The 70,093-nt window shown below is 44.6% G+C and overlaps 5 protein-coding genes and 1 long non-coding RNA gene across 11 annotated transcripts in view; 3 read left to right on the top strand and 3 right to left on the bottom strand.

The window, feature by feature from the left end:
• The window catches only part of LOC127333244 (cysteine-rich receptor-like protein kinase 25), a 7,287-nt gene extending 1,183 nt beyond the window's left edge, over positions 1-6,104 (top strand). Inside the window, exons 2-7 of one of the 2 annotated variants that reach the window (XM_051359584.2) lie at positions 3,435-3,539; positions 3,665-3,840; positions 4,653-4,863; positions 4,954-5,191; positions 5,324-5,474; positions 5,605-6,104. In XM_051359584.2, coding sequence (XP_051215544.1) covers positions 3,435-3,539; positions 3,665-3,840; positions 4,653-4,863; positions 4,954-5,191; positions 5,324-5,474; positions 5,605-5,913 — 1,190 coding nt within the window. In that variant the 3' untranslated portion in view covers positions 5,914-6,104. Of the gene's footprint in view, positions 1-3,434; positions 3,540-3,649; positions 3,841-4,652; positions 4,864-4,953; positions 5,192-5,323; positions 5,475-5,604 lie in introns of both variants that reach the window. The other variant, XM_051359583.2, reaches the window with a different exon arrangement.
• A 5,104-nt stretch (positions 6,105-11,208) lies between these two features.
• LOC127328717 (uncharacterized) lies at positions 11,209-12,252 on the bottom strand. Its single transcript, XM_051355293.1, has 2 exons — positions 11,818-12,252; positions 11,209-11,316 (listed from the first exon to the last, which is right to left on the bottom strand). The coding sequence occupies exons 1-2, from the start codon at positions 12,250-12,252 to the stop codon at positions 11,209-11,211; spliced, it is 543 nt and encodes a 180-aa protein (XP_051211253.1).
• Positions 12,253-16,114: 3,862 nt separating this feature from the next.
• LOC127333243 (putative cysteine-rich receptor-like protein kinase 20) lies at positions 16,115-19,365 on the top strand. 2 transcript variants are annotated; one of them, XM_051359581.1, is made up of 7 exons: positions 16,115-17,151; positions 17,250-17,360; positions 17,455-17,642; positions 17,717-17,927; positions 18,036-18,273; positions 18,410-18,563; positions 18,809-19,365. In XM_051359581.1, exons 1-7 carry the CDS (start codon positions 16,329-16,331, stop codon positions 19,160-19,162), a joined length of 2,079 nt encoding a protein of 692 aa, XP_051215541.1. In that variant the 5' UTR covers positions 16,115-16,328; the 3' UTR covers positions 19,163-19,365. The 2 variants fall into 2 exon arrangements, with proteins under 2 accessions (XP_051215541.1, XP_051215542.1); XM_051359582.1 differs by having other exon boundaries at positions 17,250-17,368; positions 17,463-17,642.
• A 9,341-nt stretch (positions 19,366-28,706) lies between these two features.
• Positions 28,707-38,930, bottom strand: LOC127333242 (uncharacterized). 2 transcript variants are annotated; one of them, XM_071826129.1, is made up of 10 exons: positions 37,646-38,930; positions 37,312-37,530; positions 35,723-37,101; positions 35,417-35,552; positions 31,042-34,635; positions 30,652-30,953; positions 30,330-30,567; positions 30,148-30,220; positions 29,800-30,063; positions 28,707-29,721 (listed from the first exon to the last, which is right to left on the bottom strand). In XM_071826129.1, the coding sequence occupies exons 5-10, from the start codon at positions 31,978-31,980 to the stop codon at positions 29,276-29,278; spliced, it is 2,262 nt and encodes a 753-aa protein (XP_071682230.1). In that variant the 5' UTR covers positions 31,981-34,635; positions 35,417-35,552; positions 35,723-37,101; positions 37,312-37,530; positions 37,646-38,930; the 3' UTR covers positions 28,707-29,275. The 2 variants fall into 2 exon arrangements, with proteins under 2 accessions (XP_071682230.1, XP_071682231.1); XM_071826130.1 differs by having other exon boundaries at positions 35,439-35,552.
• A 250-nt stretch (positions 38,931-39,180) lies between these two features.
• On the bottom strand, positions 39,181-42,207 carry LOC127330122 (uncharacterized). 3 transcript variants are annotated; one of them, XR_007869132.2, is made up of 6 exons: positions 41,753-42,207; positions 40,932-41,017; positions 40,685-40,843; positions 40,442-40,551; positions 39,867-40,353; positions 39,181-39,752 (listed from the first exon to the last, which is right to left on the bottom strand). It is a non-coding gene; the product is annotated as an uncharacterized lncRNA (long non-coding RNA). The 3 variants fall into 3 exon arrangements; XR_007869133.2 differs by having other exon boundaries at positions 39,181-40,111; positions 40,185-40,353; XR_007869131.2 differs by having other exon boundaries at positions 39,181-40,353.
• A 10,993-nt stretch (positions 42,208-53,200) lies between these two features.
• LOC127330121 (uncharacterized) lies at positions 53,201-54,027 on the top strand. The gene is made up of 2 exons (XM_051356448.2): positions 53,201-53,649; positions 53,762-54,027. The coding sequence occupies exons 1-2, from the start codon at positions 53,214-53,216 to the stop codon at positions 53,911-53,913; spliced, it is 588 nt and encodes a 195-aa protein (XP_051212408.2). The 5' UTR covers positions 53,201-53,213; the 3' UTR covers positions 53,914-54,027.
• Positions 54,028-70,093: the final 16,066 nt, after the last annotated feature.

The raw sequence follows: 70,093 nt of genomic DNA, 5'->3' as shown, positions 1-70,093 counted from the left end.
CCTAACTGAAACATGAAAACAAAAATCTCTAGATATTTACATTTGACGTCCCTTTTAGCATGAATAATGCTGACGTGGAAAAACTATATTATCTAAGAGCATGCCATTGTGCATGCATTTTAAGAAATTCTACTTTATACCATTCAAATATATATAATACATGTATAATTAAAGTTTAAGTAACATATATCAGTCATCGAGTTAGTTCAACTTAAATTTACAACATTCATCAGAGAAAATTACATGATTTTTTTAATAATACAATAAATATTAAGTATTTTTTAGCTGAGAATATCACTCATTAATCACAAAACCCAGCAGTTCTCGCATTTTTAGCTGTATGGCTTACTTATAGTTTTATTGTTTTAAAAAGGAGCAGATTCAAATCAGAGCTCAAACAAACAATAGCTGGTTTTCAAGATCCGACACAGTTGTAGTAAAGAATTCTCGGCAGCTTATCTCATCAGAGTGTAGGGCCCTCTTGACTTTGTTGTCCATAGAAGAAACGTCGGGCGGTGCACATCACAGCCTATAGTAACAAAGAATTATCTGCGCGCCATGTGTACGGATCATGGCAGTATTGATATGTGCATATATTTTACGACGTGGGCCGTTGAATCTTTGCCTTTGTGTTGCGAGATGAGAGGACGTCCAAGTCCAGTCGATGATGCTATGGACCTGCATATTTCGTCGAGAACTATACCAGCACTTTCCGCGGGGCATTTTCCATTTTTTAGCGGAGACAAAGGTAGGACTTTTTTGTTTAAAAATATATAAAAGGTTTTTCCAAGCATTATTCCATGCGCGCCATGAAATCGATGGCATCGATAGAGATGCCAGCAAATCTAATCAGGCCATCTCAATCGCATGACCGTTCCTTGTTTTGGCAGTCGATGACTGGACCGGCATGTAGTGAGCTAGCTAGCACAATAGTCTTTTTTTTCTATCGGTTTTGCTAATTCTCTTAGGTTAGAGCTCAGTAGAATATGCATCGGTTGAATTGTGCCAAGTTCGTGCGTCGTCTTCTACATTGAGCATATCGAGTTGGAGGAGGGAGGGGGTGGGGGGATGTCCGTCGAGCCGGAGCCGGTGACGGCGCGGCTGGCCGCATCATAGACAGCGACGACGAGGATGGACATTACGGTTTGGGGTGCGGGCTGTCGGCGCCGGAGAAGAAGGGGGCATGACTTAGAGGGATGGCCGGGGCGGCGGTGGACCGGTAGAGGAGGGAGCTTGGGGCAAGGCGGGGTGGCGAGGTGTGCGACAGCACGCCGGCTAGGGGGGGGGGGGGGGGGGTGGATGGCGATCCGGTCGACAATGGATGCGGGGAGGCCGGAGCTGGAGAAGAAGGCCGGTTAAATAACTCTCGGTTAACTAAGCCCTAGACAGACCATTTTCCTATTACAGATCAAAGTACTCACTCGGTTCTAAACAGTTTGTCGCGCATTTTTTTAAATCTAAGTTTGAATATATCTATAAATTATAGCCATATCTATATCTAAATTAATTAGGTGAGTACCATGAGTTGGTACATGTAATGTCGATGGTAGCCGACACAGGTAGGCGACCGTACCCCGTCCAGAGCTAGCACAGGTTTTTTGTCCGGAGATTTATTCCCTTTGTTCAGGCGGATCCACGTGCGGCACGAGAGGTGCTAGCTTTTGGCGAGACAGGTTTAGCTCCCTGGCCTTTAATTAATCTTGCTTGCTCCCCTTTGTTGCCTTTGTTCAGCCATGGCCACCGCCCACCGCCCACAAGCCGCTTAATTTTGTTCAAGCTGCAGAGTCCTCCACTCACATCCACATGCTTCGGGGAATCCGTCCGGGTCGACATCTGCATGCCATGCACGTACCGTACGTATGGACGCGTCTATCGGACGAAACAAAGCCCTTTGATTATGCTCAGCCAGTTGGTACGGCCGCTGCTTTGCTTCCCACGGTTGTCCGTGTACAATCCAAAGGCGATCTGGTGAGCCAGCCGCCGGGGAGACCCCGGTGTTTGACTGTGCTCGAGCCGTAGCCCCGATCCAATCAGCGTCCTCCCAGTTTAGACTAAGGCCACTGATTGGATCTGGGTACAGCTGCGAATTTTGCACTGTCAATGTCGAGTATCTTATGAAGCTAGATTGACTATCTAGGGTGTCTCCTCTATCACTAACAGTGCACAACCTTGGCTCTGGGAAATTTATGCAATGAACCGCAAAGTTTCAAGATTAATGGTTGTATCTCATAAACTATGTAAATTATGGAAACTTTGCTGGCCACCGAAAAATTACAACTAGAATGTAGAAAAAAGATAGTTCCGGTTTTTTTGGAGCTATTTAAAATTTTCAAAATTAAAATAAATTCTTTATATATATATGTATATTTAATGTCATAAAAATCTCAAACTATTTTGGGAAAATCTATACAAAAGCATCGCACAAAGTGGTAGTCCATGCGGCGGCAAAAAAAAATGGTGCTCTCCCCCTATAGGACGCATGCAATGATCTAACAGCTCACGCTGGCATCATCCCATTAATAGCAGAATCTGAAACTTTAAAATGATTTATATTTCAAACAGTGTACGTAATTTATGATCCGTTTGCACCGCTGCGTTCGTGTCGACGGGGACTTTCAAAAATGGATCTCATGTTGTTATGTTTTGAAGAATTTTTCCGTCGCATCAGTTGGTAGATTAAAATTGAATAAATCCTACAATAATTTGTACATCTTTATTAAATAACTTCTTACATGTTTTACATAGACAATGTGTTAGTATGCGCACCTATAGTTTGATGTGAGGATGATTTTTGGTCAAACCAATCTCTAGGTTATCAGTAATATGGTTAGCAGATTAGCAATGAATAATTGCTACAATAATTATATATGGTTATCGGATAACTTTTACCATTTTTTAAATATTGCAATGATATGAATGGGTATTCTAGTGTCTCTAAGACCTAAAACATGATATAATTTCACACAAATTCGGTATCATGGAGCTTTACATTGGTGTAGAATGACATGGATGAACCTACAAACCAACAGATTACAATCCGGTAGGTAAGCAGTGAATAATCTGGCAAGTTAGTGATAACAATCTAGCAATTACTGACGAAAAAAAAGTTCACAAAATATACCAACATATGATCTAGTTTCGAAGATCTTTTCGTGACTAAGCTCACGATGAAAATGAATTTTCAAATGGGTTACCGCGCCGCTGCGTAGTAATCCAAATATTTTTCCTACATCCTATATCAAACTTTGGAGTTGAAACATTGGATGATGTGAGAGATACAAAAAAAAAGTTGTTTGAGAAAAAAAAGGCTAGCGCGGTTATGCACCTATGAACATCCTAGATGAAGGCTGTGCAGTCAGCACCTACTCAGAAAATCTTCTCTCGTTTGTTTTAGTTCAACGTGGAAGTTTTTATCTGACAGTAACAGCTCGCAGGGAGCAAGAACACCCTATGGATCGTCGCCATAACAGTCCCCGTAGCCGTGCTCCTCTGCGGCTTCTTGGCGTGCTTCCTGTGGATCAGAACACGAAGAAGAAGAGGTACTTAGCTGCTAAAAGCCTAAAACATACAGCTTGTTTCTTCTCATGAACGTTGCCTTGCTCTTCCACGGCGATCTCGTCACTAACCAACAGAATGTACGATTGACCAGTGGCTTATCTCTCAGGGAGGGTGGGCATACCGACCATGTCCATGGAGATGGAGCAGGTGCTCAAGCTGTGGAAGATAGAGGAGAGCGACTCCGAGTTCTCGCTCTACGATTTCGACCAGATCGCGGACGCCACCGGGAACTTCTCCGATGACTGCAAGCTCGGCCAGGGTGGCTTTGGCGCGGTTTACATGGTATGCGTTCTTACACAAACAAACGTGTGTGTCTATTTATACTCCTGCATTACTGATACTACAGTTTTTTTAAACATAAGGCACAAGTGCCCAGCTTTAAATTAATAAAGCCACAAACGGCCGAGTTTGATACAAGATGCTAACCAGCTTACAAACAACGAACACCAAAAGCACAAGATACACACAAGAACACAGCTTGTTGATGTCGAAGCCTCCTCGCGAAGCCACCAAGGAAGGAACAGCCCAGGTTCGAGGGAACCGCCTGCCGCCTTGAGGAAGACCATCATCTGCAGCACATGATGGGAGGGGGAGCAGCATCGACCATTTCCAGCGCCGAAGAGGGACCCTTCCCTCTCGTCCTGGCTCGAAGGACGCCGAACCGTCGGACGCTAGATGCACTCCCCTGAGCTATGGCCGATACTGACCACACACCAATCTGGTCAGAGCTAGAGACCCCTCGCCGAAGCTGACAAACCATCGAGGTTGCGCTGCCACACACCGAAGGAGCTGCCGCTGGGAACGTAAACAGGGACCGTAATCGCTGATGAGGAAGGAGCAGGGCACCAAGAAGCCTCGGATACCACCGCAACCAGCCTCCAACCACCAAAGGCACCCTCAACCGGCCAACTGTTCCCCAAGCCATGCCCCCAAGGAGGAAACGGCGCCCATGGCGTCGTCGTCGCCCAATCCGAAGGATTGTAGGTTTTCCGCTGATACTACAGTTACAGCGGACAAATGGATTGTTCAGTGGCTCAGTGCAATGCGTCAGATAGATGAATTTCTCTGACTACTATGTTGTGTTTGCGTTCCAGGGAGAACTGAGTGGCGGGATTGAAGTCGCAATCAAGAGACTCTCTACCGGCTCGGTGCAGGGGCTCATGGAGTTCAAGACGGAGATCCAGCTGATCGCCAAGCTCCAGCACACCAACCTCGTCAGGCTCCTGGGATGCTGCCTCCAGGCGGAGGAGAAGATGCTCATATACGAGTACATGCACAACAAGAGCCTCGACTGCTTCATCTTCGGTACGCGTGACGCGTTCCATTCCATTCATCGATCTAACCTGTTGCTACATTTCCTCTCCAACTTTTTGACTGACTGTTGCTGCTCTGCAGACAGCACGAGAGGTGCGATACTGAATTGGGAGCGGCGGTTCACTATAATCGACGGGATCGCGCAGGGCCTCCTTTACATGCACAAGCACTCTCGGCTCCGAGTGGTGCACAGGGACCTGAAGGCGAGCAACATCCTTTTGGACCGCGACATGAACCCCAAGATCTCTGACTTTGGTTTGGCCAGGATATTCTGCTCCAACACCACCGAGGCCAACACCACCAGGGTCATGGGCACACAGTAAGTACTACTCCTGCTGATCAAATTTTGCTGCACGTACTTACACAGTACCAACATAAATTCAAGCACGCATAGACACGTAGTCGGTCTCCAGCTTATGATGACTGAATTTCTTTGGGCATTTCTCATCAGTGGATACATCGCTCCTGAGTATGCTTCCGAGGGCCTCTTCTCGACCAAGTCCGACGTCTACAGCTTTGGCGTCTTGCTTCTTGAGATCATAAGCGGGAAGAGGACTCCAGGCTTCTACCAGCACGGCAAATTCTGCAATCTCACAGGATACGTAAGTATAGACAACAATGCACTACAAGACCCACTTAATTTTCTGCATCAAGAAACCTGCACTTCAGTACGCTGAAACCTACAAGACAGGAGTGGTCGCTAATCACTGCAAACTTGTTCAATTCTTTCAGGCGTATCGTCTGTGGAAAGAGGGGAAATGGCACGAGATGGTCGACCAGGTAATCGGGACCGGCTACCCCGTGACCGAGGTGATGAAGTGCGTCCAGGTGGCGCTGCTCTGCGTCCAGGACAGCGCCGAAGACCGGCCAAACATGTCCGACGTCGTCGCGATGCTCGGCAGCGAGGGGCTCACCCTGCCGGAGCCCAGGCAGCCGGCCTACTTCAACGTCAGGATGTCGAGCTTCCCGGAGTCCACCGGTTCATTTACCGAGTCGCCCTACTCCTACATTAGCAACGTCGTCTTGACAGACGGTAGATAACGCGTGCAAGTCTAGGTGCTCAAAATCCATTTCTACTAGCTTGGTGACTGTACAATTGATCGGATTCAGTTACAAAAAGGAGGGAACATAGCAGGTTAACATAGATGATGCACATACATTCCCATACCCAACATGTATTAAATAGTACTTTCCTTGACATTTTCTCGTAATTCTCAGGGCTTCCTTTTCTAGTTCCACGGTGTAAATGCAAGTAGTTCTCTACTATTGTGTATATCTGCATGCATCAGGATTTCGTAATGCAACCTTTGTCTGCCTATGTTTACTATGCTTGATTCAGCTTGAAGAAATTCATTTGATATGTATTGATAATTCGGAAATTCACTTAGAAAGGAAGAAAGTCGTCGCAAGCAAACAAGTTCATTTATGCTTTGAAAAGAAAGCATACTTAAACGGTTGATGTAGATACTATCCTTGGTATGCCACTCAGTACTAGAAACATAGAGGATTTCTGGACATGGGCTCTTGATAAGCGTGGAGTGTTCACTGTCAGGTCAGTGTATCGCATGCTAATTGAAACGAAGTACTGACGTGAAGCATGGCTCGACGGCTGATCATCTGGCTTGGATCACGAGAAGGAGAGAAAGGAATGGACCTAAATGTGGAAGGTTAAAGTGCCATCCAGGATTAAAAGTTTCCTCTCGAGACTAGCAAAACACTCACTCACTACAGCCGATCTTCTACAACATGGTGACAGCACAATCATGTGCTTTATATGGAGCTATTGATTCGTGGCGACATTCTTTAGTGGAGTGTGCAATGTTGATCCGGTGTTCTTGATATTCCTCGGCAACAGATTGTGTTGCTAGGCCATCGATGGCATCCACCTGATCTTCAGTATGTGAAGGTCAACATAGATGGAGCCATTAACGTTGCTGATGGTAATGGTGGGGCAGGCGGTGTTTCCAGATCGGCAAGTTGTCTACTTGGAGCATGGAGCAAACCCCTGCATGGGATCACAAATCTCCTCATCACCGAATGCATGGCTGTGCGTGATGGTGTCCTCTTCGCCAAAATTCAAGGCCTCACGCATGTGATAATGGAGACAGATTGCCTGAAGGTGGTGAACCGCTGGAACACTCACTACAATTCTCATTCTATTGTGGCTCCTTTATCTGTAGAGATTGGAGAGCTAGCCTTCTCTTTTACCCGTTTCAATATTCAACATGTAATGTGCATCTAATTTCCCGGCGCATCTATGTGCAAAGCGTGCAAGCACATTGGATGTGACTGAGAGTTGGATGAGCGAGACTCCTTGCTTCCTGGTCAGCAGCATCTTGGCGGATTGTCCAGCGAATGCGTTTGTTTGAATAAAGCTCTCTAAATTTTCGCAAAAAAAAGATAGAGAGGCCGCTAGAGGTGGGCTGGAAGACCAGAAAGTGGACGGCCCACCGATTGCCTGGCCAGAGACCTGGGCTGAGAGGGCTGACCCGGCCTGGGCCCGCTGAGCTCCCTGGTCCAGGAGCGTCCCACCAAACTCCACTGTTCCTCTGATCAAAAAAAAAAAAAAAAAACCAAACTCCACTGTTCCCAGCGTCTTCTCCGTCGCCGGCGGCGCCACCGCAGCCTCGTCCCTCACGGCCACCACGCGAGCCGAAGATAGAGAAGCACCGGGCACGAGTAAGCTCTCCGACCAGAAAATGGGGATCTGGAGCGGGGCCAGCAGCAGCAGGGCGAGCCGTCACCGACGGGAGCGTAGGGAACTGCTCTGGGGTCACCCTCCTGAGTCCCAGATCCATATCCGAAGGCCGCGCACCACTGGTCAAGGAGCGGCCACCGAACTTGGAAGGTCTGCCTCCCGGAGCAAAGGCCGCGCGGCGGCGGGTTTAGCGTGTCGCACGGAGTACCAAGCCTGCTCAAAGAAGCGCAAGCCATCAGTCGATTCTCTCCTTCTTTGAGTGGATCGTCTCATTTCCTATGTTTTGACATCGTGTTCACCATTGCCTCCGTGTTTTCTCTATTAGGTATTTAGGCCTGCAACGCTTGGTAGTTAGTGCTAGACGAGAACTTGTTTCAATCTTCGTTGCCGATTGCATCAATTCATTCATGCTTTTCCCTTCTGCTTGAAGGAGTGCGATTTAGGCAGTTGATTGGTGTGGGGGTTCTGTATCGGCCTCTGTTTTGTGCGTGTGCCGATTTGGGATGCATGTGTGTTGGGTTTTAGTAGAGGTTGGGTAAATATGCGTGTGTCCGGAGACAAACATTATTGGAACGACGAATTTAATTCATGTGTTTTGGTGTTCCCTACGCTGAGTAGTCAATTTCACAGACTCACACTCTTATTCGACACAATTGTCCTTGAGGCATGGCATAAGGTTGTATGACGTCTTCAATGGTCGTTGTTATGACATGGCATAAGCTTTATTTTCTCCTCATCAGGCCGCTCGGGTCGCTCCCCCTCCTGGGCGACCTAGGGCGGAAACCCTAGCCGCCGCCGCCGTCCTCCCCTCCTCCTCCCGCCCTCCTCGTCGTCCCCGGAGGTCGTCGCCGGCGAAGCCGGGAGCGGCCGGTGATGGGGGCGGCGGGGCTCCTCACGTGATCCCTCCGTGCGGCGGAAGGAGGCTAGCCTCCGCACGGGGGGGATGGTCCCGGACCGTGGATGGTGGTGGCGGCGCGGCCCCTCGCCGGGCGGCCAGTGATGGTGGCGGCGGCATGGCCTTGATCTGGGGGCGCAGCTCTCCTCTTCCTCGTCGCGGCCTTCGGGCGGGCGGTGATGGGGGCGGCGTAGCAAACCCGGAACCTGGCGGCGCGATCCTCTTCTTTCGTCCTAGCCTCGGCATCGCCGGGCCAGCGATGATGGAGACGGATCCCACACTGCTCCTCCTCAAGGTTTGGGACCACGACACCAAGGGCGGCGGCCCTGGATGGCGGTGGCGCCGTCGACCTAGTGGCAGGTGGCGGGCGTGGTCCTAGGGTCTCTCTTGCGTGAAGAGGAAGACCTACCGGAGGCCTGGACTCGTGATCTAGCCGAAGTGTTGAGTTCCGGAAGGCTCCGCCGGCGAATGTAACAGTGCTTTGTGCCTGGAGTTTGCTGGATCGGTGGTATTCGGTCGTGCGCACCCATGCTTTTATTCCGACCGATTGGTTCTTGAGGGAGCGGCGCGAAGCTCTTTTTCTGTGTTGACATCAAGTGACTATGGATCCATGATGAAAGTCGTAAGAAGAGAAGTACATGAAGGCCGGAGGGGAGGACTAGCTAAGGGAGGTTCAAGTCTTCGCGCTGTTGATGGACTTGCTTGGTGTTCCGGGCCTCACAACAGCGGTATGATAGTGGGGGCGACAACACATGTGAAGTTCAGAGTCCTACCTTTCAGGGTGAAATCCCAAGGTCTGGCCTTAACTGGTTGTGCCTGGCAATGACCTTGTTGGAGGCATTGTTTTGAGAGTGGAGACTATCTTCAGGGTGAAAACCTTAGATCGTTGATCGGGCGATGACGGTGTTAGAGCACTGTTCCCTTCTTGGAGGCGTCGTTTTTGGAGAGTCTGGATTTCAGGTGTTGTCTTGGCGGTGGTTGTATTGTTGTTGTTAGGTCCGAGATGCTGTAGCGGAACTTTTATTTCTTAGTTTTCTTTTCCTTTTTTTAGCTGTGTGCATCCGTAGTGCCATTAGGGTGGTGCGTTGTTGCAGAGGCTGGGTGTATTTGATATCTTTTTTATATTAATATATTCCCTTTATCGAAAAAAAATGTGATTTGAGTGGCAGGCTTGCCTGACTTTGGCTCGGGCGAGGCGCGTGTCAGGAATGGCGGCCTGATTGATTATGCTATATTTCTATTGGCGTTTTAATTGAGAGGACCATGTTTCGAGCTCTGGATTGGTTCAGCTTTGGTTTTTTTTTTATTATGGTGTGTGGCACATTTGAGTATAAGATCGATTTGATTTTGATTCGGTGTCCTGTATGGTGAGTTGCATGTTTTGAGAGGGAGATTTGCTTCCATTTTGAGTTTTTGTTCTTACTGTGACGATGGTGATTTCTTTGCTTGATGCGATTTACGATTTGGTTGCCTTTCTTTGTCCTAGCTTTTTAGTCACACTTATTTGCTTCTGCTCATCAAACTCAAAGAGGTCGTGTTTCTGTTGAAAAATGCGGACAAAACAATGGATTTAGCATCTTCTCTGTGTCATGATATTTAGCTGATGTTAAATGAGTGAATTTTTCTGTCTCAGTTACATAGCAGTTTGGTAAATGACTCTTTTACTTGTTTCCAGCTGATAGGCTTGATGTGATGTGCTTCAGTTAGCTATGCGATGTGCTGGAATGACGTTGTGCTTTTGACTAGAGAAGTTTGATTTGTTATCATACTTCAATCAACATTTGTTCTAGGAAAGGTAACGATGTGATCCCTGCTTTTACTTCTCTGTGTCTGATTTTTCCATGAACCAACTCTTTTGGATGAGGTGAAAAACTGCATCTTGATTTTTACACTCTGGGTTCTTTTGTTTGTCTGAATTTTTTTGATTGAGTTGATAGTATCTGCTTCGTGTATGGCACCCGATTTTTTCTGCAAGTTTACTACTATGTGACAGAGTTACCGATACTCCACAAAATTTCTTTAGTGAAAATACTGTAGAACCTTATGATCATGTTATACTGTCGTAACTTCCTCTCTTATTTTTAACTGATAAATATAGTGAAACCTCGACTTGTAACCTTTTACTTCCAAATATGGTGAAACTTTATTTTTTAACTGATAAATATAGTGAAACTTGATCTCTGTTTTGGGACAAAATGGATATTATGGCACTTGTTTCATACTTGGCCCATATAAAATAGTCTAATCCAATTCATGGATGCAGGTATTACAGCACATCCTACGACCCGCACACAGATGGCAAAGCGAACGCGTCAATGAGTGCTTGGAGCAGGCACTGCATATTTCAGCACAATCTTCGCCACTGGTGCAATTGTTTGTCCATGGCACAATTGTGGCATAATTCGAGCTTTCACACTGCCCTGGGCTGCTCTCTCTTCAAGAATTTCTATCCTGCAAACAAAAATTTCTGCGCAATGCCAAACCTGACAGTTGCATCAGATTCACCTATTGCTATCACTGGTCTGGAGTATCAGGCATAGACTGAATGGTTTTTTAGATAAAAGGCAATAACATGCCCGACTTTAAATTAATAAAGCCCAGAGGTTTAAAAGGTTATACAAACGCTGCGGCATACAGCTTAGCCAAGGAATGACGAGTAAACGAGGTAGAAACATAGGTCCAACCAAGCACCGACAGAAGGAACACAGGCAAAAGCAACTCCGCAAGCCTGACTACTTAATCTTCATTGGCTTGAGTGACTTGGTCTCACGGCGGCGTACAGCTCCCTCAGCTTGTTCTCCAGCCACCGGAGGCCCTCCCGATCTCCTGTCTTGGCCATGCAGCTCCAAAGCTGTAGAAAAAGGGCAGTTTTGAAAATCACATTAGCGGGATGGTTAATGACTTTTTTTTCAATAGTAAGTTTATTACGAATGTTCCACAGAGCCCACGATTGGGCGAGAAAGAGATTCCACACTAGCCTACGGGCCCTTCCCGCAAGGCTAGAGAGAATGGCATGAAATTGTGGGAAATTCCCTGGATTCCAGTTACAACTAAGAATTTGTCTTACGGCGCTCCAAGCAAACCTAGCGAGGGAGCAAGAGAAGAAGATGTGCCCCGCATCTTCCATCTGGCCGCAAAGGGCGCAATTGCCCGAGGTAGGACCATGGCGAGTTGCAATCTGTTGGCTAGAAGGTAATCTATCTATGATGAGCTGCCAAGCGAAAATCTTGATCTTCAGGGGCACCTTGGCTGACCAAACATCCTTATGATGTGCAACCGTCGCCCCTTGAGAGAGCTTGGCATACAACGATTGCACCGAGAAAACACCCGAGGGTTTCAAGTGCCAAACCACCTTGTCCTTAGTGCTAGAGAGGGTGAAGGGCTGAACGAGTGACACAAGGTCGAGCCACTGCCGCCTTCCTTCCGGACTAAGAGAGCGCCGGAAGGTGATAAGAAGCTCCCCAGCTTCCAGGGCCTCAGCCACCGAGAGGTTAGGGTTATCACAGATATTAAATAGCTCAGGGAAGCGTTCCTTGATAGGTTGGTTGCTGCACCACCAGTCAGTCCAGAAGAACGTGCGTCGCCCATCACCAATGATGTGTTTCGCACCGAGCTTGAAGAAATGCTTAATTTTATGCAAGCTTTTCCAGAATTGCGAGGCTCCTTGCCCTGAGCCCTCGAACAGATTATCGGCGTCGCAGTATTTGGCTTTGATTATCGTCGCCCAGATCGATGCCTCGTCCTGGTATAGCTTCCATATCCATTTGGATAGCAGGGCAATGTTCATCTTTTTGGAGTTAAGCAGACCTACCCCCCCCCCCCCCCCCCCCCCCGAGGATTTCGGCCGGCAAACCGAGGGCCAGTTAACCATATGGTACTTGCGTTTATTACCTGCTCCTTCCCAGAAAAACTTGGAGCGGTGCGAGTCGAATCTAGCATGAATCCCGTCATGCAGGAGAAAAAGGCCCATGGCGAAGATGGGAATGCTGTCCAGGCAAGCGTTTGCCAGAATCAATCTTCCCCCGGAAGTGAGGAGTTTACTCAGCCACGGTTCAGTTCTACCGGCGAGCTTGCGGACCAAGAACAGCCACTGTTCCAGGCGAAGCTTTCTGTCCGAGATAGGGAGCCCCAGATACATAAATGGAAAGGCTCCCCGTTTACAATTGAGCTTATTCGCAATGCGCTGTTGTTCTTCCAGGGGTTGGCCCATCACAATTACTTCACTCTTATGATAGTTGATCTTCAAGCCTGACATGTCTTCAAAGCACATAAGCAAAAATTTGAGGTTAGCGATGTTTTCTTCCGAGTTTTGGACGAGGATGAGCGTATCGTCCGCGTATTGGAGATGGGAGATCCCACCAGGGATCAAGTGGGGGACCACACCCTGAAGGTGGCCTGCCGCCCCCGCGGCAGTAAGGATACCAGAAAGCGCCTCACCAATGAAATTAAACAGGAGAGTGGATAGACTGAATGGTTGTGCGTGCAGTTTGTTCTTGCTCAGCAGCGCATGAAGTCTTACCAGTATTTCGCCCTTAAACCATTCTGGAATGTATGGGCATTGTTACTTACAGACTCGAGCGCTGTCGGAGTCGGAGTCAGCCCAGGTGCATCCAGTCTTCCATGATACCCAGTTGAAACCTTTTGGTGCCAACTAAGTTGAATGGCTCTGTGAGAGATCTGTCTGTGGATACCCTAGTACTGTTCTCTTGGGAAAATCTTCAGAACATGGGGTATTCAGTATTTGTCTATTTGATAATGTTGTTTTGGTGGCAACAGGCAGCTGAAATTGGTTTATGAGAACTGAAAGGATTGGTCAAAGGCTAGGGATGATAGACATGGTTTATCTCTTTTCAAGGGGAGTTTATTTGTACTCCAAAGTGAGCGGCATGATGTCCTAGTTGGATTCCATCCCCGTGTAGGCGGCCAATTTAGTCGCTCGTCGCCGAGATGTACACCGTGCCCCTCAAGGACTCGGCGCCACCCCCATCCAGCCTCGAATCCCGCAGTTGAGGCAACTTCCCACCTCGTCCCGCCTCCGGTGCTTGAAGTATCTTATTCAGCCATGCCTGAAAAATTAGAGAGAACCCATGGGTAGAGGAACAATGAGAAGTAGAGGGGGCAGTACCTGGGCGTTGAGAATGCAGTCCACACGGGCATGGGCGGCAAGGTGGAGTACACACCGAAGTTTTCGCCGCCACCGAGGCGAGCAGCGCGCCGAGCAGGACCGAGCATGACGCGGCGGCGGACATCGTCTACATCAGATCTGACGGAGGGCTGCAGGGCGGCGGACATGGGAGGTGCGGGGAGATTGGGCAGAGCGATAGGTGTCTTCTGATGTTGGCCGCCAAGATGGGGAATGAGGAGGAGGAGCGGCCTCAGACCTCCTCCCATGCCGCTGCTTGCCGGCCGGCGCCGCGTCGGTCTCCTCCACCACCGCCGCCCGTAAGCACGATTCCGGCGACTTGCCAAGCACTCCGACGCTGTTGCGCGTCGGCACGGCTCGGCGTCGATCCCGTTCGAAGAATCGCGGACGCCGCGACGCTGCAACGCCGTTCCGCTCCTCCGTGTGATTCTCGAAGCAAACCCTTGTCGCCTCGATCGCGCCGCCATGAGAAGATAGGAGGAAGGCTGGCGCATCAGGTAAGTGGCGGTTCGGGGGCAGAGGAGAGGCCGGCGGCCATGGGGAGCTCGTGCAGCGGAGAGCTCTTCTTGGTAGAGGGGATTGAGCAGAGCTTCAGTGCGCCGCTAGCCGCGTCGGGAAGTAAAGGAGAACGGACCACCTACTTCGTCCATCATCACGTCGTCAGCCGTCTCAGGAGAGACCCTAGGTAGGATGTGGCAGGCCAATGAAGAAGAAGAACATGTAAGAGAAGAAGAGGAAAATAGAGACAAAACTGCTCATGGAGTTCGCTGGTTGGGAACTACGATTCGCGGCCACCGCTTTGACTGTGCCACTTATCATGCACGCGACACGTATTAAAACCGGAAGACCGAAATCACCGGAACAAATCGTGGTGTGAATTTAAGAGCTACCGGGAAGATAAAAGGAAACCACCGGACATCTGCCGGTTAAGTAGGGATTTTGCGCATAAGAAAAAAGACAAACAGAAATAGATCGTTGCAGATCTACAATACAGGAACTGCCATCTACAGTAGAAAAAGTAGACGTGGTAGAATCTGATTGAAGGAAAAGCACCCATCAACAGTACCCAAATCGTTCTCCTTACGGTAAACCGGGTCAGCTTTGATATAGGTTATAATTGGGAAGATCAGCCACCATCAAGAGTGATTGCCGTTGAGAAGGAGACCGTGAGATGGTGAGAAAAAGATATGGCTTTCAGTTCAGCATGGTTGTTCCAGGTTGCTGTGGTCGTTTTTGGTATTCACACGTGCAGGTTTAAAACAACTTCTTGGCTTGTATGTAACTCTTCTCCACTTTTTCAGATTGTCTGTGTGGTCAAAATTCTAGTATTCTGACCAGTATTGCTTTTGTGGTAGCACTAAGGGCATCTCCAGCGGCGCGACGCAAACGGACGCTGAGCGACCGTTTTCGTCCGCCGTGACCGGAAATGCGTCTGGGGCCTGTTCCAGCGGGGCGACGCAAAGTGATCGGGCTGTCCGCGGAGACGCAAACCTGGCCCAAATAATGGGCCAGGTTTGCGTCTCGGCGGACGCTCGGCGGTCGCTCCGAGTGTCCGCTCGCTTCCCCACCGGGCCCGCCTGGCAGCGAGTCTGCATCGAGGGCATCGATTCAGGCGGTCAGCGCTTCCGCGTCTGCGCCGCAGCCTTCGCCATAGATTCAGGCGGTCAGCGCTTCCGCGTCTGCGCCGCAGCCTTCGCCATCAATGGCGCGACTGCCTGTTCTGCGCGCGCACTGGAGTCGGCGGCGCCTCCGCCACCGCTCGCTTCGTCGCTGTCGTCTTCCACGAATGGCAGCAGGCCTTTGAGGAGGGCCGGAACTTCGAGTTCCCGGAGAACATGACGGACGACGAGATGGCGAAGGTCGCCGTCCTCGTCTCCGAGCACGACGTGCCTGTGCAGCCGCCGCTGCCCCGCTACGCCACCGCCGTCATGCCGCCGGGCCTGTCGGCGGATGAAGCACTTCGACAGCGCTTCCGAGTCGGCGGCGCTCCGCCACCGCCGCCACGCCCGCAAGCCTGGGCGCCTCCACCGCCGCCACAGCCGCAGTACTGGGCGCCGCCGCCACAGCCGCAGTACTGGGCGCCTCCACCGCCGCCACAGCCGTAGCCGCAGTACTGGGCGCCTCCACCTCCTCCACAGCCGCAGCCTCCTCAACCTCGAGCACCGGCAGCGCGCCCGGCGTACGCTCCCCCGGATGCCAACTGGCCTTGGGTCGTACCGGAGTACATCGTGATCGACAGCGACGAGGAGCAGCACAACGGCGACGAGCAGCACAGCGGCGAGGAGCAGTAGGCGTTTTATGTTTATTTTTTAAGTATGTAAACTATGTTTCATGTTTAAAAAAAAAGAATTCGTCCTAAAAAATGCATCATGCCCGCTGGAGCCACCCCGACGCAAACGGACGCGCGGTCGATTTCGACCAAAAGGGTCGACGCAAACGGACGCGTGCGGACGCTAAAATGCGTCGCGCCGCTGGAGATGCCCTAACGGCGAGAAGCTTCGGCAATGCACTAGTCGCCTGTCAACATGGCAATCTGACTAAGCGAATACCCCCTCGGCAGAAAGGAAGAACGGTACAGCAAAGTTGAGAGAACAAATGACAGCAAACCACCCACCATCTCGTAGACTTTGACTTTCCCAAAAGTATTTACATTTTAGAACTGGAACGGCAACCATGGCGAAGCGCCAACCTTCTCTTGTTTCACACTGAAAGAAGCCGCCATGGTTGTCGTTCTGCCCTGCCTGCTCTTCCTCTTCCTAACCAGTCCACTCGCCAGCGCGGCCACCTACTCGGAGTACTCGTGCAATGGCACCACCGGCAACTACACGGCCAGCGACGCCTTCGGGGCTAACCTGGCGCGCCTCACCACGGCGCTGCCCATCGACGCCTCCATCTCTCCCTCGCTCTACGCCTCGGCGGCCATCGGCGCCGCCCCGGACAGAGTCTTCGGCCTCGCCCTCTGCCGCGGCGACATCACGGAAGCCTCGACGTGCTCCAGCTGCCTCAACGACGCGATCCGGCAGCTCCGTGCGCTCTGCGGCGGCAACAGGGACGCCACGTTCTACCACGACCTCTGCACCCTCCGCTACTCCGGCGACGACTTCCTGGCGCGGCCGGACGACAACACCCCGGTGATCAACGCCATGGACATGAACGCCTCGACTTACGCGGCGTGGGACAGCCGGAACGCGACGTCCCGGAGCTTCTTCCTGTCGTTGGTGGGCACCCTGTTCGGCGAGATGTCCATGTACGGCGCGTTTAACTCCACGGAGCGGCGGTTCGCCAGCGCCGCCATGTACATCAACGCGCAGCTGCCCACGGTGTACGGCCTGGCGCAGTGCACGCCGGACCTCTCCCCGGGGCAGTGCTGGCACTGCTTCCAGGGCCTCCAGGAGCAGACCCGCCAGTGGTACGACGGCCGCGAGGGCGGACGCATCCTCGGCGTCCGCTGCAACATCCGGTATGAGGGCTACCAGTTCTATCATGGCATGACCGACGTCAGGATCGGCTTCGATGGCTCATCTTCAACAACACGAAGCAATGGTAAGGGAGAGTTTATAGTGTCGATACACTACTTAATTTGTTGAACTATTTCAGGTTTGTTCGTAATAAATACTGTATTTTCTTCTGCTATCGTGCAGGAAGCAAGCATAGGAAGACCTTAATAATCGTATTATGCGTTTCAATCACGGTGTTCTGTTCAATGTTGGTAGGCTGCCTTCTACTGATCAGAAGATTAAGAAAAGGAGGCGGTAAGACGGTGACAAACTACAAGAAAATTTTGTGTCTTTGTCCACACCTTTGAGTCATCACAATTATCTAATCACCTGGAAATCACCAATTCAGGAAAGAAGAAATTAGAGCAAGGACATTCCAGAAACAGCTCGAAAACAGAGGAGGCACTGAAGCTGTGGAAGATCGAAGAGAGCAGCTCAGAGTTCACGCTGTACGACTTCCACGAACTTGCTGCTGCAACGGACAACTTCTCCGATGGCAACAAGCTCGGAAGAGGCGGATTCGGACCGGTTTACAAGGCAAGTACTGTGTAACACTAGCTGTTTTCTGAAATGTGATTGAATGAAATGTTAATCTCTGCGTTTTTTTTCAGGGCGTGTTGCCTGATGGAACCGAGGTTGCGGTGAAGCGGCTGGCGGCGCAGTCCGGGCAGGGTCTCGTTGAGTTCAAGAACGAGATCCAGCTCATCGCCAAGCTGCAGCACACGAACCTTGTCAAGCTCCTGGGTTGCTGCGTGCAGGAGGAAGAGAAGATGCTGGTGTACGAGTACATGCCCAACACAAGCCTAGACTTCTTCATCTTTGGTAACTTCCTAGTTCACTTGGTAAAAAGCAAGCTTTCTCTAAAAGACTAGAGAAGTTTTGGCCTTCCGCTGAATCAAACTTGATTTTGTAAACCATATTGCAATGTAGACCAAGAGCGAGGGCCGTTGCTGAACTGGAGGAAACGGCGGCAAATCATCGAAGGGATCGCGCAGGGGCTCCTGTACCTGCACAAGCACTCCCGGGTGCGCATCATTCACCGGGACATGAAGGCCAGCAACATATTGCTCGACAGAGATCTGAACCCCAAGATCTCGGATTTTGGCATGGCCAGGATCTTCGGCTCAAACATGACGGAGGCCAACACCAACAGGGTCGTCGGCACCTAGTAAGAGAAGCACTGGTCAAACACTTTACTTTTCTTTTATCAGACAAACACCGGTCAATTATCCTACTGCTGCGATAAAATATAATGCATATTGTTGATTGACTACTGATGCTGCGCGCTTTGTGATGTGCTGCAGTGGTTATATGGCGCCTGAGTACGCTTCCGAGGGCATCTTCTCGGTGAAGTCTGACGTGTTCAGCTTCGGCGTGTTGCTGCTCGAGATAGTGAGCGGCAAAAGGAATAGCGGCCACGGCCAGCACTATGGGGACTTTGTTAATCTCCTTGGACATGTAAGTTTCTGCTGAAACTAGCACTGAGAGAAGTTAATAACATGTCGCACGTTTCGTGCAATCTTTACACATTTCTTAACTTCGATCATGACTTGTAAGTTGAATACAAAGCCAGCGGCTTATCCATAGGTCAATTTTCTAGCCTCTAGCGTTTACATTACATTAGCAAGACACAGCATTGACAGGGACTAACCTTATTAGTTAAGTAATGTGACTTGCATTTTTGGACCGGGCCATTGTGACAGGCATGGCAGCTGTGGAGGGAAGGGAGAGCGTTCGAGCTGGTCGACCCAACGCTGGCTGGCCGCAACGAGGTGACGAGCATCATGCGGTGCATCAAGGTTGCCCTGCTGTGCGTGCAGGACAACGCTAATGACCGGCCGACGATGACGGAAGCAACGGCGATGCTGGGGAACGACGGGGTGCCGCTGCCGGACCCCCGACGGCCGCCGCACTTTCACCTGAGGGTCACCAGCGACGACGAGGACGAGGATGGCGTGGGCGGGTCAGGGGTGCGGACACGGTCGTCAATGCACTTCACCGGCGGGTCGTGCAGCACAAACGATATGACCATCAGCACCATCGAAGAAGGGAGGTAGCAACGGCGTCGATCCGTAAACCCCAGTGGTTCTCTCCTTTTGGTGATCGATGTGGTTTTCAGATGATGTTAATGGCTCTGTGCGACATACTGACACGCATTGCTCGTGTCATGGTGTTGATCGACCTTTTTTTAGCGAGAAATCAGTAGACTGTTGCTGTACAGATTATAGATAATTAATTGAGCCGGACATTTTGGACTGCACGAGTACTTGCTAGGATAGTACGAAGAGTTATACAGGTGTGTATGTTTTATTGAACAAAAACGTGGAAAATGAAAAACCATATGCAACGGAGTCGCGCCCAGGGTTGGCCGTTGGCAGTACCAAATGTCTAGTAGGACGGTAGGTGTGGCATGCCAGCGACAATTCAAGCCGTGCAAATGCGGACCTGATGGTGTTGTCATGACTTTGGTATGTGGGAGTACCTTCGTTTTATAATACTAGTTAAATGCCCGTGTGTTGCACAGGAGAATATCAAGAAATATAAAACACTAATTTAGATAGTATTTTTCATTCGCGAATGTGATTTTTTTCTTTCTACCATTTTTAATTTGTTGGGAATCATTGCAGACAAGGTCCCCTCTACTGAATTCACCAATAGCCCATGGGCTATTGTTGTTACTTTGCTATGTCGCTATTCTATTTCCACGGCTCCAGAACTATTGTTCATCGCCTTCACATGTAAACATAATGTATGTGGAAACCTCATATGTAGATGGTACGCGAACGAAGACATTCTATTATTCATCATTTCAATGATATCACCATAGTAACGAGGGGAAGAGAATGAAATTTGGGTTATTAAAACTTTCTGAAGTTTGTTCAAATATTTAGAAAAAATATCAATATCCATAATTTAAAGTTTATTACTCCCTCCGTCCATTAATAGATGTCTTATATTTGTCTAAATTTAGATGAATCTATACACTAAATAGTGTCTATATACATTCAAATTTTGATAAATCTAAGACATCTATTTATGGACAGAGGTAGTATATTAGATCGTAATAGGTTATATTTTCAACTTATGTGTACTTGATACTATGAATGTTGATGATGGGTTTGTGTCTGGTTGTATTATATTAATATATTATAAATGTTAAACTTGGCGCTTTTCATGTTCTGCTTGCTGCACTTAATCCTGACGATCGAGACCTCGAGGGTTTTCGGCTAATGATAGTTTTTTCGTTCTGTTAGCCATGTGTTTGCGTTTTTCAGTTAGCTACGTCCTAGTTGAATTATAGGTCCGTCAGTTCATTGAGGTTGTTCTCGAGCTGACTGCATAGTTAGCCTGGTGCACACCGCATCGTGGGATGGCCGGTGTACCGGATCATGCCGATGACCGAGTTGAACCAATCTCCACCTATCCCTCTCTCATTTTTTTAAGCATAGCATGAAAGGTGTGAGTTCAATTAAAATGTCTCAAATGGTACAAATCAATGACCCAACTATGTTCAACAAATGACTCAAAATGCTAGCTTAAACAAATACTCAACACATTTGAATCAAATATGCGACTATGTAGGTACATGGTGACATAGGCATCCCAAATGGGCCTGCCGAAGATAGTACCCGGGGTTTACTGAAGGCCCACTACCCGAAGAATAAGAAGATTCGGAAGCCCAAGATATTATTAAGGAGGAAGCGTTATTTGTAATCTTGCGGGATGAGTTAGAAACCATCCCGGACTCTGTAACTTGTACAACACGAATCCCTCGGCTCCGCCTCCTATATAAAGGGGGAGTCGAGGGACGAGGAAGGCATCGAATCATTGTCTACAAACCCTAGTTTTCACAATCGTCGAGTACTTTTCGGCTGAAACCTTCGAGATCTACTTGCCCTCTACTTCTAACTAAACCCTAGCCTACAATCCATAGGCATTAACAAGTTGATACCTTGTCAATTGGCGCCGTCTGTGGGGACTAGAGGCGTAAGGATCTGATCTCGATGGCACGTTCAAGATCTTCGACATCATCAACCGCAAGCAACGCAATGGATCGAGGTAAACAGATCGCTGCTGGTCCTGTCGATTTTGTTCCTCACCCACCCTCCCGTTTGGATGCATATGCGTATCTGGCGGAGCCTATGGAGATGACGTTCGGAAGGTTTCGCTTTCGCGTCGAGAAGGAAGGATCGTATCGTGTCGAAATTCCGATTTCGTCGGGATCGTCGGCGGTCGATTCCGATTTTTCAAGCTATACATCGTCAACCGAATCAGGAGAAGAAGAAACTTCGTCGACACGCTACGTCGCACTGTGGCAAGAGAGAAACTCGCCAAGATCTTCAGCGACATATCGTTTGAGTCATCTGCGGACTCATATATAAGCGATGGCTCAAGCAGTGTCGACAGTTACGACTTCATCGACAAATCTATTACAGTGGGCAAGGTCTTCATCAATCTCAACGATGGTGTCACCAAACCCAACATAGATCTGAATACAAAATATCATCAGATTTATGCCATTGAAGAGCCAAGCAATGATCAAGAGGAAACATCTGAGGCTTTCGACGATCTGGGAAATCCATACGTCGATCCCTCCGATCTGCGACGAGGCCTGGGCAATAAGTACGTCGGGCCACAGCCGCGACACAGAGTTCAACTCCCGCAAGCAGCGTGGGATAGAGCCGCGAGAGCTATGGACGGCTCAGAACCAATGGCCACCACAGCCACGCCAGAGGAATTGCAAGCATATCAATATAGGCTCGCACGAGCTACAAGAGAATTGGAAAAACAGACAGCTGAGTTAAACAGAAGAAAGGAGGCAGCTTCTGCATCCAGCAGGAGAAGGGCAGATTTGAGTCGACAATCTAGAACTTCGGGTGATAGCCACAGGGAGGCTCGGAACAGAGCAAGATCAAGGTTACAACACATACCCGAAGCAGAAAGAGAGCACTTGGTCCAAAACCTCGACATGTCCTTTGTGTCGATAGATACAAGAGGAAACATCATCCCTAAGACACCAGAGGCTGGGTATGTGGCGACACATGCTTTTATCCTCGCATCTAAACCACCTCCAGGAGATCCAAGGGAAACACTATACAATATGGCGATAGCAGGAGTTGGAGCTATGGGGACAACGTTTGTATCAACACCTCCCGAAGGAGCGGCAAGGCAAAATAGTCCACGACCTGCAGCAGCAACAGCGGCAGCCCCTGAAGGACCAAGTGGAGCAAGAGACACGGCAGCACAAGCAAGGGTCGACAGAGCGCGGCAAAGCAGAAGGGAACATCGGCAATCCCCAGAGCTTAACGACGAGGATATGTGTGGCTTGCCGTGCTTCACGAGGAGAGTCCGAAAAACTCGAGTCCCTTCAGGATTCAAGCTACCCGACAACTTCAAGAAATTCGACGGCCTTCAGGATCCAGAGGACTGGCTAGTTGATTATCTCGAGACGGTGAAGCTCACAGGAGGAACCAGGGCAACAGCTATGCAAAGCATCCAGGTGCATTTGAGCGGAGCCGCACGATCTTGGATAAAGAAACTTCCTCCAGGATCTATCGACAGCTGGGAAAGCTTCGAGGACGTGTTCGTCAAGAATTTCCGGTCCACATGCAAAAAACCTGCGTTGTTAGAGGAGTTGAGAGCATGTCGACAAAAGCCAGACGAGCCAATGAGAAAATATATCCAAAGGTGGAACATCATCAAAAACTCGGCAGAAAATATATCTGACGAGAGAGCGATAGATGCGTTTGTCGCAGGAATCAGGCGTGGAGATTTTGTCGAAGACTTGGGAAGGACCAACCCAAAGACAGTATCCGCGTTAATGGAAATAGCAAACAGATGGGCAGATGGAGAAGATGCTGTCCACAACAAACGGCACAGGTCGCCAGAGGAGGACCGTGGTCGAAATTATCAACCGAGGCGACGATTTCCTCGGCAGTACCCGAACTATGATGCTCCAGGACAAATTTCGGCAGGTTTTCGGGCAAACACAGGAGGAAACAACAGAGATGATTATCAGAGAAGCAGTGAGCAGCGAGGCGATAACAGAGACGACTCTCGAAACAACAGGCAAAATAGCGGGCCTAGGTTCCCGAGACCTTTCGTATCTCCCGAAGAGATGATGAATGGGCCGTGTCAGATGCACTTTTTCCTCGACAGCAATGGAAAAAGACAGTCAGGACATCTGCAGAAAGATTGTCGCAATTTCCAGGCAATGTTAAGGTGGGCAGAGCACGCTAACGCTCGAGCAGCACAGAGAAATCCTCGAGAACCCAGGAGCGAGATCCACTTGCCACCTCCTCCCGCGATTACAGAAGACAATCGACATCAGCTCAGAATAGCGGCAGCACCTCCACCACCACCTTACGTTGATCCTAACTCCAACGGAGCGGTGTCAATGATTCAGAAGGGAAGGCCATCCAACAGAGCTCAGAAAGTAATCTCACGACAGGTGTTTAAGGCAGAAAAAATGCCTCCACCAAAAGTCGAGTATCTTAATTGGTCAGGGCAAGATATTGGCTTCACCATAGCAGATCATCCGCAGCAAGTTCCTCGACTGTGGCAGGCCAAAGCACTTATTTTACCAGCAGTTATTGCGGGATTTGATGTCTCTCGAGTGTTCATAGACGGCGGCAGCAGCTTAAACCTTATGTATGCAGATACATTGAGGAAGATGAACATATCCCTAGCAAACTTGAAGCCAACAGACACAAGGTTCCATGGTATCACACCAGAGAAACCAAGTTATCCATTGGGGAAGATCAATCTCGACGTTCAGTTTGGAACCCGAGAGAATTATAGAATCGAGAGGCTGGAATTTGAAGTTGTGGATTTTCCGTCGCAGTACCACGCTTTGTTGGGACGACCAGCATATGCCAGATTTATGGCGGTGCCACACTATACATACCTGTTGTGGAGGATGCCTGGACCGAAGGGACCAATCACAGTCAAAGGAAGCTTCGCCTTAGCCGATAAGTGCGATAAGGATTTTCATCGGATATCAGAAACTTTCGGGATGCAAGTTGAGTATTTGGCGTCAAGAAGTATGACTGACTACGACGTGCTGCCAGACGTTGGAAGGCCAAATAAAGAATCAACTTTCAATACCGAGAAAAATTCTAAGGAGGTACAGATTCACCCGACAGACCCGAAAAAACGACGTCCATTGCAACAAATATGGATCTCGCATAGGAAAGCGCGCTCGTCAAGTTCCTCCGTGAGCACTGGAAAATCTTCGCATGGTGTCCAGCTGACATGCCAGGAGTACCCAGGGAACTTGCCGAGCACCACCTCAACTTGGATCCTCTCGCGAGACCAATCAAACAACCCTTGCGGCGTTTTTCGGAACCAAACCGCAAAGCTATGCTATCAGAAATAGATCGACTTAAGGATGCCGGTTTTATCAAAGAGATATCTACAGAAGCCACATGGGTAGCTAACCCAGTGATGGTGCCGAAGAAACACACGACAGTCCTTCGCATGTGCGTCGACTTTACGTGTCTCAATAAACATTGTCCTAAGGATCACTTTCCCCTCCCAAGGATCGATCAAATCATCGACTCCACGGCAGGATGTGAACGTCTTTCCTTCTTGGATGCATACTCTGGTTATAACCAGATCAGACTAAAAGAAGATGATGAGGCCAAAACAGCGTTCATAACACCTTACGGCGTGTTTTGCTACAGAACAATGCCCTTTGGTCTAAAAAACGCGGGAGCAACATATCAGAGGATGATGCAGAAGTGTTTGGCGACACAGATCGGGAAAAACGTGCAAGTATACATCGACAATGTCGTCATAACGTCAAAAAAGGGGGCAACGCTGATCGAGGATCTCAAGGAAACCTTTGACAACCTCGACAAATTCTGCCTCAAGCTGAACCCGACGAAGTGTTCTTTTGGCGTTCCAGCAGGAGAACTTCTGGGGTTTCTAGTTTCAGCAAGAGGAATTGAAGCAAATCCCGACAAAATACAAGCTATCGTAACAATGAGGAAGCCAACAAAGTTGAAAGAAATACAGCAGCTAACTGGACGAGTCGCAGCTTTGAGCAGATTCGTCGTCAGGTTGGGAGAAAAAGCGTTACCATTTTACGCTCTGATAAAGCAAGGAGAAAAATTCCAGTGGAACGAAGAGGCCGACAGAGCTTTCGAGGATTTGAAGCGCACAATCTCGAGACCACCAATCTTGGTGGCGCCAAAAAAAAAGGAACCTCTCCTGCTGTATATTGCAGCCACGCCTCAAGTGGTTAGCACGGTGCTAGTTGTTGAAAGAGAAGAAGAAGGAAAACTCCATGGAGTGCAAAGGCCAGTATATTTCAACAGTGAAGTTTTATCGCCTTCCAAACAGCGGTACCCGCAGTACCAGAAACTAGCATACGGAGTAATTGCAACGGCAAGGAAGTTGCGCCACTATTTTTCGGCACACCCGATAATAGTAGTCAACGAAGCACCACTTTCAAATATACTGAATAATCCAGAAGCTACAGGGCGTGTCTCCCTTTGGGGAATAGAACTTTCCCCTCAGGACATCACGTATGAAAAAAGAAAGGCAATCAAGTCGCAAGTTCTGCCAGATTTCATTGCAGAGTGGATGGAGCTACAAAACACGGGACCCCAGATTTGTCGAGAACTTGGACCATGAACTTCGATGGATCCAAGAGAGTAGAAGGAGCTGGCGCAGGAGTAGTACTTATATCACCTGAAGGCGACAAGTTGAAATACGTCCTTCGGATGACGTTCCCTAACGCATCCAACAATGAAGCAGAATATGAAGCCCTCATACACGGGATGAAGATGGCGAAAGCTTGCGGTGCAACTCGACTAAAAATCTTTGGCGACTCACAATTGGTGGCTCAGCAGGTTATGAACCAATGTGACGCAGTCAACGATAGCATGATGGCATACAAGGAGGTGTACAATGAGCTAGAGAAGCTGTTTGATGGATGCGAGGTAAATCACATCAGTAGATTGAGCAATGATGAAGCCGACGTTCTCGCAAACATCGGGTCGCAGTGCCTCCCAATCCCGCCAGGAGTATTTTGGGAAGAAATAGCGGAGAGATCCACGAAGCCAAAAAAGGTGCAGAAAAAAGCAAAGGAAGAGAAAACTTCGGCACCCCTCAAAGAAACCACGGAGGATGAAGAGGACCAAGAGCTTGTGATGATGGTAGAAATTCCTTGGATGCAAGCATATATATCATACATCCTCAGGAAAGAAATACCCGACGATCCAGTTGAGGCAAGACGAGTTATTCGACGATCCAAAGCTTTCACAGTGATCAAAGGGGAATTATACAAGCGAAGTATTTCAGGCGTCCTGCAAAGGTGTGTCACACCCGAAGAAGGAAGAATAATTCTGAAGGATGTACACGAAAGAATATGTGGCCACCACGCAAGTAGTCGAGCTATTTGCAGCCAAGGTTTTTCGGGCAGGATTCTATTGGTTGACAGCAATCGAGGATGCCAAGGAAATAGTACGAACCTGCGATGCGTGTCAAAGGTTTGCCGCAAAACCTCACTCTCCAGCGGCAGAACTAACACCAATACCATTGTCATGGCCCTTCGCCCAATGGAGACTCGATATGGTGGGCAAGTTGCACAAAGCTTCGCCTGGAGGGTATGAGTACTTGCTGGTCGCTGTCGACAAATTCACCAAGTGGGTAGAAGCGAAGCCAATAAATTCACCAGATGCAGCGTCGGCAATAAAGTTTGTGAAAGGCCTCGTTTTTCGGTTTGGCGTGCCCCATAGCATTGTTACAGACAACGGTTCAAACTTCACATCCAAGGAATTCAAGGAATACTGCGCAGAAGTAGGCATTAAATTGCACTTTGCGTCAGTTGGGCACCCGCAAACTAACGGACAAGTCGAGAAAGCCAATGGTATCATCTGCAACGGCCTCAAAAAGCGCCTGCTAGGACCGCTTGAAAAAGCTCGACATACTTGGCCAGAGGAATTGCCAAGTGTTTTGTGGAGCATCCGAACAACACCAAATACGGCGACACAAGAAACTCCGTTTTTTCTCGTCCACGGAGCCGAAACAGTACTACCAATTGAAATAGAGCATGATTCTCCAAGGGTAACAGAGTATGACGAATAAACATCACAAAAAGCTCGGGAGGATGATATGGACGCACCCGACGAAGCTCGCGATGAAGTACTTGCACGAGTCACCAAATACCAGCAAGACCTCAAAAACTACCACAGTCGACGGTTAAGACCAAGATCTTTTCAAGTTGGGGATTTGGTCTTGCGGTTAAATCAAAAAAGTACTGAGAAGCTCGAATCACCATGGTTGGGGCCTTACGTTGTCACGGAAGTCATCGACGGAGGCGCATACAGGATCAAGGACAAGAAGACAGGGGCTCCCGAGAAAAACCCCTGGAACATAGCACAGCTCAGGCGGTTCTACGCCTAGAGTCGAAATATAGTCCTTCTCTGTAAAAACACAATGTACTGAAACGCCCGCGAGTTTTCAGACGCACTCTTTTCCTTTTCGGGGCACCGAGTGGGGACGGAAAGGTTTTTAATGAGGCGGGCTCGCGGTGCTGCAATATAATAAAGATAGTGGAGATTTATTTCTTATTCTTCGACACGCTCGGGGCTCAACGCCTTCAAGTCTCAAAATACGTACAATATAGACAAATTAGACTTACCAAAATATTTCGCCTTGGTACACTAAATACCTCGCCAAATATCGGAAGCTAACAAATTATAAATATAGTGTACACGTCAAAAATCTTATTGCTTTGGTCCAAGAAACCTCGCAACAAAAATATAGAACTTCGACATTAAGATACTCGGAGGCTTGCAACCTATTCGGTGAAAAAATAAAGATATCTCCTTACGGCAAGAGGAAAAATCTTCGAGATGGAAAAAACAGTACAAACTCTAGCCAGAAGGCTCGGGGGCTCCAACAATATAGAGCACTTTACAATATACAACAAATCTTTTCGGAAATCAAAAAAGATACAGACATAATGTTGTCCAATATAGTACAAATCAGTCAAAGCCTAAAATACTATCTATGGACAAGCCTCTGGTTGTTTTATGTTCAGCATAGGATCCCTTGACGAAGAATTCTGAGTCCATCCGAAGAAGCTCATCTATCATCGACTCGGCCACAGGAGTTACCATCTCATTGATTGTGTCAATATCATTTTTTCGCCGCGATTTCTTGGCCAGGCAATCAGCAACAATCTTCGTCAGGTCTAATTTTGGATGGCAAATATTTATCATAATCATGGCGAACCTCGCTCCAGCAGTTAATTGAGCTCGCACAAAATTATGAATGCGGGGAGCATCTCTGAATACCTCCAGCAATTCAGGAAGAGTTTTGGGAACTTCATTTCGAGGAAACAAAGTCTTGTAAACAATGGTTAATGTTGTCGTGCAAAAATTGAGAAATTCGCGCACTTGGCAAGCACGATCTTGAAACCTGACAATTTGCTGGGTTCGTTCAGGGGAGGCCCAGAATAAACAGCCATGATTAAGGGAAAGATTGACGAGAAGATTTGTTCTCTCGTTCACTCTTCGATCTTCGGCGGCAGCATCAAGAACCGAGCCTATTAAGCGACAAGGCAAGAAATTTAAAAGGGGGCACGACAAAATAAAAAGGAAGCATTGTGAGTTTGGAAAAACATACCTAACATATCTGTGCTAGCCTCCAACATTAGCTCGAGCATGCTATTTTCTCGGGTAATGGCTCCCTTTGCTTCCAATACAGCAGTATCCTTGGCAGCCATAGCCTCTTTGGCTTGTTGGAGAGCGAGTTTTTCTTGTTCGGATGCTTTTCGAGACTGTTCCATCATTGCCAGAGTTTGTTTCTTCATGGATTGAAGTTGCTGTCGAAGTTCTTGCAAATCCTCCGAGAAATGTTTGCTCGAAGAACCTTCAAGGGGGTCGTTATCAACTAGCATTTTCTTCGAGAAGGAAGAAGCAGGTGAAGCATCGGCAGAGCAAGGATTGGTCGAATAGTTATCAAATATTAACTGGAAAAGAAAGCGCCAGGATCAATGATAGTGCCAGAAGGAATTTCATTAATTTCTAGAAAAATTTACATAGACATTACAAAAGAAGTTTCTCCAAAAGGACTACCAGGATAATTGTCGCCACAGCTAAATTGGCGACAAAGGCAAAAGAGACAGAGAAAGCAAAAAACAAAGAGGCATGCAACTAGACCTCCGGCCTCGATGAGCTAGGAGTTGAAGATGGCTTGATCCCGAGATAGGCCAGAATTTTCTTCGTATTGGGTTTGGCTGCCTTGATCAAAGACCGCCATTTTGATTGCTCTATCTGCTCGGTGTCGCCAACCTTCATCCAGTCAACAGTTTGCTGGCTGTCAGCAACCAAGGCAACAGTGCTCTCGACAGCAATCTTCATGTTCTCCTGGCGCATTTTCAGCCCAAGGTCCTCTGATGGATTGAAGCTCTGAGCAAGGGCAAGGAAAGTCTTGGGCTCCTCTTTCTTCGGGAAGAAGTAGGGGAATAGCTTCGATAATCCTGCGTCAGCATTCACCACGCCTTCACGAATTTCGGATCCATGAAACTCCAGATAAGAAAGTGCGTCAAGAAGAGGATCATTGTCGGGATTCTCCAGATCAAACTCTTGGTTTGTTTGGCCTGCCACAGGAAATAAACGTTGGTCAAAAGCAAGAAAAAGCAGGTCCTATAAAAAATAGAAGAGATCGATAAAATTACCTTTGAAGCGCCGACTTTGCGAACTCAGGCGCTTGAGGATTCCCTTTTCACGAGCAGCCTGTGCGGCTTTGTGCTCATTTAATGCAGCCTCAGCATCCTCAAGTCTTTTCTGCAGCTCCTCGACACTAGCAGCTTTTGCTTTGGCTTCATCAGCCTCTGCTTTGGCTTCGCTAGCAACAAGTTCGGCTTTCTTGCGGGCCGCTTCACTTTGCTCCAGTTTTTGAGCAAGTGCGTCGGCACGCTTGCTGACCTCTGCAAGTTTCTCTGTCGAAATAAAAAGAAAGGTCAAAATTGCGACAAACAACAGGAGCAAGAAGTCAGAAATAACGACAGCAAAAAAGTTATTACCTTCAGTTCTGCTGGCATACTCACAGTACCCAATGAATTGGGATCCGATGCGGATAAGCTCTTTGATCATGGGCTGTCAAAGAAGAACACAGAAAGAGAAACATCGGTATGGAAAAAGAATGAAGGCGTAAAAAATCAAATAGAGGAAATATAGATATTGGCAAGAAAATTAAAAAACTTACATCATCCAAGAGCAGAGAAGAAGAGCTACCCAATTGAGGGGCAGGCTCAATGATCGTTTCAATCCTTGTCCTTTTTGGTGAAGGAGCAAGGGGGCTTGATGGCGGAGTAGTGGTGACGACATTTTGTTGAGGAGGCGAGGATTCTTCTCCTTCAACTAGCGTATCCGAAGCAAGTAAAGTATGTGACGTGCTCGTCCGAGGAGCCACGTCAAAAGTTGGTACTTCTTTCTCATCATCGCTGTGATTAAAAATCGACAGCATAAAAAGCAAGACAAGACAAAAATTTCGAGTACAGAAATAAGGAGAAATAAAAATGACTTACGAGCTGACGAGGGATTCAAGATAAGGATCATAAGTTGCCTTCTGACATGAAGGATCAACTTCTTCGGCTTTGGAAGTGCCGGAATCTTCGACGTCATTCCTCTTCCTTTTGCCCTTGGGAGAAACAGCGGGAGGAGGAGATAGTGCTGATGCAGTGCCTTCGGAAGATCCCGCAGATTTTCGAGAATCCACGGGTTCATTCACAAAAGACAGAGCTTCTTGATTGTCATCAGTGACAATGGCCCTTTCTTCGACTTCTCCACCTTCAGGAAGAGGAGGAAGCGAGACAAGGTCTGGATGATTCTGTGCAAAATAAAATAGGGAGAGACGTCAGAAAAGAAGTTACAAAAAAAGTTAGCAAAGCAACAACAAGACAATAGACAAAGATTACCTGGGGGAGTGGATTGGCGGCGCTAAATGGTTTTACACGACAAGAAGCAGGGACAGGATCTTTTTTGCTGAGAGATGAGATTTTTCGGACAAGCTTTTCCAAGTCTTTGACCTCCAAATCCACCGACAGCCGATCTTCATCCTTCTCGCCAGCATATTTCCAGAGAGGATACTTGCGAGCTTGAAGTGGCTGCACTCTAGTCCTAAGAAAGTATGCAGTGATTTGGATACCCGATAATTCTTTGCCGCGAGTATTTTGCAACTCGTGGATACGAGCCATCAAGGTTTCTGTCGACACCCTTTCTTCTTCGGTGGCCTCCACATCCCAGGAGCGGCGGCGAAAGATTTTCTCGGCGCCATCAAAAGGAGGGATGTTGTCCTCTGCACATCCATGGTTCTCCTCCTGAATGTACAACCACTTCTTGCGCCATCCTTGAACTGAGTCAGGAAGCTTGACATCGAAGTAGTCGACAGTGGGCCGAACAGAAATCACAACGCCGCCTATATTATAGGCGACATTGGGCGAGCCATTACGGCGGCAGAAGAAAATGCGCTTCCATAGCGCCCAGTTAGGCTGGACGCCAAGGAAGGCCTCGCACAAAGTGATGAAAATGGAAATATGGAGGATTGAATTTGGCGTGAGGTGGTGGAGTTGCAAACCGTAGATAAAAAGAAGTCCACGGAGAAAAGGATGAATGGGGGCGGAAAGACTGCGGATGAGGTGGTCGACAAAACTTACCCGGTACCCCATTGGAGGGGTTGGGTAGCTTTCCTCACGGGGGAAGCACAGTGCCTTGGGTTTCTTGCTGATCCCCAGCTTCTTCAGCATGTTGATGTCCTGAGTGGAAATCTTCGATCTCTCCCACTCTGCTGTCCCCAGATCCACGGCGGCCATGGAGGATTCCGGCGTGCTGTGCCTCGTCAATCGACGCGGTGGCATCAACAATGGCGCAAGGTTCGCAGCTTGGAGACGAGGAGCTTAGGTGGCTGTGGGTCGCAGGAGGAAGTTTGCAGATGAGAGCAGGAGGACGGCGCGAGCGGAAGTGCCCAAGGAGGAAGAAGACGAACTTATATAGGGGTGCGGTGAAACGACGAACCGTTGGATAAGGAAAATGTGTGACAGATGATAGCCACGTGGCAACAAGGGTAAAAAAGTAATTCAATGTTGGGGAAGTTACGGTGCGTGCGCCAGAAAAAGCGGAGGACGTGTGTCCCCCACTTGCACGACGTGTCAAGACAGTGGATTAATTGGGCCCGCATGGCAGCGAGAAAAGACTTGTCGCAAATTTTTGACAAGCAATCGTGGCTATCGTCAGCAACAACGTCATCTTGGCAGAAGAAAAAATTCGACTCAACAGCTTCATAAAAGGCGACACGGAAAAATAATGTTGAGCCTTTGATCAAATACAAGTTTTTGATCAAACGCTCGGGGGCTACTTTGGAAAAAAGAAAAAAGATCCAGAAAGACAAAATAGAAATGGCGTGAGCCTATGACCAAATACAAATATTTGTTCATAGCCTCGGGGGCTACTCCCATCGGGAGCGCTGTTCGCGCACCCGAGAAATTATAAAACTTCGGGAGATAAAAGAAAATATATCGGCATAAGGCGTGGAGCCTACACCCAAGTACAAGTCCTTGGCTGTAGCCTCGGGGGCTACTCCCATCGGGAACGCTGCTCGCGTGCCCGATGAAATTATAAAAAAGAAAGAAAGAAAGAGAAAAAGAAAGATAGAAGAGCAAAAGAGTATATTTCGAGTTATAATTAACTCTACATATACTCCCATCGGGAGAGCAATATAAGTCATCTTTGACTCGATAAAATGTGCCATTCCAACAGCCGAAAAAGCACTCGACAATATATTCTCAGAACGCCAAAGTTGCGATCAATTTCTGAATGCCGCAAATTGGCGAAGGTAAGACCCCAGATCCGTTCTGCTGGGCGTGGCATCGCCGAAGACTGCGCTCTGCTATTTTTATCCGTATCAACAGATACGAAGAAAAATCCTAACGGACGCGTTAGGTACCCGATAAATTTGCAAGAGTAGTTTTGGTTAGCAGAGAAAAGGCACTAAACAAAGTGTGACCAGGATACGGTGGATGTTTTGAACACAAGTACTAAACCCATCTGGAAGCAGACGTAGAGTACATAGCGGATAACCAACAGAGTTACATAGATAATATGGTTCTGAAATAACATATGTTTCCAAAATAACAAGCAGAAGATAAAGATTATATGCCTACATTTACTTCATGTAAGAAGGATTGCAAGAATACCCAAAAGTAGACAAAATAATATATATCCAAAACATTTCAGACATTATACCTGCTCCAGATTTACGCTGCCTCCTTGGGCGGTCCATTAGCCTGAGCTTTCTGTGGCAGTTGTCAGCACCTACAAACTACACGAGACTTGCATCGCCAGCCAATCTACCAAGAAAGCTGAATTTTAGACAGCAAAACAATGTTAAAAAGGAAACGAACTGTGGTCTTTTATCGGCTGCTAACAAAAATCATTGGCGGGTCAAACCATAAAACTATCAAAAAACGTAGCACATGTGCAAAAACGATTAGAAACTAATCAATAAGCTTGGCCCGGAAGAACCTGTTGTGCGCACATGAACAATTTACCAGCCATGTAATATTTAGAAAACAAAAGATTGAAAAACATGCCATCTGAAGCTACTCACCTAATTATAATCCAAGATAGAACATCGAACACACCTATCAATTCCCTTTTAGTTACAGTAAAAAAGAAACGATATTATAGCAAACAAAGACAAGCACATTGGTAGGCAGTAGTATACAGGAATCAAGATCCAAAACACATGTCAATTACCCATCTATATTCCTTCTACAAAGCATAACCATGATAAATTAGGCATCATTTACTGAAATAAATATTTTGCTGCAAGGGCATCGCTACTGAACAACCTAACTTGTGTAAGTGGTCAATTGCACAGTCAGTAGTCAGGACTATCTAAACAATATGCAAGGAAAATATACTTGCTACACAAAAAAAATTTTTACTACAGAAACGAAGATGTGAAGCAGAGAAATATTTGTTCAGATTCCCCACACAGCCATGGTCACCATATATTTGTTTAGGCAACGTACCTTGTGAACTGGATCTCATGAATGAACCTAGCATAAATCAAACAAAACACGATAATATGCCTGTCATGAGCATATTAGTTTATAGGCAAAACTCAAAGGCTTCAACTATTTTAGAAGATGCAATCTAAATCAAACATCATACAGATTTCAGAAAATACCCTCCTGTGAGCTGGAGAAGAAGTGCAGGCAACACAGATACACAACCAAATAAATCATAGTGGTCATATTTTAGCAATCTCATTAGTGTACTCTTAACATTAGGTTTTGTACACGCCTAACATGACCTTTCGTAACCCCAAATAGAGACAGAAAATTAATCGAACGAACATATCAATGGAGAACCTGCCAAGGTGGATAGAGATACCGGACACGATGGCCTGCCCTATGGAAGCAATGACGGGACGAAGAGTAGACAAAAGACATAGGTTTTGTGACTTTTGGCCTGACGTGTGATGCTCCTGCAGGCTGTAGTGGGGCAACCTAGTGAACCATCAACAACATGTGGTATAGGAGTGAGTTTTTTTAGAGACGCCTTGAACAAGAAAAACAACACAATAAACAGATACATGCAAGCAAACCAAGAAGTCAAGAAAAATAACAGGTGAACAGTACTTTTTATGCACAATAACCTACTTCCAGAGACACCAAATCAGAATACTTGCTTAGAGGAAGGGACTACAATAGAAACAGATCTTCTCCATAAATCATTATGACTAATAAACATTCCTATCCATAGCCTAACGTTTGCCAGTATAGTAGACCAAACACTTTATCTAGTCTAGAAATCGGTATGTGTTTGCCACCCAAAGAATATAAATGGAAATAGCTAGGATAGCAACATTAGCTGAATCAGAGTAAAACTACCTAAATTTGATCATAAGCCCTCTCATATCTGTTGATACACTTCTCTGCATTTTAAACTTACAGATGCAGGTTGCTAAATTTGTCAAACAACTACAGTGAGTGTAGGACAAATGTTTTAAGCATTTCAGCCACTAAAACAAGCTAGTATTATCACCACTCAGAAAGAAATGATCTGATAGATAACATGGTTGATTCTGAATCTTTCTAATCAAGTTGTGAAGAGGAGCAGATAACATGGCAATTGTGGCAAGCTGCTCTCTCATGTGTTTTTCAGGCAGCCCTCTTAAAGTTGTATGTTGCTAAATTTGTCAAATACACCAGGAATGAACATCAATTTACCATACTTGAGTTGGTGCCATAAAACTTCAGATTATTACATTGAGCTGATTGAACATACTCAAGTATGATATGTAACTGACCCAACATCCAGAGTACACATTCCAGGCTGCTGATGATCATCCTGGAGCTCCAAGCAAGCTATTCACCTGTCGCTTGAGGCATCGATTTAGTGACGCTCGAACATAACCTATGATCTATACGACAACCAAGAATAAAACCATTAGTTCCCGACGCATAACATGTGTGACTGCAATCATTAATCTGACATAGAAAAAACAAATAACCTAAAAGAGCTAAAAGATATATTGCACGTATAGTAGTAGTAATCCATCAGCAAGAAAGTTGCAGGGGGGCAGGAGCCTACCACATTAAGACTTTTTTAGTCATGCTGGAAGACAATTATTGACCTTCCCCATGCCCTTGCGACGGCATTTTCACAATACTTAACTTGTCGATTATATGCTGCATAAAAACCTGCACTTTCTGGTTGTTCCCAGGAACAAGAAAGAAGAGGACTAAAAAATTAGGACGCACTCAAGTTGTTCTCTAATAAAAAAATAATTAGAAACTGGATTAACTTAATGTGTACACATGGCACATATGTACACATGGCAAAAAATCAGACTATACAAGTTTGTAAGTTAGTTCGCCGAATTCTATACATGTAATGCCTGTTATACATAGTTAGCAACAGCAGTAAGCAAGATGAGGACTAACCAGTTGGAGTATAGATTAAAACATCTGCAAAAAAAATTGCACAATTAACTGTTATGACAGAACCACAACTTGGGTGTTCTGGCACATATGTCGCTGATTTCCAGGTAATTCTTTGCATCATATAAGGAACGAGTATACATACTATTATAAATGAATGTAGCAAAATGGAATTTGTGGTTACAATTACAGATAATTTTCATGGTTCAGCAAAATAATGTGGACTTGGATGAGTTTTTCTGTACAAGAAAGAAACCATATGTAAATAAAAACCTGTGTCACTCAAGTACTCTATGAAGCTAGCTTAATTTTTTCAGCACCACCACTTTTAAATAACTGAAAAGCTTTGAAGAAAAGATATGAACTCTACAAGGAATTAACTTAAACATCAAGTTTATAGGCAAATATTTTAAGTCTAGGGATCATAATTTTGCTGAACTCTGGAAGGCAGGATGATTAGATCGTGCAGTATTAGAGATTGAGCATGTATCGAGGAGAAACAGTGGAAAACATATAAATCCTATCCATGCAGAAATATCAAAAAAAATGCCGTTCCTAACATGGAGTAGTAACATAGAAAAGATCTGTATAGCCTCCTCGAAACATGAAAGTTAATTTGATCCAAAATTGCAAAATGCATGCTCGCAGCTGCAGGGATTTATTTGGTACTGACACCATACCTACAATCTATTTTATCTCTTCTACGCTCCATATAATGGACAATCTGGCCAGGAGCAGCGCTGGCATCTACAATAGCAGTTTTTCTTGATACTATTAAGCTTATTCCTCCACTCCATCGTAGCTATTATTAACCAGTAAACTTTTATAGAAAATATCAACCAGCACTTCCCTGCACCTTACTCTAGTGTATTCCCTTGGTGATTTAGTGGAGCGAAAATAAGTTGCAAACTACATAGTAGAAAGAATGGTATATTTAGCACCATTAGGAACCGAGTTCATCCATGAAATAGCAGGACTGCCGTCTCGAGTAAGAGTAAGTTCACGCTAGCCTGGCTGGGAACTCTCAGCCTGCAACATAACCAGAGAAAACCTATTATCCCATGTAAACAATTCATCGAACACCTGAGAAGCGCAAATAATGTGAAGCCATGGAAAATTGATCCAAACCAAATCAGCCTCAACATATGCAGTGGGAAAACATATCAATCCCTAAGGATTGGATGGGGAGAGAAAAATGTGAGCAAAAGGGAGAAGAGGAAGAGGAAAAGCCAAGAGCACCTTATCTGGCCTGGGGCAGTGAGGATGGATGTGCCAGCGCTGTGGCCTGGCTGCACATCAACCTCTACGCATTTGTCCTCATGGTGATGCCGCCAGGCCGATGAGGCATACAACCGTGGGAGCCTCGCATTTGTCCACCTCCTAGCCGGCCCGTCCCTTTATCTTTTGCGCCATAAGCAGATCGGGTGACCGCCTCCACATATCTTCTGCATCTGTTCGCTGGAAAAGAAAAGACCAGCAAGAACGCGTGAGATCGCTGGGAAAAAAAGAGCAAGAATGCGTGAGATGGGATCTGGTGTCCGTCCGGTAGGAGAGAGAAGAGGAGGCAACAAACCGATGCAGCCTCCGTCGTCCGCCAGCTGCTGCCGCCATTGTTGACCTCAATCCCACACCACGGCCGCCTACCATGCCATGATTTTCCACTGCCGCCAGATTTGTTTTGAGACAGAGATGGTGTGAGGTGGTGGTCTCACCCGGCTGCCGGTGCTCCAGATCGAGGTGGAGGACGGCGAAGCGCGGTGGAAGCTCGTGGCGGCTACCGTGCGGCCGACTGCTCCAGAGCAGGGGAAGAAGAGGAGAAGTGGTGTTCCCATGAAGACGACGACCGTGCCGCTCCACCTCGCAGCAATTTCATGACAAGGAGGTGGGGAGATGCGGGAGTGGGAGCTCCAAGCGAGCGCGGTGGACCCGGACTGGGGGAGAGGATGGGATCGAGGATTGGGTGGGCAGCGCCCCTACGCCCGCGATGGCACGCCGGACGAAGCTGACCTCTCCCGCAGCGACCGACGGGTGGACCCGGACGATGGTGAGGCCCACGAGCAGCCTGAGCCGGGTAACACACGACAATTGCATGGATTTATCTAGCTAGTGGACTAACGGGAGAGCAGCGGAGTGGAGATCTTTCCTCGTGTCCATGCGACGCGGCCGACCAAAGCCAACCTCACCCACAGCTACCGACGAGCGGGCCCGGACGATGGTTGGACCCATGAGCAGCCTGAGGCGGGTAGGACACGTCCATTGCATTGATTTATCTAGCAGGTTCTAAACCTACAAGCAACGGACGAGATTGGCCAGAATGTGCAGATCCGACGGCTCAGAAGCTAAGTGCCCTGTGAGACCCCCATGGGGGTGCATCAATTATACCTTTAGATACAGCTGAAAGGCATGGCACCTATAGCCGTTGTCTATCCATTATCTACGTTGCTCAGCGCCAATTCTGCACATCTTCACGCCAATATTTTTTTTTCTGCAAACTTAAGATTTGATATTTCGTAAGTCTATATGAATCAGAACAAATTTAATTTAATAAAACCAATAATATGTGTCTTTCACCAATTAAGGAATTAGATAGCCTTTTAACCCAACAAAGCTATCAAATTTACAAGTTGGAGAAATTCAATTCGGCACGTGGGAGCATATGCTCCTGCCACCGAAAAAACTTTTTGAAATGTCCAAAAAATTCAAACAAAATTTTTTGCACTTACGTATCGACATTCTATGTGCGCATATCAAGTTTCATGAAAATCCGACATTTTTTGTGACTTGTGTGAAAAAGACAAAGAAAACGTCACGTACAGAACCTTTTTTTCCACCAAAATTTATCTTTTTTACACATGACACTAAAAATGTAAGTTTTCCATAGAACCACTTTCTGAATGTGTAGAACTTCGAGATGTACTCATTAAATTTTGTGTCCAAATTTTTGAACTTTTTAAAAGTGTATTTTAAAAGAAATTTAAAACTGGGAGCATATGCTCCCAGGTGTTTCTTAGAAAAGTTGCAGCTAGCCATCACATCATGCATGGTAGGTGCATATAGCGTTCATGATTTTCATGACTGAGTTTTCATGAATTCTCTTGTTTTGGTTTTATGCATGCAATGTTTAACTGGGAAGAAAAGTAGACACTTTATTATCGCAATCTCCCAAGACTACAAATATCAGCAGCCTGACTGCAGATTCAACAGCCAAAGACACCATAAAATCGACGAAATTTTACACAGGCAAAAATGTTCTGATTGTTTAAATGGTTCGACATCCACAAGGTTACAACATCAGAAATGAAGCTCAGGGTTACCGCCATTGTGTTTCAGTTACTCACTGCTCGTGATTGTATGCATGAAAACAATATTACCAATTCTAGCTACATATTTACAATATTGACACCCATATGTAAGAACGAGGACAAGTTGCATTCTTGCTTATCATATGCACATCATCGTCTCCAAATCAAGAATCAAGGTAATCTAATAACATGTGTGATTCAGAAGTACTTGTAAATCTTCTATGTAGAATGTAAAATGTAATCGACATCCCCAAAAGTATATGCGTTTGGACTAACAAGGGATATTGGTCTGATTTTGTTCAACACCAAAACTGGAACTCTCTCCTCTTGAACAGCACACATACAGAAAAATCCACAGAATATACGACAGATTTGCTCCTGCAATGATCAGATTATTGGAAAACGATAAATTGTATCTCCTTTAAACATTTCATAAGCGGCTGGCTTGCCTGGACCAAGGATTTGCTACTGGACAGGGAGTAGTCAGTGTACCTGGACATAGATATAGGACGAGCTCAGAGGCACAGGGAGTAGTCAGTGTACCTGGACATAGATGTTGGCATGCCTCTTTTGGTACACAACAGCGGCGAGCCCTACCTCCGAGAAGGGGACCACAACCATGCCCGGTATTCATCTCGTTGCTCTCTCTGCAATGTTCACCGCTTGCTGCGGCTGCTCCTCCTCGGATGTAGACGTGGGCAGGGATGTGTCGACCGCAGGGGAGGGGACACTGCCACCTTCTCTCCGGTATCATCATCAGGCTCTAATATATTATTATATGTTTCTTCAGTATCTAGATGTATATCTTACCTTCCTTTGAAGGATCTTTACCATGAACTCACGGGCAAGTTGTTGTCTAGGTGCCGGTTCTAGAGGCCGGAGGAAAATGCTCTTGTCAAGAAGATCGCAAAATGCGTTTCCCTATTTATGGTATCTGAGATCTGTCTCAAACCCAAAAGACTATGGTAGGTAAAAATGCCTGACAATCAAAAAAAAATACAGTCAGCAAGAGTTTAACGTAAGGTGAAAAATAAGGCTAAATTCAGAAGAAAAAACAGGTTTCTTACCTTCACAACATATTCCAGAATGCCTGGCTTTGGTACATCGGCTGTCACATGACCACATCGCCGAAACAGGGTCGTATATATAGAAGATACACATCAATTGGAGTTTGGATCTACCACAAATATCACATCAAGTCGTGAAAACAGAATTATTTTAACCCAACAAAAGATAAAGCAAATATAAAATATGTGCACATGGTTTTAGATAGCAATGATAAGTCTATTTTCAAGGAGTCTATAACTAACCTCAACATAAAAAACATGGGCTCCATAAGAAAAGGATTAGTCATCAGAAAGGCTGAGTAGACCACCGGGCTGTGGGGATTATTTGACCACCACCACGGTGCTATCTGGAGCGTTGTTTGCATTTAAGATCATGGACTTCTCTAGCACCCCCACTGAAACCTGTGATTAGGGCAATAAATAAAATGATTAAGGCAATGACAAAGTTTCTGGATGAACTTTGAATTAACAGAACAGCGGAGTGCCCTACCCTTGGACAAATGAATCTTAGAGTGCATTCAGAAAGTTCTTATCCACCTCAACAGAAAGAGAGTCATATGATAGAATGGTAGGACACTGCATGTCAAAATAAGTTTTGTTCAGTCCACAAAATGATAGGATTATAATACAGATGAAACAATAAACTGATGATCTGGTAGAACGTTTGTTTGCACATGAGTACATGAACAACTCAGCATCTATTGTAAACACGAAATCAGTAGGCTGGCGGGATTCATACAACACTAATAAAATAGATGAGAGAACTCGACTAATAATCAGTGGGCTTCAGGTACATGATGGCGGTGAGCCCTACCGCCGATAGCGTGACCACGCCTGCTATTCATGTCGTTGCGCTCTCCACGATGTTCACCGCTGCAGTTTCTGATCCAGGTCATGATGCAACCGGCCCGGTTTGGCCCTAGGGTTGGACCTCCAAACCTTTTAGAAAAACAGAGGTCCACGGTTCGCAGATCCTCTCCTTGTAGGGTAAAGGGGTATCCAAGGTTTGCCCCTAGCTAGCTAGTACAACGTTGTCGTACCATAGCCGCTGAGCTATATGGCGCTAGATTGATGGTGGGGATTTCCCAACGCTCTCAAGAATACAAGGAACGGGGATGTAGGAGTTGCAGTTCCCGCAAGGCCGCAGCCGCCAGCACATGCTTCTTGTTCCTCGTCGTCGCTACCTCCCCCGCGGGATCCACTTGCTTCATGCAGCCGTCTCCGGGGCGGCGCCGGCGGCGGTGCTCGCAGGCGGGCGTGGCGGCGGCGATACAGAGGGAGAGAGAGGGCGCGGGAGAACCTGTGGCTCACCCTTGTGCTGCCGGGAAGGTCGGCGACGGCTGGGGAGGTCGAAATCGACGGCGGCGTCAGTGACCGGCGTCGGGGAAGATGGGCTCGGCGGCGTCGATTCCGGGCGTCCCAGCTTGACGGGGAGGACGAGGTGGTGACGATGGTGTGGACGGCTTGGCTCGTCGGGGCTCCAAACCGTGCGGACCCCTTTCTTTTCCGGCGAGCATGCGTCAATTGCTGTACGGGAGTTTTGCTTCGATGGCGCAACAATGAAGACGATGCGGCCGACGCCTTCGTATCGAGGAGCTGTTCGACCCTGGGGATTTGTCGATCCTTGTCAAGGGAGTGGATGCCGGGGGCTCAGAACGGAGGGAACGCTGAAGCCTTCTCTCTAGCATCCTCGTCGTCGGGCAGCAGGAGCTATGGAAGTGGAACAGAAAGCAGGGGATAGGCGCGATGTAGTGCCGCCGCCAAGTTCACGCCGTCACCCAGGGGGAGAGAGCCATAGTTTTGGGGCAATCGAAGAAGCGTAGGTTTTAATGGGCCTGGCCCATGTGGACGACCTGCGACGAAGCGCGACGACGCATGACGAAGGGAAACAACTTACCCTCTGATGACGGAACACCTTCCTGTTTTTTTAAGTATAAGTAGAGACTAACACAAAACCCGTGCGTTGCCACGGCGCCACATTTAAAAGATACACCACCTCATATTTTATTTTTGAGTCCTTACTCATTGCATATAGGTATAGATATGTTTACATTGATTACTTCTAAAAAACCACGAAAATTGCCGTATTTTTGTAGTATATTTCAACCCTCCAATGTAAAAAATAAATAGAAAAAGGATAAATGAAAAATCTTTTTACATGGCCGAATCCACCGTGTTCCCTTTTTTTTTTAACTCGCGAAGTATCCCAAGATCGGTCGAGGTAACCTAGGCTAAGCTTCCGCATCTTCTAAACCTGCGTACTAATTGTAACTATCTTTACTATTAAATGGGAGTTGGTCGTTTGACACTCAACGCACTTTGGTGGTCGTCATTGAAAGCATCCTATCCGTTCAAACTAATCCTACGGTCTCCGTTTGACATACCGCAACAATCATGGAAACAATCGATCACGCTACGAATTAATAAGGAAACAATCTGACAGCCTTCTTTAACGCTCATGCCGTCAATCAACCACGATACAAATAATTAGGAAACAAAATCAGGGGCATTTCCTTACTTGGTTTCCTAGGAATTCATTACCTAAAAAAATATTTGTTTATTCATAGCGTGATCGATTGTTGCAGGATTGCTACCTTGTTGATTAGTTGCAGGGACAATTCCGGGTCTGCAGCTAGAACTACAGTTGCGGGAATGCAGAAGGTAGCAATCCTCATTCACATCGTTCAGTTTTACTTATTTCTTAGAAGCCCAAACAAGATTCACATTTTGCTGGTGGCTACAGTGCAAGTGTTATGGCACAAGAGATACTTTTACATGAGTGGGTGCAAGAAAGTGTTTAACATCAACTGTTGTGAACTTTCGATATATTTTAATCGCTGAATGTGATGTCTGTTTGACAATGTGTCTGTATTATTTGTGGTTTGTTTACTTGCTAAAGCCACTAAAAAAATGTGTTGTTGCACAATTACTACAGGGACAATGTGAAGCTAATCCCTGAGATTTTAGTGAAAGCTAAACCAATGGATCTGGTTGGTGGTGAGCGATTGATCTTTTTCTTTACAAACTATGCATCTGCCATAGTGCCAAGTTTGTCCCTAAGCAGCGTTCACCTTGAAAGTAAGGGCATGCCGTGTTAGGATAGCCTTACACAGCACAACATTGCCAGCTGCTTGCCCGAGCAGAACCAATGCCATTTTACAAGAAGATATGTCAGGTAATTTACAAGTTTTTACGCTGGTTCAATTTAGTCATGTGACGTTTTTCACAGTGAATTTACATGGTGCAGATTTCTTCTATTTCTCTCAGAATTTGTCCATTAAAGCTCCAAGTTATTACCATTTATTTCGCTTGATAGCTTTCTATCTTTCATTCTTGAGGTATTCGTTCGTTGTTAACGTTCCAAAATTAGGTCTTTTTTGTTTTCAGTATATGGGTGGTATATTGCATGACAGTGCTGCAAAAACTAAGATATAAACATAATCTGAAGGTTATTGAATATATGCATTAGCTCTGTTTAGTAAGTGCTTCTTTCCTGACAGTTTTATTTTTTTATTTTTGTTGCTTATCAACAATCTCTGCAACAGGAGAGTACAAAAATATAATCGAGTGAGGGCTAGCTACAACACCGGGCATTCTCTTTTGGAGACCATTTAAGTATTTGGTGGTGGATCTGAATTACAGCGGACACCTAAGTCGGAAGAATTCAAGCCCATATTTGTATGCACCTCATCCATGTTTCTTGTTTTCTTGGTGAATCTTTACTATTAAATGGAAGTTGGTCGTTTGACACTCAACGCACTTTGGTGGTCATCATTGAAAGCATCCTATCCGTCCAAACTAATCCTACGGTCTCCGTTTGACATACCGCAACAATCATGGAAACAATCGATCACGCTACGAATTAATAAGGAAACAATCTGACAGCCTTCTTTAACGCTCATGCCGTCAATCAATCACGATACAAATAATTAGGAAACAAAATCAGGGGCATTTCCTTACTTGGTTTCCTAGGAATTCATTACCTAAAAAAATATTTGTTTATGCATAGCGTGATCGATTGTTGCAGGATTGCTACCTTGTTGATTAGTTGCAGGGACAATTCCGGGTCTGCAGCTAGAACTACAGTTGCAGGAATGCACAAGGTAGCAATCCTCATTCACATTGTTCAGTTTTACTTATTTCTTAGAAGCCCAAACAAGATTCACATTTTGCTGGTGGCTACAGTGCAAGTGTTATGGCACAAGAGATACTTTTACATGAGTGGGTGCAAGAAAGTGTTTAACATCAACTGTTGTGAACTTTCGATATATTTTAATCGCTGAATGTGATGTCTGTTTGACAATGTGTCTGTATTATTTGCGGTTTGTTTACTTGCTAAAGCTACTAAAAAAATGTGTTGTTGCACAATTACTACAGGGACAATGTGAAGCTAATCCCTGAGATTTTAGTGAAAGCTAAACCAATGGATCTGGTTGGTGGTGAGCGATTGATCTTTTTCTTTACAAACTATGCATCTGCCATAGTGCCAAGTTTGTCCCTAAGCAGCGTTCACCTTGAAAGTAAGGGCATGCCATGTTAGGATAGCCTTACACAGCACAACATTGCCAGCTGCTTGCCCGAGCAGAACCAATGCCATTTTACAAGAAGGTATGTCAGGTAATTTACAAGTTTTTACGCTGGTTCAATTTAGTCATGTGAAGTTTTTCACAGTGAATTTACATGGTGCAGATTTCTTCTATTTCTCTCAGAATTTGTCCATTAAAGCTCCAAGTTATTACCATTTATTTCGCTTGATAGCTTTCTATCTTTCATTCTTGAGGTATTCGTTCGTTGTTAACGTTCCAAAATTAGGTCTTTTTTGTTTTCAGTATATGGGTGGTATATTGCATGACAGTGCTGCAAAAACTAAGATATAAACATAATCTGAAGGTTATTGAATATATGCATTAGCTCTGTTTAGTAAGTGCTTCTTTCCTGACAGTTTTATTTTTTTATTTTTGTTGCTTATCAACAATCTCTGCAACAGGAGAGTACAAAAATATAATTGAGTGAGGGCTAGCTACAACACCGGGCATTCTCTTTTGGAGACCATTTAAGTATTTGGTGGTGGATCTGAATTACAGCGGACACCTAAGCCGGAAGAATTCAAGCCCATATTTGTATGCACCTCATCCATGTTTCTTGTTTTCTTGGTGAATGTATTTAGGATTTCGGTTTTGATCATGTTTCTTTAGGAGGATCAAATCAAATGAAAATTATCTAGAATGGGAATGCAATGTACAGTAACAAAAAAATGGGAAGGGCCAACCATGATAGGAAAAAAATACAAAGAAGGGAATAATAAATTTAAAAGGAAGAACCAAAAAATTCACCGTGTGTGTTTATGTATGTTTTTTTCAGAAAAGGTTGTCCACTGTGCAGTATTAACTCGAGATGTTGCACTTATCTTAGGGTTAATCGGAGATGAACTTCTTCAGCAAATGTGGTGATGCAAATAGATATCTTTGAGTACTTATCTGATGCTGACTGGATTCTCCGATAGAGAAAATTAAACCGGCTGCTGAGAGAAACTAATATAGTTGAGATCATGCATACAATATTTCCTCCATCAAAAAGGGACTTCGGGGATATTTACGTCTTCTTTGAATTGATGAATGCATACCTGCAGAAAGTAATCAAGGTCAATAATGAATTAACCAAGGAGCACCATCTATTCTATCTATCTAATGCTATGCGCACCGAAATTTATTCTTGCGGGTATGTTTCTTTTTTTCAAACTGTTTTTGTTTCAATTTCTTAGATGTTACGTTTCCTACGAGTCTTCAAGTTTGTACAAAGGGGCATAGATAAACGAGAATCATTATTGTTACAGAAGTACACCCAAATATCTTGTACTTATTAACTTGTTTTTTTGTAATAGAGAAATATATAATAAATGTATCCCAGCACAATACTCCCATTTAAAGTTGTACAAAAGTATGTGATCAACACTTCAGCGTATAGGAAATGCTCTAGATCTTTGCATGCTAAGGAATATCCTTGTTTGGACAATTGATCATTAGGGGAGCAAAAAACCCAGCTTTATGCTTCTTCAAGCATTCTAATGGATTTTATTTCAATCTCTCCTATTACTCTATATTCGGGATGATCAACCAGCAGCTTTCAATCGTGGAAAACCAACAACCCCTCTTTTATGTCGGACCTGCACAAAGGATATTAGACAGAGACCCCATACTTGATCGAAGTTGCTACCAATTCCCTTCTCTAAATTTTGTCATCGTGGTTACACAAGCAAATTAATAAAGCATACAAAATTCTAGATTGTCGCTTCAAATCCAAGATAATCCTATAAGGCTGAAAATGGATACACACCATATAGTCAGCCCAAACTCGGTTCCACAAAAAACTTGTAATTACTATGTTTTTTTGTTGGTTCACTTTGGTTGACATAGCAGCAAATCTAACTTTACATTGTTTTTTCTGAACCAGGAAAGTATCAAAGGGTACAAAAATATATAGAGGACCTCAGAAAAAGAAAATTAGAACATGTCCCTCACTCTTTGCAACCAGGACCTAAAAACGGTGCAATCAAGTCCTTCACCACAGAATATTGGACTTGTAGAGAAAGGGAATTAAAGAATTGTGGTGAGCTACTTCTGCAAGAGGCGGTGCTATATGTTTTTCCTTCTTGTGTACTTTTGATTCAGAACCTTGAAATCCGAAGGATCACTCGCTACAGGTCACTTCAATTCTGCAAGCAATTATCTTATTGTACAGGTTGTACTAACCCTTACTGCAGGTGATGTGAGGGGTCACTACAATTACCTCGTAGGGGGTAGAATGATAGATTATATTTTAGCTCCGTATTCTATAAAATAGAGTCTGTTTGAAAATTAAGTTTGAAATTTTATTAAACTAACAACTTTTTCTAGGTTTCTTTGCCTGTTCATTTTGAGGAGACAAAAGACTATCAAAATAATGTGATTTACTTGTAAAAAGGTTTGCCCAATTTCAATTTGTTTGACCACTGTTTTTAGATTTTGTCCTAGATTTATTTTGATAATGGTGATTCTATATTTCTTTATGTTATCCTATACACAAAATGGCGACTGTTGCTTTAGTAGGGGGACTAGGGAATGCATTGGTGATATTGTTGGAGGGGATGAGTATGATCGGATGATAATACCGAGAACAAAAATTATAGACCCGTAGCAACGCACGGGCATTCAACTAGTTAAATTCAGTGGCGGAGCCACGTTGAGACCTGTGTGGTCATTTGACCAGACAGCTTTGTGCCAAGTTCTTTGTATTTTCGTATTAATCTTGTAAAAAATATTTAAAATAACTAAAAAGTACATGTATTTGACATCACAGATTCCAAATGACAACACAGGCATTAAGTTCTGGCTCCGCCACTGATTAAATTGATGCGGAGTATAATACAACAATGCACACATATAAAAATTATATAATTTGTTGACGTACTATGAGCTTTGAAATTCCAGAATTTGAAAACAGAGATGAGAACTACCATCCAATCAAAGACGTCAGGTCGCCCAAGCTTGTTCTCTCCCATTGGCCACCTTGTACATGGTTCTCCTTTTATTTTTTAGGCAACTACCATCACGTTGCTCTCTTTTGCCCAACGAACTGTGCTGCTGTTTGTTATTTTCAAGACCGCAGGTTGGTACATTCGGGCAATTTGCCAGGGTACATAAGCCGGCTGCACATGCTACCAATCAGCGAGGTGGGACTATTCCATCATCTTTCTATTACGAGTAGTCGAGTACTTTTTCTAAGTAGCCTCCGTAGAACATGAGCCCACTAAAATTATTCAACTTAGCACCGGCCCATCAGAACGACGTACGGACTACTCCCAGGCAGAGACATCCGGCCCAGACCGCTACGAAATTTTGCGACGGTCGCATTTAGGTCCTACGATCTAATCATTCTTTTCACTAAACGGTGGCAAACTTTGTAATTTGATATGGAAATATGGGCATTAAAAAAACGGACGAAAAATTAGGGGAGAAACCTTACTTCCTTTATTAGTAGGTATAGATAGATAGGATGTTTTGGCAACTAATTTAGTTTGCGAAAACGTCTACATTAATTAAGAAACTAAAAGGTAATAGTAGCTTGTGTCAACCAAAGAGATGATTTTCAGTTGCTCGATGTGGAGCGTATTCTTCGGATCCCATTACCAAACCATGGTTAACGTGATTTTATTGCGTGGCATCCAAACAAAGCTGATTGTTTTCAAGTCAAATTCGCTTATTGTATGGAGTGGAGAATGGAGTATCGGAGGAGAGCATATCAATCTCTGATGGTTCGGATAGATCATTTTCTCATGAGGGGTGGAAGAAAGCATGGCAAACGTCAGTGCCCCGGAAGTTTCACATCTTCAGGCCGGTGGCGAGCTCAACATGGCATTATTCAATGTTATTGCACTTTGTCAAACATACATATTGCTCATCTGTTAATTGCCCGGTGTGTTTAGGCGATGCAGAAGATTTGAGGCATATGCTGTTTTGCTGTCCGAGGGCTAAGGAAAATTAACAAGGCTTGGCCGCTTGTGTCTTGCTGATTGTGTGAGGACTGCACCCAGTTTATTCCGATCAGGGTCAATGGTTATTGAGTTGCTATGCTCAAACAGATCTGGATGTGTCAATTGTAATATCCAGAATAGTATAGCTACAATCATGATTGCTAGAATATATGGTGGTTGAGAGGACAAATTAAGAACAAAGAACAGTTGCCAACCATAGATCGGACAGTACTTAATATCCTGGGCATTCTCGCCAATTGTGATAAATTGAAAGGCAATGTAAACGCAATACGTAGAGGAGGATAGACAGAACCTGCTACATGAAGGGATAAACAGAATGTGGATGCTGCTTTTGATCTAGATTCAGGGAAATGAGCTAATGGCGCTAAGCAATCACTAGTGACTCGGCATGGTGGCGATTCATAGAAGCAAATGAAGCCACACACTGTCTTGCTCACCACGACACTATAGTTTTCCAGGTCGAAAAATTGCAATTAGATACCCACGGAATCGCAACAATATGAAGAACACAATGAAACCATTACTTTCAATGATTTCAAAACTTACCGCATGTAAAATTTAAACCAATTAGTTTTAGTACTTTTTTTGATGTATTTCAATTTCTATAAATGAGTTTAGTTGATTAATACTAAAATTTTATATCTAGTTGTATGCTTATTTATATTTTTCAAAATTAACTTATATAGAAAATTCGTTATTTGCATTAAATCCTATTTAAAGTTCCTATTTAACAAAAGAATTGTTCAACGAAGGCACGTGGCACTTCCATTAGCCTAATATTTTCCATTGCATGTAGATGAGTTTTACGGTTGTAATGTTTGTTTCAGATATTTTCTAGTATATTATATTATCCTATGCTATAAAGACCTAGTAGGATAGCCACATGTTCTTCACTTGATTTTTTGTTGCCATCGTATTGTTATTTGCTTAGCAATGCTAAAACAACTACTCCCTCCATCCTAAAAAAAAGTCTCAACTTTGTCAGAATATGCATGTACCTAGACGTGTTTTAGTGTGTAGATACATGCAAGTTTAGACAAAATTGAGACATAATTTTGTGGAAGGAGGAGTAGAATTCGTGAAACAGCTAGGCGATGGTTTCGGGTTACTTATGAAGGGGTGCCAAGCATAGGGGTCATTTCAAGTGACCCATGTTTGTACGCCACGAAGGAAAACACCCCGAACTAAACAGTTGGATAGGTTTGCACTACAGCTACATGTCACATGGGCTCTTTTTTTGACTAAGTAAGTTACATAATCTTCATCCGTCGTGATCAGTAAGATAGAATGTGTAGGTTGGGTATGATCCATAGTGTGGATCAAGTTCCTATTTCCCAAAGGTCTCTCTTAGTCTTCTCCCTGCCATCATCCTATATTATGATCCGTAGTGAGGCTATTCGACAACCTTGATGTTACTCCATCCACACATCTACAAGCATAGCTAAGAATCTACTTATGATGACGACAAAAATCAAGTGGTGAACATATGGCTATTCTACTAGGTCTTTATATATATCATAATATAATATACTACTCCCTCTATCTCGAATTACTTGCCGCACTTTTTTTCTATCTTTATTTAGCCTTCATTCACTATTATTATGGTTATATATTAATTTAGGTTTCTCTATTTTTTAATTTTTTTGGGTTCATTTATTCTACAAAAAAGGTGTTACGTTTATAGTGGAGATATGTTCCACGAGTGCTTATTTATTCCACGCATACATGTGATTTGCTCTACAAGGGCAAAAGTTATGTTGCTCTTAGACTAAAATTATGTTCCACTAGCAGTTTTGTGATTTGTTCCTCGTATGTTTTAAACTTTGCTCGGCATGTTTGAAATTTTCGTTCCTCTTGTACTCGAGATTTTTTCCACATGCTCTAAAATTATGGTCCAATTTTTTTCACTTTGAATTCATGATTTGTTCCACAATATTTGTTACTCTTTGTAGTCAAGATTCGTTTCATTTGAGCTAAAACTTAGTTGGCCTAGCTATTTTGTACTCGTGATTTGTTTTGGACATGATTTTTTTATTCCTCTTGCTTTTAAATTTTTCTTCCAATTGCAGATTTTGTTTATTCCTAATAGCTAAAATATGTGTCCCAACTTCCACTATTTTCTTCCATCTTGGTTTAAATTGTTGTTCATGTATATGTATGTTTTATAACTATAAGAAATCAGGTGATTTAGGACACTCCATTTTTGTAACTAAGTTGTTATAATTTTCTATTTATGGCGATCGTGTGATGAAAAACTGAAAAACGGATAGTCAAAAGCTGGCCATCACTAATATTAGACGATGAACTTTTTGGTGAAACCGTCATAATCATGTATGATGAGACATTGTAGACTTTTTTTTTGTAAAACTCATGTGAAAACCATCATGACCTAGGGTCTTGTTCTTCATTTGGAAGACCGCTTTACTTACTTTTTTTTTTTGAACAGGGATAGGCCCCGAAGGGCCTGGATACTGCATTAATCCAAGAACGGTGCGGAATAAATTACAAACCGGACCTTGTTGAACAGAACTAATCTAACCAGGTCCCTACATCTTACATTGCAGACCCTAAAAAGATAGGAGAAAACGCAATCGGGTCCACCCGCATTGTGGATCTTCTGCCTCGCGCAACGGCCGCCGCCACCAGCACCGGGGACTAGGCCACTTGGTGCAGTGGAGAGGATGAGCTCCGCCGCAAGACAAACACAGGGCCTCCGAAGGAGGTTGCAGATAACTTGACGCACCACCGGCGCCAAGTTCTGGAGTTGCTGCCCGCCAGCATCAATGGTCGTTCTTCCTCAATAAATGGTGCGGTAAAAAGGTGTTATCATTATCCGTTACTTGGGTGATGTCATGTGTTTGCTAAAACTATATGTTGGCAACTCAACTATAAATTGATGAATGCTATTAAATCCATTTTACTACATGTGAGATGTAACTGACTATCAAATAGCCGGCGTGAAGTGAACATGTATTAAACTATGGACGCCTAGTTTTCGGTTGACGTAGAACTAAATTAATTCTCTGTCAAATAACGCAACCCAATTTTATATGCAGTTCATGTGCAATTGAGAAAAAAGTGCAATTGCACACTTATCTGCAATTCTCATGTGCTTGATGCAAATCTAACGGTTCTAGAGTGGATCTAGACCTAACTTAATTCTAGATGGATCTAGAACTAGCAAAGGGTTAAACTATTAATCAAGTAAATGCATACGTCTTTTTTGCGTGGTTTAAATAAAAATAAAATGCACCTGATATGTTTTTACGCGAAACATAAGCATTATTAAACGGGGAGTGGTGTTTTGGTCATGGGAGCATATGCTCCTTTTTATTTTGAAATGCATCTTAGAAATATTTTGAAATGTTAAAAAGTTGAAACAAAAAATTGGCACGTACATCTTCACATGCTATGCGTCCAGAAAGTCCTTTCATGAAAAATCAACTTGTCATGCGGTGTGTGTAGAAAATAAAAAAAATCCGTACTAAAAATAAGGTTTTTCACAAGATATTTTTCTCTCTTTTTAGATAGTCTACAAATAGAGTCGATCCCGAACTCTGTATGTAATTTGGTGGCCAGTGAGTTTGCTGAGCCTATATAATGGAATCTGGGTGTTCCATGTCAAAAAAAAAAAGATAGTCTACAAATAATATCGGTTTTTTCGCGAAACTTAACGAACACACGTATATTGTGCAGATGTACATGTTGTCTTTGTCAAAATTTGTTAACACTTTAAAATATGTTTTTTTTTTTTGTAAAAGTGTATGCACCCGGGAGTCGAACTGAATTTCCTTTATTAAACCACTTCTCAGCTAAATCGCTTCGCTACGTGGCTGGAAACAAAAGGTAAAGAAATAATTTGCGATATGCGTTTCCCTTATTAGTTGCCATGTTTAATGATCAATTATTTTCTTCCTAATTTCGACAATGTAAAAAAGTTGACATTATCCCAATGCGATTATTAACATGGTCTTATCTTCTAGAGGCAATGTACTCCTAGTAGATTTAAGCCGTGAGATCTCACAGAATTGAGTGTAATTTTTGATTTGAGAGCATCTAAGGAAAATAAAATGAGATCTCTAAGCTCGCGCCGCCGTCCGACATTCACATGGCCATGTGACGAACCGCCGATCCATTCCAGATTGTCAACGATCAGGCTCAAGGAAAGGCGTCGTAATGTCGTATGCATATGCTAATGCTATGCAGCACGCGCAATCAGCGAAGACATTTCCTTCTTCCCCCATGACTCCCGCCGCGATCCTCCTCCTCGTGCTCGCCGTGCTAACGCCGCTGGCCACGGTCGCCGCCAGAAACCACGGCTTGCCCGGCGGTCACTACTGCGGGGCGCAAGGGCGCTACGCTCCCAACGGCACCTACGAGGCTAACCTACGGCTTGTCTCCGCCAGGCTCGCCGTCAAGCTGGTAAATGCATCCTCTCCCGCCGGCACCGCATCTGCCTATGCCGACGCCCACCAGGTCGTCGCATCCGCCCACTGCCACTGGACTCGGGACGGCGCCAACTCATCGGCCAGCAGCAGCTGCGTCGCCTGCGTCGCTCTGGCCTTCCGGGACGCGCGCCTGCTGTGCCCGTATCACAGGGACGTCGTGGTTGAGCGCGGCGAATGCCGCGTCACCTACCACTACCACGACGCCCAACTAATGGAGCGGGATATGAGGCGTGAGTGATCCCAGCAAACTCTTTAGCCTCAATCAATTTTTGGTATGAAATCTTGATTTTTCTCTGCTTTATTGCCAAGTATTAAGCTTATCCTTGGTAGTTTCCTTTTCAGATCTGACATTTTGGTGGAACAAAGTTTTGGCTCAAGATTTTCCTTTGGTCCTGTCCTTCCAAGCGATCGGGTTTGCTTGTCTTTTGTTCTTGTTTATCAAAGAATGGCGCGGCAGAGGAAGAGCAGGCCCTGCGATGCAATCAGTCATGTAATTTGGTTGTTGAGATACACAAGTTTACCATGGTATCAAGGGAGGCCCGATTTGTCCACCCCATTTATCCAATTTCAGGGAAGAACAAGAATGCAAGATTTGCTTCTCCTATTCAAGTCTTCCTTTGTCCCGGCATCTCTCCTACTACTTAAAAAAGACGAAGTGGTTCTGGGTTCCGCTTACTGTGTGTTTCGCTTTGTCTTTTCTCCAATCTCCTCCTCGCGCACTGCCGGTACGCAGATGGTTTTGCATTTTGCTCCCTCGAAATGTTGCATCGACTGACCAACCTCTCGGTGTTCGACCTCATCATCAATTTGGACGATGTTGTCAGGGAACTACCACTTTAGGATTTTTTTGTCATGGTATCAAAGGGGATCCGATTTGCCCAACCCAACTTCCTGGAAGAACACGAGTGCAAGATTTGCTTCTCCCGTTCAAGTTTTCCTGTGTTCCGGCATACAAATACCAACACGTCCGAGTTCTTTTCTCTCTTTGTCTAGTGTCCATCTCTTGGGAACCAAGGAAAACGAGATACCATGCAAACCCTGCGTCGTCTCTAGGAGGAGGGGGTGGAGAAAAAAAATATCACGTCCCATTTATTTTCCCTCACGCGGTGTGAAGATCTTAGTGGGGATAAATTGGCTGCGCGGCTTATGTGCTCCTCCAACCTCAACCAGTGGCCTTCATCACAGCGCCTTGGTGGCGGGATGTAACGGCCTAGGAAAATCCCCATATTAGATTTGCTTATTTTTTTTTTGTTTTATGCATCATCATGGCATCTTGCATATTTTTGAACTCCAATTATTTTACTAAACCCTACTTTATTGCTAAGTTAATCCCCTATTTTATCTCAAATTAGAATATAATTTTATCTTCTTATTTTCCTATATAAAATATTTGGTAATGGTTTTAAAACAAACAGGATAATAGAACATGTAAATGTTTTAATAAAAAAAGAGGGAAAAGACCTCCCAGCCGAACCAGGCCAGCCAGGCCCAGCCAGCAGTCTCCCTGGTCCTAAGGCCCAGCCGGTCCTCCCCTTCCAAAACCTTACCTTCCACGACACCTTTTCGTGTTTCTGGGCCTAGCCCGTTTGTTTTCTGCCGCTACCTACGTTCGCTGTTCGATTCATACGAGGTAAATCAAAGGTGCGAGCTTGACGGAACGCCAGCTTCCACGTGCTTAGAGCATGAGCGAATATCTAGTGCTCCTACCTCTTCGTATGCTACGGTTGCTACCATATAAAAAATGTATTTTATACATGTTAAAAAATTATATGAAAAATTGTGAGTGCTTATGAAGTATGTTCCTACAATATTCTAAAATTTCATGTCTAAATTCGACAATAACACTGAGAACCAAAAAAGAGAAAATCAGCATGAATAGTGTCATTCTCTGATTTTGTCTTTTTGTGACACTAGGTAGCACTATTCATCTGGATTTTCACTTTTTTGTTTCTCACTATCCATGTCAAATTTGGACATGAAATTTTGAGATGTTGTAGGGACAAACTTCATGAACACTCACAATTTTTCGTATAATTTTTTAATACGTATAAAATACATTTTTTATACGGTAGCAACCGTAGCATACAAAGGAGTGGGAGCACTAGATATGTTCTCCTTAGAGCATCTTCAGCTCACTAGGGTCACCGAAATAGTCGTCGGTAGGATCGTCGGCACTGCTGAATGGGAGACGTCAATAGTGCATCCTTTATTTGGAAACGCTATTCTGACACTAACGCATCCAATACGACGGTCTCTAATTTTTTTCTATCTTTTTATAATATTTTGAAACAACATATTAATCACATTTTATTCATACTATTTTCAATTATTCATACAATCACATAAATAATACTTAAATTATTCGTACAATCAAACAAATGAAAATTAAATTATTCATATAATCTAATAAATAGAAATAAAATCATGCATTGTTGGCGGCTCCTCTCCTCGCCAACAAATGCGCAGCTAGATCCGCTTGAAGTTGAGCATGGACACATGCATCTAGAATTTCATTATGCATGTGAAGAAAAGCGGCAAATTTTTGGGTATATGCTCCACCTCAGCAAGAGGCTCTTGATAATCAAATGGTTGATCATCATGCATAGGTCCGTCGCGCTTGCTTTCAATGGTCATGTTGTGCATGATCACACAGATGTTTATCACCTCCCACATCTGAGACTCAGACCAAGTGAGAGCAGGGTATCTGACAACGGCGAAACGCTGCTGAAGCACCCCAAAAGCACACTCAACATCCGTGCGTGCTGCTTCCTGACATGTTGCAAAATAAGCGTCCATCTCCGTAGATGGAGCCGGAATTGTCTTCACAAATGTAGCATACGTCGAGTAGATACCATCAGCTAGATAATACCCCCTGTTGTACGCGTGGCCGTTCACCTCAAAGTTCACGGCAGGAGCTTGTCCCTCAGCTAGCCTGGAAAACACCGGAGAGCGTTGCAGCACATTGATATCATTGTTTGTTCTTGTCATGTCAAAAACTGCATGCGAAATCCAAAGGTCATGGTCTGCCACCGCCTCAAGAATGACACTGCACTCACCAGTATGCCCCTTGTAGGTCCACTTCCAAGCAAAAGAGTAATTCTTCCAGCCCCAATGCATACAGTCAATACTTTCGAGCATCCCAGGAAACCCTCTTGCTGCATTTTTTCCCAGGATCTGAGCTGTATCATCTCCCCTTGATGCTCTTAAATAGTTTTTAGCAAACACCGCTATGACGGCTCGACAAAATCTGTAGAGAGTCTCTGTACATGTCGACACCGTCATCCGTAGGTAGTCATTGGTTGTATCTGGAGGGTCTCCGTATGCAAGACATTACATGGCAACAGTGCACTTCTGAATTGAGGTGAAGCCCCATAAACATGTGCAATCTTGCTTGGACATGAAGTAATCGTCGTACTCCCTGACGCCGTAGACAATCTTCAAGAAGAGCTCCTTGTTCATCCTAAACCAGAATATGCATCATACTCGCCAGAATTAGCTGCTGCTGTTGCCGCCGGACAGCCTCAATGTTCTGCTCCTCCGTGAACATATGCACCATCATCTCGTCGTCACTGTCCATCGCGGCAATTATACGAACACCTTGCGGGCGGGGAGGTTGTTCCGCGGTGGCGGCGAGCTCTGTTCCGGGCGACACAGCAGCCGTCGGTCGAGGGGGTGGCGGCCATGTCGATAGGTGGCGGTTCCTGGACAAGCGGCGATGTCTATTGCCAGCAGGGGCGCGGCGGCGACAATGACGGTGGCAATCTAAAGAGGTGGGAGTCGGCTCAAGCATGGGTAGGAGGTGGGGAAAGCGATGTGTTTGGCTGCCAGGCGGAGCCCTGATACGTCTCCAACGTATCTATAATTTCTGATGTTCCATGCTAGTTTTATGATAATACCTACATGTTTTGCTCACACTTTATAATGATTTCATGCATTTTCCGGAACTAACCTATTAACAAGATGCCGAAGTGCCAGCTCCTGTTTTCTGTTGTTTTTGGTTCCAGAAAAACTGTTCGGGCAATATTCTCGAAATTCGACGAAACAAAGGCCAAACATCATATTTCACCGAGACGGACCAGAACACCGAAGGAGAGCCGGAGGGGAGGCCTGATACGTCCATTTTGCATCACTATTTTTATATCATAATTGTTGTTATTCATTGATATATTTCATATTTGGAGATGATACTTATGTTATTTCATCTATTTTGCATGTTTCATGATTATTGGAGGATCGCGCAACGGAGTCAGGATTCTGCTGGAAAAAGCGCCGTCAGAATGCAATATTTCGGAAGATCAACAATTGATGGAAATTATATGAAAATTCCTATTTTTCCAGAAGACAAAGGGAGCCAAAAGGGGGAGCCGTGGAGGGCCGCCGTGGGCCCACCTCACAGGCCGGCACGGGCCATGGCCTAGCCGCGCCGCCTTGCGGGGAGGGGGCCCACAGCCCCCTCTGGCCTCCTCTTCTTCGCGTACATCTTCGTCCCGAAAACCTAAGCTCCAGGGGGATAGTCGCGAAGAGTCACAGCCGCCTCTGCGGGGCGGAGAACACCAGAGAGAAAAGAGCTCTCCGGCAGGCTGAGATCCGCCGGAGAAATTCCCTCTCGGAGGGGGAAATCGACGCCATCGTCACCGTCATCGAGCTGGACATCATCTCCATCACCATCGTCATCATCTACATCATCATCACCGCCATCTCCACCGCTGCACATCGTCACCGCTGTAACAATTTGGGTTGGATCTTGATTGTTTGATAGGGGAAACTCTCCCGGTATTGATTTCTACTTGTTATTGATGCTATTGAGTGAAACCATTGAACCAAGGTTTATGTTCAGATTGTTATCCATCATCGTATCACCTCTGATCATGTTCCATATGATGTTTCGTGAGTAGTTCGTTTAGTTCTTGAGGACATGGGTGAAGTCTAAATGTTAGTAGTGAATTATGGTTGAGTAATATTCAATGTTATGATATTTAAGTTGTGGTGTTATTCTTCTAGTGGTGTCATGTGAACGTCCACTACATGATACTTCACCTTTATGGGCCTAGGGGAATACATCTTGTACTCGTTTGCCAATTGCGGGGTTGCCGGGAGTGATGAAACACGAACCCCCATTGGTATATCGATGCAGGAGGGATAGCAGGATCTCAGAGTTTAAGGCTGTGGTTAGATTTATCTTAATTACTTTCTTGTAGTTGCGGATGCTTGCAAGGGGTATAATCACAAGTATGTATTAGTCCTAGGAAGGGCGGTGCATTAGCATAGGTTCACCCACACAACACTTATCAAAACAATGAAGATTAATTAGCCATATGTAGCAAAAACACTAGACTAAAATCCCGTGTGTCCTCAAGAACGTTTGGTCATTATAAGTAAACAAACCGGCTTGTCCTTTGTGCTAAAAAGGATTGGGCCACTCGCTGCAATTATTACTCTCGCACTTTACTTACTCGTACTTTATTCATCTGCTACATCAAAACCCCCTGAATACTTGTCTGTGAGCATTTACAGTGAATCCTTCATCGAAACTGCTTGTCAACACCTTCTGATCCTCGTTGGGATCGACATTCTTACTTATCGAAAATACTACGATACACCCCCTATACTTGTGGGTTGATACGTCCAAAACGTATCTACTTTCCCGAACACTTTTGCTATTGTTTTGCCTCTAATTTGTGTATTTTGAATGCATCTAACACGGATTAACGCTGTTTTCAGCAGAAGCTGATACAGTGTCTCGTTTTGTGCAGAAATCCAACTTTCGGGAAAATCCTCGGAATTTATCACGAGAAGGCCCTATTTTCCCAGAATACTGACGGAGCCAGAAGGACAAGTAAGGTGGAGGCCCGAGGGCCCCACACCATAAGGCGGCGCGGCCTAGGGGGGGCCCGCGCGGCCCTATGGTGTGGCCCCCTCGGCCGGCCTCCGACGCCCTCCTTCGGACTATATATTGCCTTCGACCTAAAAACGCACGGGGAGAAGTCGAAGTCGCCAGAAAGCCTCCAGAACGCCGCCACATCGCGAAACTCCGTCGCGGGAGCCAGAAGTCTCCGTTCTGGCACTCCGCCGGGACGGGGAATTGGAGGAGATCATCGCCATCATCACCACCGACGCCTCTCCATCAACCAGCCATGTTTCCCCCATCCATGTGTGAGTAATTCCCCCGCTGTAGGCCGAAGGGGATGGTAGGGATTGGATGAGATTGGTCATGTAATAGCATAAGATTGTTAGGGCATAGTGCCTAGTGTCCGTAATTGGTACTTTGATGATATTGTTGCAACTTGCTATGCTTAATGCTTGTCACTAGGGCCCGAGTGCCATGATCTCAGATCTGAACATGTTATTGTTTCATCATGATATTCATTGTTTATTGATCTTACCTGCAAGTTGTATACACATGTCGCTGTCCGGAACCAATGGCCCCGAAGTGACAAGAATCGGGACAACCGGAGGGGATGGTAGTGACGTGAGGATCACATGTGTTCACGGAGTGTTAATGCTTTGCTCCGGTACTCTATTAAAAGGAGTACCTTAATATCCAGTAGTTTCCCTTGAGGCCCGGCTGCCACCGGCTGGTAGGACAAAAGATGTTGTGCAAGTTTCTCATTGCGAGCACGTACGACTATAATTGGAACACATGCCTATTGATTGCTTTGTACTTGGACACCATTTTATTATTATCTGCAAATGCCCTGCTATGATTGTTACATGAGTTTCTCTCATCCATGCAACGCCCGTCATCCGTCCCCGTGCCTACAGTATTTTAATCCTGCTGTTTACTAAAATCACTACTGCTGTCTTTGTTACTCTGCTGCTGTTATTTCACTACGCTCTTGCTATAAAGCTGTTACTCTTGATAAACTCTTGCAAGCAAGTCTGTTTCCAGTGCAGCTGAATTGACAACTCATTGTTAAGGCTTCCAAGTGTTCTTTGTCTCCCCTTGTGTCGAATCAATAAATTGGGTTATACTACCCGCGAAGACTGCTGCGATCCCCTATACTTGTGGGTCATCAAGACTGTTTTCTAGCGCCGTTGCCGGGGAGCATAGCTTTATTTGGAAGTTCACTTGGATTGATATTGTTCGCTGCAAATTCTCCATCATGGGTAAAGCTCGCGATTCTAAAGTCGCCATATTACCATCCACTACAAGAAAAGGTACAACTCTGAGTACCTCCGCTACTCTTGATTCACCATCTGTGATAAGTCAACTTGTTTCACCGCCACAAGCTTCGCAAGCTGGTACGTCTGCTGAATCTGAAAACTCTCATAATATTGATAATGTTTCTGCTGTGCTTGATGATAGTGGTTCATTGGGATCCTTTCTAGATGCTACAATTGCTAGGTCTAGACAAATTGAAAATGCTGAAATTCCTAATGAAAATGCCACTACACCTGTTAGTTCACCTGAACTTGATTATTCTAGTGATGATCCTGATGAAGATTATGTGGAGCTTAATGATGATTTTATTGATAAATGCAATTCTATTACTGATGCAAGAAACATTAAAAAGTTTCTCGCACAATATACTGTTAGACATAAGCTATCTCCTGATCCTGAATTTGCCACATCTCCTATATGCATTAAGGATAAAGATTATGATTTTTCTCTTGATCTATCTCATATAGCTATTGTAGAGAAAACACCCTTTTGTGGTACTGAAAAAGAAAGTGCTGTAGAACACATGATTGAACTTTCTTCTATGAGTAGCTTGTTTTCTGATGATATCAAGATGCGTACTTACTTTGTCGCTAAAATTTTTCCTTTCTCATTAAAGGATGATGCTAAAACTTGGTATAATAATTTGCCTCCTGGTTCTATTAAAAGTCCATCTGATTTGCATGATGTTTTCTTTCGAAAATACTTTCCTGCTAGTGCTCAACATGCTGCTTTACAGAGAATCTACAGATTTGATCAGGGAGATGAAGAGAAATTGCCTGCGGCATGGGCAAGATTTTGTTCTCTTATCAGAGCTAGACCTGGACATGATTTGGAAAAGAATGATCTACTTGATATATTTTATAGTGGACTAACCATTGAATCTAGAGCATATTTGGATAGTTGTGCTGGTTGTGTTTTCAGGAAAAGAACTCCAGACGAAGCTGAAGAAATATTGGCTAGAATAAGCCGGAATCATGATGATTGGGAAACACCTGAACCAACTCCAACGCCAATATTGAAGAAGAGGGGTTTAATTGAATTGAATGATGAAGATATGCGGGAAGCTAAGAAGTCTCTCAAGGAGAAAGGTATTAAATCCGAAGATGTGAAGAATCTACCTCCTATAGAAGATATATGTGAGATAATTCCCCCTTCACCCATGATTGAGGTAAACTCCCTTCAACGCTTTACTAGGGAAGATATTCCGTATTCAAAACCTCCTGCGCAATGCTTAGATGAGTTTGATAATTATATTGTTAAGCAAGAAAATTTTAATATGAGAGTAGAGAATCATCTAATGGAAAATTCCCAAGCTATTAGCAATTTGCATGATATTGTGGAGAGAACCTCCAATGATGTTAAGGTGCTTGTTAAACATTTTCAAATGATTCAAACTCAAATTGATCAACTCACTAAAGTGCAAAATGATTTGCTAAATAATAATTCTAAAGAGAAACATGCTTATGAAGTAACAACTAGAGGTGGTGTCTCTACCAGGATCCTCTATATCACGAAGGGCACCCCAAAAGAATTGAACAAGATTCTCAACGCATTGAACCTAGTGCTCATTCTAAGAAGAAAAAGAAGAAGAAACATAAAAATGTTGTAGAATCCTCTGAACCTGCTAATGATCCTAATAGTATTTCTATTTCCGATGCTGAAACTGAAAGTGGTAATGAACATGATAATGATAATGATAATGATAAGAATGATGCTTCTGATAAAGAAGAGGTAGAAGATGAACATGAAAAGCATGCTAAAAATAAAAAGTATACTAAAGAAGATTTTATTGCTAAGAAACATGGTAATGAAAGAGAACCTTGGGTGCAAAAGCAAATGCCTTTTCCTGCTAAGAAATTAAAATCAAAGGAAGAAGAACACTATAATAAATTTTGCGATTGGATGAAACCTTTATTCTTGCAAATCCCTTTGACTGATGCTATTAAATTGCCTCCTTATTCCAAGTATATGAAAGATATTGTTACTAACAAAAGGAAAATCCCCAATGAGGAAATTTCCACTATGCTTGCTAATTACTCTTTCAATGGCAAAGTTCCAAAGAAGTTGGGCGACCCAGGTATTCCTACTATTCCTTGTTCTATCAAGAATAATTATGTTAAAACTGCTCTATGTGATTTGGGAGCCGGTGTTAGTGTTATGCCTTTTTCTCTTTATAAGAGGCTTTATCTAGATAAGTTGATACCTACTGATATATCTTTGCAAATGGCTGATAAATCTACTGCTATTCCTGTTGGTATATGTGAGGATGTTCCTGTTCAAGTTACTAATAACTGCTTGATATTAACTGATTTTGTTGTGTTGGAAATGCCTGAAGATGATAATATGTCTATTATTTTTGGGAGACCTTTTCTTAACACCGCAGGGGCTGTTATTGATTGCAATAAAGGAAAGGTTACTTTCAATGTTGATGATAAGGAGCATACTGTCTATTTCCCCAAGAAGATTGATAAAGTATGTGGAGTCAATACTATTTCTAATGTGAGAACTATCAAAGTTGGAACTATCGATTGTCCTATATATGAGCCTAAAGAAGGTTATCAAAATCTTATGATTGGATCCATATCAATACAATTCAAGGTAACATGATTGATTTGAGGTTTATTTCTTCTTATGTTATGTAAAAATTATTCGGTGGCAAGACTTGATCAACCTTGTTAACGAATACTTTTTATATGCATAGAGGAGGTAAACAACATCTCTTTCTTCCTCCACTTGTCTTACTTGCTGTAGCACTTTTGATTTGCAAAGTTCCTTAGTTAATTAGAGTTTTCAAAAATTTTCCTGGCCAGTAATAATAAACTTAATACCCAGAAATGTGCATTTTTCAAAGTTTTCAAAAATTTACAAAAATTATACCGTTGGTCCTATTTTTCGAAGAGGCACCTGGGAGAACCAGAGGATGACCTGTGGGGCACCCCAGGGTGCCACACCACCTGCTGGCGCGGCCAAGGAGGGGGGCGCGCCACCCTGTGGTGTGGGCCCCCCTTGCCCCACTACTTCATCTCTTTCTCCCAGCATCTTCTCTCTCCCGAAAAAACTCGAACCAGCTTTCTCTCACTCGCGTTTTTGCTCAAGAGCTCAGGATTTTTCGATCTCTTTGCTCAGCCCAGATTTCTGTCTGAAATTTGGCACATTTGCTCTCCGGTATGTGACTCCTCCGCCTATCCAAGTAGAATTTTGTTTGGTTGAGTATATCTTGAATATTTTGCTGCTGTGGGTAACATGTTTAGTGAGCTTGCATGCTTGTTCTAAGTTGTATAAACTAGTTTTGATGCATGATTAGCACTCTAGCAAGTTCCTATAGTAGTTCCCCTTGATTATATGTCACCAAATCAAATTTTATATTGTTTGTTGAAAAATTTCAGAAAAGAAAGATGAAGAAGTTCAACTTTGGAGAATTGTTCAAGAGAGGAACAACCAGCACCGGGAGGCCTTCTAGGGCCGCCACCCGGCTTAGGCGATCGTACAATGAGGATATCATCGCGCCTAGCTTCGCGCCCGAAGAGGACAACAGGGCCCCTAACGCTTCGTCTTTTCCATGCTATGATTTTCTGAGAAATGCAGGGATATTGGATGATTTCTTCACCCTTGTCAATAGGGCGGGCTTAACCACCTACGTGGGAGACGAAAGGGAGCAATACTACATGCTCACCAAAATTTTCGTCGAGAGCTTCAAGTTCAACAACACGCAATATGAGCCGACGGTTGCATTCAAGATCTATGGTAATCCTGTTACTATGGAATTGGAAGATTTTTGTCGTGCATTGGATATTGCCCCAGTAGGTACAGCAAGGAGGATTGATGACAACCCCCGGGACCTGTTGGATCTCTATCGAGGGATCACCGATGATGATTGTCGCACCATTCAGCGTGGCAAGATAAGGAACATTCAACTCCCCGCCATTAAATATTTTGCATATTACATTGCTACTAGCATTCTTGGTAGGGAGAACACTAGCAATATTTCTAGTTACCATCTTGCTTTCTTGAATATTGCACTTACTGGACGGACATCTTATCATCTTGGTTCTCTTATTGCTCGCCGCCTGTCTAACAGGGGGCCTATTTTTGGAGGAACGATTGCACTGCGCATTTTAACACATTTAAGACTTCCTCTTGATCCTAATGATGTGCCATTAACCCCTAGGAGACTTGATATTGCTGCTATGAAGAGTCATCATTTTGTTACCACTGATTCCACTTTAGATAATATGGTCTATAGAATGTTGTTTGCTGACGGGGATGAGAAGGAAATCCCTCTTTCCCAGCCAGGTTTGTTCAGTATTGACAGGGAACTGTGGTCGCGCACTAAGGAGGAGGTGGATGAACATATGAAGATACAAGACTTCCACCAGCAGCATGACTCCGAGGACGCCGAGCCCTCCTACGACTACACCGTCACGTATCCGGGTGCTTCTTCTAGCACATACCCGGAATATGATCCATCTTCGTCGTACTACGGAGATACTACCTCATGGGCTCGATGGGATTGAACTCCACTTAGGCCAAAAGCCTAAGCTTGGGGGGAGGTATACCGGCATCACTCATTCTTTGCATATTATGGTTGCTGGATACTTGTATATACTTGTTTTGTTTGTTTGAGTGGTTTTCTAATGAGAGGAAGATGATATTTGGGGAAGTGCTGCCTGAAAACAGATTCTGGACTGTTACCGTAAAAATTCTCAAAAATAGCCAGAACAGTATTTTGCGAAGCCAATTTTTGTGCATGTTCCCCAGGTTGTTATCTAACTTTCATTAGTTGAACACTTTTCGATTTGAGCAGTGGAAGAATTTATTAAAAATCGGGTACTGTACTGCTGTCAAGTTTGACGAATTTCTGCTGCTTTGTGTTTATGTGAGTCTTCTAGTTTGCTATTTCTTGTTTTCGTTTTGTTTCCTTCCCAAAACACAAAAAGACCAAAAATATTTCTGTTGTTTCTCTTCACCATTTGTTTGCTTTGGTTTCTTGCATTTGTTTCGCTTTATTTGCTATTGCTAGTTTGCTATAAGAAAACCCAAAAAGATTTTGCTTTGTTTGCTTGTTTCCTTTTGTTCTTGTTTCCAATTCGAAAACACCAAAAATATTTGCTGTTCTTCTTTGGTTTGTAAAGTTCATCTTGAGTTCAATGGTCTTCGGTGGCTGGAGCGTGGTTTTCATTTCATATTATCCAAGCTACACAAGTGAAAGGCAATAATGACGATCTACGACAATTGGATTGTGGTGAGAGGCTGGTATGAACTCTATTTGTTTTCATTTTTGTACATATACTCATCCATGTGAGCATGCTTAGTTGGTTCATGTGAGGTATATGTTATTTGAGAAAGTCTAGTAGTTTATGATCTCTCATGTTTAGCTCCAATCTATTAATATGAGTAGCATGTCATGGATGTTTGCTTGCATTGTTTTATTCATAAGTAGGTATGGCATTGTGGTATCCTCCTCTGAATAATTCATTTATATCGACTTGGCACATGCTCACGCATGCATATGACTGAACAAAAGTCAATTAAGCCTCGATGATTTATATTGCTTCAGAGTTCTTGTATCACTTTTATGCCTCCGTTAATTTATTTTGCCGCAAGCATGATTATGACAGTTATTGCTCTCTTGATTTGTCGCTCCCTAGTCTATTGATAGCCTTCACTTGTACTGAGCGGGAACGCTGCTCGTGCTTCCAAATACCTGAAAACCAAGTTGTTCCAAAGTGTCCACCATAAATACCTATGCATGGCATTTCAAACCATTCCAAGTAAATTCTCATGCGCTACCTTTAAAACTTTCAAAATGCTTCTCAATTTGTGTTTATGTTTCATAGCTCATGAGGAAGTATGTGGTGTTTAGCTTTCAACCTTGTCATTTACTTTTGACGGACTCTCATATGGACTAGTGGCACATCCGCTTATCCAATAATTTTGCAAAAAGAGCTGGCAATGGGATTCCCAGTCCCGAATTAATTAACTTAAATAGACACCCCTCCATGGTTTGTGATTGATGGATGGCACCCGAAGGATTCGGTTAGCCATGGCTTGTGTAAGCAAAGGTTGGGGGGAGTGTCATCATCATAATAAAACTAAAATAAAAAGGCACTCCTTCATGGTATGAGATTGTTGGCAGGCACCCGAGGATTCGGTTAGCCATGGTTTGTGTAAGAAAGGTTGAAAGGAGTGCCACATAAATATGCAATAATTCATGGGAGCCGCTCTTGGGAGTCCGGTTGGCGAGGTAGTTAGTGTACCCATTACCATTCGTTGACAACAACAAACACCTCTCAAAATAATTTTACTCCTGATTTTAAAAATGAAAAGCTCTAGCGCATGTTAATCCCTGCTTCCCTCAGCGAAGGGTCAATCTTTTACTTTTGTGTTGTGTCTCCATTCTTTCTTTGAGCACTATCTTGAGAGCACAACTGTCATTCTTAGTATAATATGCTTGTCTCAAAATATGATTGATTGTGGTATAACTTTGATGCTTTTATCTTTGACAATCACTACTTCTAGTCTTTCTATGAACTCCAGAGGTGCCTGGGCATTTATGTTTTGCCGATCAAATACGGGCAAGCGAGATACCACTTTATCATACTCTCTTATGAACATTGCAATCCTGCTTATATACATGATTCATGATGCTTATTATTAATTGTTGGTACCTCTCCATGATTGACATCGCTGTTAGATGATCTTATTTGTATGCATCTCATTATGAACTGCTTAAGTATTAGCCATATCATGAGAATATATACATCATATGAGCAAATGTGTTCGTGAAAGTTCTTTTATCGCTCAGTTGTTAACTGAATTGCTTGAGGACAAGCAATAAGCTAAGCTTGGGGGGAGTTGATACGTCCAAAACGTATCTACTTTCCCGAACACTTTTGCTATTGTTTTGCCTCTAATTTGTGTATTTTGGATGCATCTAACACGGATTAACGCTGTTTTCAGCAGAACTGTTCTGGTGTCTCATTTTTGTGCAGAAATCCAACTTTCGGGAAAATCCTCGGAATTTATGCAGAAGGCCCTATTTTCCCAGAATACTGACGGAGCCAGAAGGACAAGTAAGGTGGAGGCCCGAGGGCCCCACACCATAAGGCGGCGCGGCCTAGGGGGGGCCCGCGCGACCCTATGGTGTGGCCCCCTCGGCTGGCCTCCGACGCCCTCCTTCGGACTATATATTGCCTTCGACCTAAAAACGCACGGGGAGAAGTCGAAGTCGCCAGAAAGCCTCCAGAACGCCGCCACATCGCGAAACTCCGTCGCGGGAGCCAGAAGTCTCCGTTCTGGCACTCCGCCGGGACGGGGAATTGGAGGAGATCATCGCCATCATCACCACCGACGCCTCTCCATCAACCAGCCATGTTTCCCCCATCCATGTGTGAGTAATTCCCCCGCTGTAGGCCGAAGGGGATGGTAGGGATTGGATGAGATTGGTCATGTAATAGCATAAGATTGTTAGGGCATAGTGCCTAGTGTCCGTAATTGGTACTTTGATGATATTGTTGCAACTTGCTATGCTTAATGCTTGTCACTAGGGCCCGAGTGCCATGATCTCAGATCTGAACATGTTATTGTTTCATCATGATATTCATTGTTTATTGATCTTACCTGCAAGTTGTATACACATGTCGCTGTCCGGAACCAATGGCCCCGAAATGACAAGAATCGGGACAACCGGAGGGGATGGTAGTGACGTGAGGATCACATGTGTTCACGGAGTGTTAATGCTTTGCTCCGGTACTCTATTAAAAGGAGTACATTAATATCCAGTAGTTTCCCTTGAGGTCCGGCTGCCACCGGCTGGTAGGACAAAAGATGTTGTGCAAGTTTCTCATTGCGAGCACGTACGACTATAATTGGAACACATGCCTATTGATTGCTTTGTACTTGGACACCGTTTTATTATTATCTGCAAATGCCCTGCTATGATTGTTACATGAGTTTCTCTCATCCATGCAACGCCCGTCATCCGTCCCCGTGCCTACAGTATTTTAATCCTGCTGTTTACTAAAATCACTACTGCTGTCTTTGTTACTCTGCTGCTGTTATTTCACTCACTGCTCGCTATAAAGCATTACTCTTGATAAACTCTTGCAAGCAAGTCTGTTTCCAGGTGCAGCTGAATTGACAACTCCGCTGTTAAGGCTTCCAAGTGTTCTTTGTCTCCCCTTGTGTCGAATCAATAAATTGGGTTATACTACCCGCGAAGACTGCTGCGATCCCCTATACTTGTGGGTCATCATGGGTCATCAAGACTATTTTCTGGCGCCGTTGCCGGGGAGTGAAGCGCTATTGGTAAGTGGAATTGGTAAGGGAAACTTTTACTGTTTGTGCTGATTTTATTTCTGCCTGCTCCTATAATTCATTATGGAGAGATCTTCTCTTGAATTTTTATTTGGGAAATCTACTACTACTGCAAAGGTAGTGGATGAGGCGCCAGGTGAGGAAGAAGTTCCATACAAAATACCTATGAAAATTATTGAACGTGTTGTGGATAACCGTTATACAGGGGATGGAACTGTCCATCCAGGAGATCATTTACTGTTCTTACATGAATTATGCGGTTTATTCAAGTGTGCAGGTTTGCTATGGATGAAGTGAGGAAGAAATTATTCTCTATATCGTTGTCTGGTAAAGCGGCGCATTGGTATAAATTACTGGATAATGGGGATTCTCTTGAATGGAATGATATTGTGCCCCGGTTTTATTCTAAGTTCTATCCTCCAAGTGAAATTCACAAAGATCGGAACCGCATATATAATTTTTGGCCTCATGATGGAGAGAGTATTGCCCAAACATGGGGGAGATTGAAGTCCTTAATGCTCAAATGCCCCATTCATGAGCTTCCTGATAATATTATTATTGATAATTTCTACGCAAGACTTTCTTTTCAAGACAAGACCTTGCTGGATACCTCTTGTTCTGGATCATTTACACGCAACAAAGAATAGTTTAAAAGGGACCTTCTTAATCGGATCCAGGAAAATACTGAAGGATGGGAGAACGACAAGGATAGAGAATCAGGTATAAATTATGATTATAAATGCATTGAAGCTTTTATGGATACTGATAAATTCCGTAATATGAGTGCTACTTATGGTCTTGATTCTCAAGTTGCTGCAAATCTTTATAAAGCTTTTGCCTCTCATTATGAATTGCCTAAGAAGAATTTTGACAAGTATCATGAACCGTATAAAGATAAAATTGATTCATCTATAAATAAATGTGTTGTAGTTGAAACTGTTGATCATGTTATTCCTGAAGCTTATATTGAAAAAACTCCTTTCCCTGCTAAAATGAAGGAGTACTCTGTTATAAATAGTGCGGTTCATAAAAGTGAAAAGAAACCTATAGAACCTGAAGAACAAATAAAGGTTGAACCTGCTGTTGCAATAGTTAAAGATCTTGTGACTGAAAATGTGGAAGATGGTCATATTATTTTCTGTGAAGATGCTTCTAATATTGTTTCACATCCTAATAAGTCTAGGAAAGCTAGTGTT

Source organism: Lolium perenne, chromosome 2, assembly GCF_019359855.2.
Source record: "Lolium perenne isolate Kyuss_39 chromosome 2, Kyuss_2.0, whole genome shotgun sequence".
Taxonomy (NCBI): Eukaryota; Viridiplantae; Streptophyta; class Magnoliopsida; order Poales; family Poaceae; genus Lolium; species Lolium perenne.
Note: the sequence above shows the minus strand (reverse complement) of the source record. Positions and strands in the feature narration are given on the sequence as shown.

What these genes read in the sequence shown, in the direction of transcription:
- LOC127328717 (XM_051355293.1), bottom strand. Translation starts at nt 12,252, where the DNA reads ATGAACATTGCCCTGCTATCCAAATGGATATGGAAGCTATACCAGGAC. An exon ending in TCTCTAGCACTAAGGACAAG is followed by an intron (nt 11,317 to 11,817) that starts GTGGTTTGGCAC and finishes CTTTTTCTACAG; the next exon opens with CTTTGGAGCTGCATGGCCAA.
- LOC127333243 (XM_051359581.1), top strand. Translation starts at nt 16,329, where the DNA reads ATGGTTGTCGTTCTGCCCTGCCTGCTCTTCCTCTTCCTAACCAGTCCA. An exon ending in CCTAGACTTCTTCATCTTTG is followed by an intron (nt 17,928 to 18,035) that starts GTAACTTCCTAG and finishes ATTGCAATGTAG; the next exon opens with ACCAAGAGCGAGGGCCGTTG. An exon ending in TTGTTAATCTCCTTGGACAT is followed by an intron (nt 18,564 to 18,808) that starts GTAAGTTTCTGC and finishes CCATTGTGACAG; the next exon opens with GCATGGCAGCTGTGGAGGGA.
- LOC127333242 (XM_071826129.1), bottom strand. Translation starts at nt 31,980, where the DNA reads ATGCCACCGCGTCGATTGACGAGGCACAGCACGCCGGAATCCTCCATG. An exon ending in CCGCCAATCCACTCCCCCAG is followed by an intron (nt 30,954 to 31,041) that starts GTAATCTTTGTC and finishes TATTTTGCACAG; the next exon opens with AATCATCCAGACCTTGTCTC. An exon ending in CTTGAATCCCTCGTCAGCTC is followed by an intron (nt 30,568 to 30,651) that starts GTAAGTCATTTT and finishes TTTTAATCACAG; the next exon opens with CGATGATGAGAAAGAAGTAC.
- LOC127330121 (XM_051356448.2), top strand. Translation starts at nt 53,214, where the DNA reads ATGACTCCCGCCGCGATCCTCCTCCTCGTGCTCGCCGTGCTAACGCCG. An exon ending in AATGGAGCGGGATATGAGGC is followed by an intron (nt 53,650 to 53,761) that starts GTGAGTGATCCC and finishes TTTCCTTTTCAG; the next exon opens with ATCTGACATTTTGGTGGAAC.